This window comes from Anopheles funestus, unplaced genomic scaffold (assembly GCF_943734845.2).
Source record: "Anopheles funestus unplaced genomic scaffold, idAnoFuneDA-416_04 scaffold_31_ctg1, whole genome shotgun sequence".
Lineage (NCBI taxonomy): Eukaryota > Metazoa > Arthropoda > Insecta > Diptera > Culicidae > Anopheles > Anopheles funestus.
The window spans coordinates 120995-186435 of record NW_026045360.1 but is presented as its reverse complement, the minus strand read 5'-3'; the positions used below and the strand labels follow the sequence as shown (position 1 = coordinate 186435).

At 47.2% G+C, this 65441-nt stretch overlaps 3 long non-coding RNA genes across 3 annotated transcripts; all 3 read left to right on the top strand.

The window, feature by feature from the left end:
• Positions 1-17161: 17161 nt before the first annotated feature.
• LOC125774564 (uncharacterized) lies at positions 17162-26086 on the top strand. The gene is made up of 4 exons (XR_007421048.1): positions 17162-17211; positions 18948-19437; positions 23568-25623; positions 25719-26086. It is a non-coding gene; the product is annotated as an uncharacterized LOC125774564 (long non-coding RNA).
• Positions 26087-41916: 15830 nt separating this feature from the next.
• On the top strand, positions 41917-61354 carry LOC125774568 (uncharacterized). Its single transcript, XR_007421051.1, has 5 exons — positions 41917-42053; positions 43790-43943; positions 44406-45469; positions 49138-51153; positions 61234-61354. It is a non-coding gene; the product is annotated as an uncharacterized LOC125774568 (long non-coding RNA).
• On the top strand, positions 57074-60502 carry LOC125774570 (uncharacterized). Its single transcript, XR_007421054.1, has 3 exons — positions 57074-58475; positions 59638-59707; positions 60254-60502. It is a non-coding gene; the product is annotated as an uncharacterized LOC125774570 (long non-coding RNA).
• Positions 61355-65441: the final 4087 nt, after the last annotated feature.

Here is a 65441-nt window from a genome sequence, read left to right as displayed (position 1 = left end):
CTAAAGTGTCTTGGCTAATGTGTCTTGGCTTATGTGTCTTGGCTAATGTGTCTTGGCTAAGGTGTCTTGGCTAATGTGTCTTGGCTAAGGTGTCTTGGCTAACGTGTCTTGGCTAATGTGTCTCGGCTAAAGTGTCTTGGCTAAGGTGTCTTGGCTAATGTGTCTTGGCTAATGTGTCTCGACTAATATGTCTCGGCTAAGGTGTCTTGGCTAAGGTGTCTTGGCTAATGTGTCTTGGCTAAGGTGTCTTGGCTAAGGTGTCTTGGCTAATGTGTCTCGGCTAATGTGTCTTGGCTAAGGTGTCTTGGCTAATGTGTCTTGGCTAATGTGTCTTGGCTAATGTGTCTTGGCTAAGGTGTCTTGGCTAATGTGTCTTGGCTAAGGTGTCTTGGCTAAGGTGTCTTGGCTAATGTGTCATGGCTAATGTGTCTTGGCTAATGTGTCTTGGCTTATGTGTCTTGGCTAATGTGTCTTGGCTAATGTGTCTTGGCTAATGTGTCTTGGCTAAGGTGTCTTGGCTAAGGTGTCTTGGCTAATGTGTCTCGGCTAAAGTGTCTTGGCTAAGGTGTCTTGGCTAATGTGTCTTGGCTAATGTGTCTTGGCTAAGGTGTCTTGGCTAAGGTGTCTTGGCTAATGTGTCTCGGCTAAAGTGTCTTGGCTAAGGTGTCTTGGCTAAGGTGTCTTGGCTAATGTGCCTCGACTAAAGTGTCTTGGCTAATGTGTCTTGGCTAAGGTGTCTTGGCTAATGTGTCTTGGCTAATGTGTCTCGACTAATATGTCTCGGCTAAGGTGTCTTGGCTAAGGTGTCTTGGCTAAGGTGTCTTGGCTAATGTGTCTTGGCTAAGGTGTCTTGGCTAAGGTGTCTTGGATAAGGTGTCTTGGCTAAGGTGTCTTGGCTAAGGTGTCTTGGCTAAGGTGTCTTGGCTAAGGTGTCTCGACTAATGTGTCTCGGCTAAGGTGTCTTGGCTAATGTGTCTTGGCTAAGGTGTCTCGGCTAAGGTGTCTTGGCTAAGGTGTCTTGGCTAATGTGTCTCGGCAAAGGAGTCTTGGCTAAGGTGTCTTGGCTAAGGTGTCTTGGCTAAGGTGTCTTGGCTAATGTGTCATGGCTAATGTGTCTTGGCTAATGTGTCTTGGCTTATGTGTCTTGGCTAAGGTGTCTTGGCTTATGTGTCTTGGCTAAGGTGTCTTGGCTAAGGTGTCTTGGCTAAGGTGTCTTGGCTAAGGTGTCTTGGCTAATGTGTCATGGCTAATGTGTCTTGGCTAAGGTGTCTTGGCTAAGGTGTCTTGGCTAAGGTGTCTTGGCTAAGGTGTCTTGGCTAATGTGTCATGGCTAATGTGTCTTGGCTAATGTGTCTTGGCTTATGTGTCTTGGCTAATGTGTCTTGGCTAAGGTGTCTTGGCTAATGTGTCTTGGCTAAGGTGTCTTGGCTAAGGTGTCTTGGCTAATGTGTCTCGGCTAAAGTGTCTTGGCTAAGGTGTCTTGGCTAAGGTGTCTTGGCTATTGTGTCTCGACTAAAGTGTCTTGGCTAATGTGTCTTGGCTAAGGTGTCTTGGCTAATGTGTCTTGGCTAATGTGTCTCGACTAATATGTCTCGGCTAAGGTGTCTTGGCTAAGGTATCTTGGCTAAGGTGTCTTGGCTAATGTGTCTTGGCTAATGTGTCTTTTCTAATGTGTCTTGGCTAAGGTGTCTTGGCTAAGGTGTCTTGGCTAATGTGTCTCGGCTAAAGTGTCTTGGCTAATGTGTCTTGGCTAAGGTGTCTTGGCTAATGTGTCTTTTCTAATGTGTCTCGACTAATGTGTCTCGGCTAAGGTGTCTTGGCTAAGGTGTCTTGGCTAAGGTGTCTTGGCTAATGTGTCTCGGCTAAAGTGTCTTGGCTAAGGTGTCTTGGCTAAGGTGTCTTGGCTAAGGTGTCTTGGCTAAGGTGTCTTGGCTAAGGTGTCTTGGCTAATGTGTCTCGATTAATGTGTCTCGGCTAAGGTGTCTTGGCTAATGTGTCTTGGCTAAGGTGTCTCGGCTAAGGTGTCTTGGCTAAGGTGTCTTGGCTAATGTGTCTCGGCAAAGGTGTCTTGGCTAAGGTGTCTTGGCTTATGTGTCTTGGGTAAGGTGTCTTGGCTAAGGTGTCTTGGCTAAGGTGTCTTGGCTAAGGTGTCTTGGCTAAGGTGTCTTGGCTAAGGTGTCTTGGCTAATGTGTCTTGGCTAAGGTGTCTTGGCTTATGTGTCTTGGCTAAGGTGTCTCGGCTAAGGTGTCTTGGGTAAGGTGTCTTGGCTAAGGTGTCTTGGCTAATGTGTCTTGGCTAAGGTGTCTTGGCTAATGTGTCATGGCTAATGTGTCTTGGCTAATGTGTCTTGGCTTATGTGTCTTGGCTAAGGTGTCTTGGCTTATGTGTCTTGGCTAATGTGTCTTGGCTAAGGTGTCTTGGCTAAGGTGTCTTGGCTAAGGTGTCTTGGCTAATGTGTCATGGCTAATGTGTCTTGGCTAAGGTGTCTTGGCTAAGGTGTCTTGGCTAAGGTGTCTTGGCTAAGGTGTCTTGGCTAATGTGTCATGGCTAATGTGTCTTGGCTAATGTGTCTTGGCTTATGTGTCTTGGCTAATGTGTCTTGGCTAAGGTGTCTTGGCTAATGTGTCTTGGCTAAGGTGTCTTGGCTAAGGTGTCTTGGCTAATGTGTCTCGGCTAAAGTGTCTTGGCTAAGGTGTCTTGGCTAAGGTGTCTTGGCTATTGTGTCTCGACTAAAGTGTCTTGGCTAATGTGTCTTGGCTAAGGTGTCTTGGCTAATGTGTCTTGGCTAATGTGTCTCGACTAATATGTCTCGGCTAAGGTGTCTTGGCTAAGGTGTCTTGGCTAAGGTGTCTTGGCTAATGTGTCATGGCTTATGTGTCTTGGCTAATGTGTCTTGGCTAAGGTGTCTTGGCTAAGGTGTCTTGGCTAAGGTGTCTTGGCTAAGGTGTCTTGGCTAATGTGTCTTGGGTAAGGTGTCTTGGCTAAGGTGTCTTGGCTAAGGTATCTTGGCTAAGTTGTCTTGGCTAAGGTGTCTTGGCTAATGTGTCTTGGCTAATGTGTCTCGACTAATATGTCTCGGCTAAGGTGTCTTGGCTAAGGTGTCTTGGCTAAGGTGTCTTGGCTAATGTGTCATGGCTTATGTGTCTTGGCTAATGTGTCTTGGCTAATGTGTCTTGGCTAAGGTGTCTTGGCTAAGGTGTCTTGGCTAAGGTGTCTTGGCTAAGGTGTCTTGGCTAAGGTGTCTTGGCTAATGTGTCATGGCTTATGTGTCTTGGCTAATGTGTCTTGGCTAAGGTGTCTTGGCTAAGGTGTCTTGGCTAAGGTGTCTTGGCTAAGGTGTCTTGGCTAATGTGTCTCGGCTAAAGTGTCTTGGGTAAGGTGTCTTGGCTAAGGTGTCTTGGCTAATGTGTCTCGGCTAAAGTGTCTTGGCTAAGGTGTCTTGGCTAAGGTGTCTTGGCTAATGTGTCTCGGCTAAAGTGTCTTGGCTAAGGTGTCTTGGCTAATGTGTCTTGGCTAATGTGTCTTGGATAATGTGTCATGGCTTATGTGTCTTGGCTAATGTGTCTTGGCTAAGGTGTCTTGGCTAAGGTGTCTTGGCTAAGGTGTCTTGGCTAAGGTGTCTTGGCTAAGGTGTCTTGGCTAAGGTGTCTTGGCTAAGGTGTCTTGGCTAATGTGTCTCGGCTAAAGTGTCTTGGGTAAGGTGTCTTGGCTAAGGTGTCTTGGCTAATGTGTCTCGGCTAAAGTGTCTTGGCTAAGGTGTCTTGGCTAAGGTGTCTTGGCTAAGGTGTCTCGGCTAAAGTGTCTTGGCTAAGGTGTCTTGGCTAATGTGTCTTGGCTAAGGTGTCTTGGCTAATGTGTCATGGCTTATGTGTCTTGGCTAATGTGTCTTGGCTAAGGTGTCTTGGCTAAGGTGTTTTGGCTAAGGTGTCTTGGCTAAGGTGTCTTGGCTAATGTGTCTTGGCTAAGGTGTCTTGGCTAAGGTGTCTTGGCTAAGGTGTCTCGGCTAAAGTGTCTTGGCTAAGGTGTCTTGGCTAATGTGTCTTGGCTAAGGTGTCTTGGCTAATGTGTCATGGCTTATGTGTCTTGGCTAATGTGTCTTGGCTAAGGTGTCTTGGCTAAGGTGTCTTGGCTAAGGTGTCTTGGCTAAGGTGTCTTGGCTAATGTGTCTTGGGTAAGGTGTCTTGGCTAAGGTGTCTTGGCTAAGGTATCTTGGCTAAGTTGTCTTGGCTAAGGTGTCTTGGCTAATGTGTCTTGGCTAATGTGTCTCGACTAATATGTCTCGGCTAAGGTGTCTTGGCTAAGGTGTCTTGGCTAAGGTGTCTTGGCTAATGTGTCATGGCTTATGTGTCTTGGCTAATGTGTCTTGGCTAATGTGTCTTGGCTAAGGTGTCTTGGCTAAGGTGTCTTGGCTAAGGTGTCTTGGCTAAGGTGTCTTGGCTAAGGTGTCTTGGCTAATGTGTCATGGCTTATGTGTCTTGGCTAATGTGTCTTGGCTAAGGTGTCTTGGCTAAGGTGTCTTGGCTAAGGTGTCTTGGCTAAGGTGTCTTGGCTAATGTGTCTCGGCTAAAGTGTCTTGGGTAAGGTGTCTTGGCTAAGGTGTCTTGGCTAATGTGTCTCGGCTAAAGTGTCTTGGCTAAGGTGTCTTGGCTAAGGTGTCTTGGCTAATGTGTCTCGGCTAAAGTGTCTTGGCTAAGGTGTCTTGGCTAATGTGTCTTGGCTAATGTGTCTTGGATAATGTGTCATGGCTTATGTGTCTTGGCTAATGTGTCTTGGCTAAGGTGTCTTGGCTAAGGTGTCTTGGCTAAGGTGTCTTGGCTAAGGTGTCTTGGCTAAGGTGTCTTGGCTAAGGTGTCTTGGCTAATGTGTCTCGACTAATGTGTCTCGGCTAAGGTGTCTTGGCTAATGTGTCTTGGCTAAGGTGTCTCGGCTAAGGTGTCTTGGCTAAGGTGTCTTGGCTAATGTGTCTCGGCAAAGGTGTCTTGGCTAAGGTGTCTTGGCTAATGTGTCTTGGGTAAGGTGTCTTGGCTAAGGTGTCTTGGCTAAGGTGTCTTGGCTAATGTGTCATGGCTAATGTGTCTTGGCTAAGGTGTCTTGGCTAAGGTGTCTTGGCTAAGGTGTCTTGGCTAAGGTGTCTTGGCTAATGTGTCATGGCTAATGTGTCTTGGCTAATGTGTCTTGGCTTATGTGTCTTGGCTAATGTGTCTTGGCTAAGGTGTCTTGGCTAAGGTGTCTTGGCTAAGGTGTCTTGGCTAATGTGTCTCGGCTAAAGTGTCTTGGCTAAGGTGTTTTGGCTAAGGTGTCTTGGCTAATGTGTCTTGGCTAAGGTGTCTTGGCTAAGGTGTCTTGGCTATGGTGTCTTGGCTAATGTGTCATGGCTAATGTGTCTTGGCTAAGGTGTCTTGGCTAAGGTATCTTGGCTAAGGTGTCTTGGCTAATGTGTCTTGGCTAAGGTGTCTTTTCTAATGTGTCTTGGCTAAGGTGTCTTGGCTAAGGTGTCTTGGCTAATGTGTCTCGGCTAAAGTGTCTTGGGTAAGGTGTCTTGGCTAAGGTGTCTTGGCTAATGTGTCTTGGCTAATGTGTCTTGGCTTATGTGTCTTGGCTAAGGTGTCTTGGCTTATGTGTCTTGGCTAATGTGTCTTGGCTAAGGTGTCTTGGCTAAGGTGTCTTGGCTAAGGTGTCTTGGCTAAGGTGTCTTGGCTAAGGTGTCTTGGCTAAGGTGTCTTGGCTAATGTGTCTCGGCTAAAGTGTCTTGGCTAAGGTGTTTTGGCTAAGGTGTCTTGGCTAATGTGTCTCGGCTAAAGTGTCTTGGCTAAGGTGTCTTGGATAAGGTGTCTTGGCTAATGTGTCTCGGCTAAAGTGTCTTGGCTAAGGTGTCTTGGATAAGGTGTCTTGGCTAATGTGTCTTGGCTAATGTGTCTTGGCTAAGGTGTCTTGGCTAAGGTGTCTTGGCTAAGGTGTCTTGGCTAAGGTGTCTTGGCTAATGTGTCTTGGCTAAGGTGTCTTGGCTTATGTGTCTTGGCTAATGTGTCTTGGCTAAGGTGTCTTGGCTAAGGTGTCTTGGCTATGGTGTCTTGGCTAATGTGTCATGGCTAATGTGTCTTGGCTAAGGTGTCTTGGCTAAGGTATCTTGGCTAAGGTGTCTTGGCTAATGTGTCTTGGCTAAGGTGTCTTTTCTAATGTGTCTTGGCTAAGGTGTCTTGGCTAAGGTGTCTTGGCTAATGTGTCTCGGCTAAAGTGTCTTGGCTAATGTGTCTTGGCTAAGGTGTCTTGGCTAATGTGTCTTTTCTAATGTGTCTCGACTAATGTGTCTCGGCTAAGGTGTCTTGGCTAAGGTGTCTTGGCTAAGGTGTCTTGGCTAATGTGTCTCGGCTAAAGTGTCTTGGCTAAGGTGTCTTGGCTAAGGTGTCTTGGCTAAGGTGTCTTGGCTAAGGTGTCTTGGCTAAGGTGTCTTGGCTAATGTGTCTCGATTAATGTGTCTCGGCTAAGGTGTCTTGGCTAAGGTGTCTTGGCTAATGTGTCTCGACTAATGTGTCTCGGCTAAGGTGTCTTGGCTAATGTGTCTTGGCTAAGGTGTCTCGGCTAAGGTGTCTTGGCTAAGGTGTCTTGGCTAATGTGTCTCGGCAAAGGTGTCTTGGCTAAGGTGTCTTGGCTAATGTGTCTTGGGTAAGGTGTCTTGGCTAAGGTGTCTTGGCTAAGGTGTCTTGGCTAAGGTGTCTTGGCTTATGTGTCTTGGCTAATGTGTCTTGGCTAAGGTGTCTTGGCTAAGGTGTCTTGGCTAAGGTGTCTTGGCTAATGTGTCTTGGCTGAGGTGTCTTGGCTTATGTGTCTTGGCTAATGTGTCTTGGCTAAGGTGTCTTGGCTAAGGTGTCTTGGCTAAGGTGTCTTGGCTAATGTGTCATGGCTAATGTGTCTTGGCTAAGGTGTCTTGGCTAAGGTGTCTTGGCTAAGGTGTCTTGGCTAATGTGTCTTGGCTAAGGTGTCTTTTCTAATGTGTCTTGGCTAAGGTGTCTTGGCTAAGGTGTCTTGGCTAAGGTGTCTTGGCTAAGGTGTCTTGGCTAAGGTGTCTTGGCTAAGGTGTCTTGGCTAATGTGTCTTGGCTTATGTGTCTTGGCTAATGTGTCTTGGCTAATGTGTCTTGGCTAAGGTGTCTTGGCTAAGGTGTCTTGGCTAAGGTGTCTTGGCTAAGGTGTCTTGGCTAATGTGTCTTGGCTAAGGTGTCCTGGCTTATGTGTCTTGGCTAATGTGTCTTGGCTAAGGTGTCTTGGCTAAGGTGTCTTGGCTAATGTGTCATGGCTAATGTGTCTTGGCTAAGGTGTCTTGGCTAAGGTATCTTGGCTAAGGTGTCTTGGCTAATGTGTCTTGGCTAAGGTGTCTTTTCTAATGTGTCTTGGCTAAGGTGTCTTGGCTAAGGTGTCTTGGCTAAGGTGTCTTGGCTAAGGTGTCTTGGCTAAGGTGTCTTGGCTAAGGTGTCTTGGCTAATGTGTCTTGGCTTATGTGTCTTGGCTAATGTGTCTTGGCTAATGTGTCTTGGCTAAGGTGTCTTGGCTAAGGTGTCTTGGCTAAGGTGTCTTGGCTAATGTGTCTCGGCTATACTGTCTTGGCTAAGGTGTCTTGGCTAAGGTGTCTTGGCTAAGGTGTCTTGGCTAATGTGTCTCGACTAATGTGTCTCGGCTAAGGTGTCTTGGCTAATGTGTCTTGGCTAAGGTGTCTTGGCTAAGGTGTCTTGGCTAAGGTGTCTTGGCTAATGTGTCTCGGCTAAAGTGTCTTGGCTAAGGTGTTTTGGCTAAGGTGTCTTGGCTAATGTGTCTCGGCTAAAGTGTCTTGGCTAAGGTGTCTTGGATAAGGTGTCTTGGCTAATGTGTCTTGGCTAATGTGTCTTGGCTAAGGTGTCTTGGCTAAGGTGTCGTGGCTAAGGTGTCTTGGCTAAGGTGTCTTGGCTAATGTGTCTTGGCTAAGGTGTCTTGGCTTATGTGTCTTGGCTAATGTGTCTTGGCTAAGGTGTCTTGGCTAAGGTGTCTTGGCTAAGGTGTCTTGGCTAATGTGTCATGGCTAATGTGTCTTGGCTAAGGTGTCTTGGCTAAGGTGTCTTGGCTAAGGTGTCTTGGCTAATGTGTCTTGGCTAAGGTGTCTTTTCTAATGTGTCTTGGCTAAGGTGTCTTGGCTAAGGTGTCTTGGCTAATGTGTCTCGGCTAAAGTGTCTTGGCTAATGTGTCTTGGCTAAGGTGTCTTGGCTAATGTGTCTTTTCTAATGTGTCTCGACTAATGTGTCTCGGCTAAGGTGTCTTGGCTAAGGTGTCTTGGCTAAGGTGTCTTGGCTAATGTGTCTCGGCTAAAGTGTCTTGGCTAAGGTGTCTTGGCTAAGGTGTCTTGGCTAAGGTGTCTTGGCTAAGGTGTCTTGGCTAAGGTGTCTTGGCTAATGTGTCTCGATTAATGTGTCTCGGCTAAGGTGTCTTGGCTAATGTGTCTTGGCTAAGGTGTCTCGGCTAAGGTGTCTTGGCTAAGGTGTCTTGGCTAATGTGTCTCGGCAAAGGTGTCTTGGCTAAGGTGTCTTGGCTTATGTGTCTTGGGTAAGGTGTCTTGGCTAAGGTGTCTTGGCTAAGGTGTCTTGGCTAAGGTGTCTTGGCTAAGGTGTCTTGGCTAAGGTGTCTTGGCTAATGTGTCTTGGCTAAGGTGTCTTGGCTTATGTGTCTTGGCTAAGGTGTCTCGGCTAAGGTGTCTTGGGTAAGGTGTCTTGGCTAAGGTGTCTTGGCTAATGTGTCTTGGCTAAGGTGTCTTGGCTAATGTGTCATGGCTAATGTGTCTTGGCTAATGTGTCTTGGCATATGTGTCTTGGCTAAGGTGTCTTGGCTTATGTGTCTTGGCTAATGTGTCTTGGCTAAGGTGTCTTGGCTAAGGTGTCTTGGCTAAGGTGTCTTGGCTAATGTGTCATGGCTAATGTGTCTTGGCTAAGGTGTCTTGGCTAAGGTGTCTTGGCTAAGGTGTCTTGGCTAAGGTGTCTTGGCTAATGTGTCATGGCTAATGTGTCTTGGCTAATGTGTCTTGGCTTATGTGTCTTGGCTAATGTGTCTTGGCTAAGGTGTCTTGGCTAATGTGTCTTGGCTAAGGTGTCTTGGCTAAGGTGTCTTGGCTAATGTGTCTCGGCTAAAGTGTCTTGGCTAAGGTGTCTTGGCTAAGGTGTCTTGGCTATTGTGTCTCGACTAAAGTGTCTTGGCTAATGTGTCTTGGCTAAGGTGTCTTGGCTAATGTGTCTTGGCTAATGTGTCTCGACTAATATGTCTCGGCTAAGGTGTCTTGGCTAAGGTGTCTTGGCTAAGGTGTCTTGGCTAATGTGTCATGGCTTATGTGTCTTGGCTAATGTGTCTTGGCTAAGGTGTCTTGGCTAAGGTGTCTTGGCTAAGGTGTCTTGGCTAAGGTGTCTTGGCTAATGTGTCTTGGGTAAGGTGTCTTGGCTAAGGTGTCTTGGCTAAGGTATCTTGGCTAAGTTGTCTTGGCTAAGGTGTCTTGGCTAATGTGTCTTGGCTAATGTGTCTCGACTAATATGTCTCGGCTAAGGTGTCTTGGCTAAGGTGTCTTGGCTAATGTGTCATGGCTTATGTGTCTTGGCTAATGTGTCTTGGCTAAGGTGTCTTGGCTAAGGTGTCTTGGCTAAGGTGTCTTGGCTAAGGTGTCTTGGCTAATGTGTCTCGGCTAAAGTGTCTTGGGTAAGGTGTCTTGGCTAAGGTGTCTTGGCTAATGTGTCTCGGCTAAAGTGTCTTGGCTAAGGTGTCTTGGCTAAGGTGTCTTGGCTATTGTGTCTCGACTAAAGTGTCTTGGCTAATGTGTCTTGGCTAAGGTGTCTTGGCTAATGTGTCTTGGCTAATGTGTCTCGACTAATATGTCTCGGCTAAGGTGTCTTGGCTAAGGTGTCTTGGCTAATGTGTCATGGCTTATGTGTCTTGGCTAATGTGTCTTGGCTAAGGTGTCTTGGCTAAGGTGTCTTGGCTAAGGTGTCTTGGCTAAGGTGTCTTGGCTAATGTGTCTCGGCTAAAGTGTCTTGGGTAAGGTGTCTTGGCTAAGGTGTCTTGGCTAATGTGTCTCGGCTAAAGTGTCTTGGCTAAGGTGTCTTGGCTAAGGTGTCTTGGCTAATGTGTCTCGGCTAAAGTGTCTTGGCTAAGGTGTCTTGGCTAAGGTGTCTTGGCTAATGTGTCTTGGATAATGTGTTTCGACTAATGTGTCTCGGCTAAGGTGTCTTGGCTAAGGTGTCTTGGCTAAGGTGTCTTGGCTAATGTGTCTTGGCTAATGTGTCTTGGCTAAGGTGTCTTGGCTAAGGTGTCTTGGCTAAGGTGTCTTGGCTAAGGTGTCTTGGCTAAGGTGTCTTGGCTAATGTGTCTCGACTAATGTGTCTCGGCTAAGGTGTCTTGGCTAATGTGTCTTGGCTAAGGTGTCTCGGCTAAGGTGTCTTGGCTAAGGTGTCTTGGCTAATGTGTCTCGGCAAAGGTGTCTTGGCTAAGGTGTCTTGGCTAATGTGTCTTGGGTAAGGTGTCTTGGCTAAGGTGTCTTGGCTAAGGTGTCTTGGCTAATGTGTCATGGCTAATGTGTCTTGGCTAAGGTGTCTTGGCTAAGGTGTCTTGGCTAAGGTGTCTTGGCTAAGGTGTCTTGGCTAATGTGTCATGGCTAATGTGTCTTGGCTAATGTGTCTTGGCTTATGTGTCTTGGCTAATGTGTCTTGGCTAAGGTGTCTTGGCTAATGTGTCTTGGCTAAGGTGTCTTGGCTAAGGTGTCTTGGCTAATGTGTCTCGGCTAAAGTGTCTTGGCTAAGGTGTCTTGGCTAAGGTGTCTTGGCTATTGTGTCTCGACTAAAGTGTCTTGGCTAATGTGTCTTGGCTAAGGTGTCTTGGCTAATGTGTCTTGGCTAATGTGTCTCGACTAATATGTCTCGGCTAAGGTGTCTTGGCTAAGGTGTCTTGGCTAAGGTGTCTTGGCTAATGTCTCATGGCTTATGTGTCTTGGCTAATGTGTCTTGGCTAAGGTGTCTTGGCTAAGGTGTCTTGGCTATTGTGTCTCGACTAAAGTGTCTTGGCTAATGTGTCTTGGCTAAGGTGTCTTGGCTAATGTGTCTTGGCTAATGTGTCTCGACTAATATGTCTCGGCTAAGGTGTCTTGGCTAAGGTGTCTTGGCTAAGGTGTCTTGGCTAATGTGTCATGGCTTATGTGTCTTGGCTAAGGTGTCTTGGCTAAGGTGTCTTGGCTAAGGTGTCTTGGCTAAGGTGTCTTGGCTAAGGTGTCTTGGCTAAGGTGTCTTGGCTAATGTGTCTTGGCTTATGTGTCTTGGCTAATGTGTCTTGGCTAATGTGTCTTGGCTAAGGTGTCTTGGCTAAGGTGTCTTGGCTAAGGTGTCTTGGCTAAGGTGTCTTGGCTAATGTGTCTTGGCTAAGGTGTCTTGGCTTATGTGTCTTGGCTAATGTGTCTTGGCTAAGGTGTCTTGGCTAAGGTGTCTTGGCTAAGGTGTCTTGGCTAATGTGTCATGGCTAATGTGTCTTGGCTAAGGTGTCTTGGCTAAGGTATCTTGGCTAAGGTGTCTTGGCTAATGTGTCTTGGCTAAGGTGTCTTTTCTAATGTGTCTTGGCTAAGGTGTCTTGGCTAAGGTGTCTTGGCTAAGGTGTCTTGGCTAAGGTGTCTTGGCTAAGGTGTCTTGGCTAAGGTGTCTTGGCTAATGTGTCTTGGCTTATGTGTCTTGGCTAATGTGTCTTGGCTAATGTGTCTTGGCTAAGGTGTCTTGGCTAAGGTGTCTTGGCTAAGGTGTCTTGGCTAATGTGTCTCGGCTAAACTGTCTTGGCTAAGGTGTCTTGGCTAAGGTGTCTTGGCTAAGGTGTCTTGGCTAATGTGTCTCGACTAATGTGTCTCGGCTAAGGTGTCTTGGCTAATGTGTCTTGGCTAAGGTGTCTTGGCTAATGTGTCTTGGCTAAGGTGTCTTGGCTAATGTGTCTCGGCTAAAGTGTCTTGGCTAAGGTGTTTTGGCTAAGGTGTCTTGGCTAATGTGTCTCGGCTAAAGTGTCTTGGCTAAGGTGTCTTGGATAAGGTGTCTTGGCTAATGTGTCTTGGCTAATGTGTCTTGGCTAAGGTGTCTTGGCTAAGGTGTCTTGGCTAAGGTGTCTTGGCTAAGGTGTCTTGGCTAATGTGTCTTGGCTAAGGTGTCTTGGCTTATGTGTCTTGGCTAATGTGTCTTGGCTAAGGTGTCTTGGCTAAGGTGTCTTGGCTAAGGTGTCTTGGCTAATGTGTCATGGCTAATGTGTCTTGGCTAAGGTGTCTTGGCTAAGGTATCTTGGCTAAGGTGTCTTGGCTAATGTGTCTTGGCTAAGGTGTCTTTTCTAATGTGTCTTGGCTAAGGTGTCTTGGCTAAGGTGTCTTGGCTAATGTGTCTCGGCTAAAGTGTCTTGGCTAATGTGTCTTGGCTAAGGTGTCTTGGCTAATGTGTCTTTTCTAATGTGTCTCGACTAATGTGTCTCGGCTAAGGTGTCTTGGCTAAGGTGTCTTGGCTAAGGTGTCTTGGCTAATGTGTCTCGGCTAAAGTGTCTTGGCTAAGGTGTCTTGGCTAAGGTGTCTTGGCTAAGGTGTCTTGGCTAAGGTGTCTTGGCTAAGGTGTCTTGGCTAATGTGTCTCGATTAATGTGTCTCGGCTAAGGTGTCTTGGCTAATGTGTCTTGGCTAAGGTGTCTCGGCTAAGGTGTCTTGGCTAAGGTGTCTTGGCTAATGTGTCTCGGCAAAGGTGTCTTGGCTAAGGTGTCTTGGCTTATGTGTCTTGGGTAAGGTGTCTTGGCTAAGGTGTCTTGGCTAAGGTGTCTTGGCTAAGGTGTCTTGGCTAAGGTGTCTTGGCTAAGGTGTCTTGGCTAATGTGTCTTGGCTAAGGTGTCTTGGCTTATGTGTCTTGGCTAAGGTGTCTCGGCTAAGGTGTCTTGGGTAAGGTGTCTTGGCTAAGGTGTCTTGGCGAAGGTGTCTTGGCTAAGGTGTCTTGGCTAAGGTGTCTTGGCTAAGGTGTCTTGGCTAAGGTGTCTTGGCTAATGTGTCTTGGCTAAGGTGTCTTGGCTAATGTGTCTCGGCTAAAGCGTCTTTTCTAAGGTGTTTTGGCTAAGGTGTCTTGGCTAAGGTGTCTTGGCTAAGGTGTCTTGGCTAATGTGTCTCGACTAATGTGTCTTGGCTAATGTGTCTTGGCTCAGGTGTCTTGGCTAATGTGTCTCGACTAATGTGTCTCGGCTAAGGTGTCTTGGCTAAGGTGTCTTGGCTAATGTGTCTTGGCTAATGTGTTTTGGCTAAGGTGTCTTGGCTAATGTGTCTCGGCTAAAGTGTCTGGGCTAAGGTGTTTTGGCTAAGGTGTCTTGGCTAAGGTGTCTTGGCTAAGGTGTCTTGGCTAATGTGTCTCGACTAATGTGTCTCGGCTAAGGTGTCTTGGCTAAGGTGTCTTGGCTAAGGTGTCTTGGCTAAGGTGTCTTGGCTAAGGTGTCTTGGCTAATGTGTCTTGGCTAAGGTGTCTTGGCTTACGTGTCTTGGCTAATGTGTCTTGGCTAAGGTGTCTTGGCTAAGGTGTCTTGGCTAAGGTGTCTTGGCTAAGGTGTCTTGGCTAATGTGTCTTGGCTAAGGTGTCTTGGCTTATGTGTCTTGGCTAATGTGTCTTGGCTAAGGTGTCTTGGCTAAGGTGTCTTGGCTAATGTGTCTTGGCTAAGGTGTCTTGGCTAATGTGTCTCGACTAATGTGTCTCGGCTAAGGTGTCTTGGCTAAGGTGTCTTGGCTAAGGTGTCTTGGCTAATGTGTCTCGGCTAAAGTGTCTTGGCTAAGGTGTCTTGGCTAAGGTGTCTTGGCTAAGGTGTCTTGGCTAAGGTGTCTTGGCTAATGTGTCTCGACTAATGTGTCTCGGCTAAGGTGTCTTGGCTAATGTGTCTTGGCTAAGGTGTCTTGGCTAAGGTGTCTTGGCTAAGGTGTCTTGGCTAATGTGTCTCGGCTAAAGTGTCTTGGCTAAGGTGTTTTGGCTAAGGTGTCTTGGCTAATGTGTCTTGGCTAAGGTGTCTTGGCTTAGGTGTCTTGGCTAATGTGTCTCGGCTAAGGTGTCTTGGCTAAGGTGTCTTGGCTAAGGTGTCTTGGCTAAGGTGTCTTGGCTAAGGTGTCTTGGCTAATGTGTCTCGGCTAAAGTGTCTTGGCTAAGGTGTCTTGGCTAAGGTGTCTTGGCTAAGGTGTCTTGGCTAAGGTGTCTTGGCTAATGTGTCTTGGCTAAGGTGTCTTGGCTAAAGTGTCTTGGCTAATGTGTCTTGGCTAAGGTGTCTTGGCTAAGGTGTCTTGGCTAAGGTGTCTTGGCTAAAGTGTCTTGGCTAAGGTGTCTTGGCTAAGGTGTCTTGGCTAAGGTGTCTTGGCTAAGGTGTCTTGGCTAATGTGTCTTGGCTAATGTGTCTTGGCTAATGTGTCTTGGCTAAGGTGTCTTGGCTAATGTGTCTTGGCTAAGGTGTCTTGGCTAAGGTGTCTTGGCTAATTTGTCTTGGCTAATGTGTCTTGGCTAATGTGTCTTGGCTAAGGTGTCTTGGCTAAGGTGTCTTGGCTAAGGTGTCTTGGCTAATGTGTCTTGGCTAAGGTGTCTTGGCTAATGTGTCTCGGCTAAGGTGTCTTGGCTAAGGTGTCTTGGCTAAGGTGTCTTGGCTAAGGTGTCTTGGCTAATGTGTCTTGGCTAATGTGTCTTGGCTAATGTGTCTTGGCTAAGGTGTCTTGGCTAAGGTGTCTTGGCTAATGTGTCTTGGCTAAAGTGTCTTGGCTAAGGTGTCTTGGCTAAGGTGTCTTGGCTAAGGTGTCTTGGCTAAGGTGTCTTGGCTAAGGTGTCTTGGCTAATGTGTCTTGGCTAAAGTGTCTTGGCTAAGGTGTCTTGGCTAATGTGTCTTGGCTAAGGTGTCTTGGCTAATATGTCTTGGCTAAGGTGTCTTGGCTAATGTGTCTTGGCTAAGGTGTCTTGGCTAAGGTGTCTTGGCTAAGGTATCTGGGCTAAGGTGTCTTGGCTAAGGTGTCTTGGCTAATGTGTCTTGGCTAATGTGTCTTGGCTAAGGTGTCTTGGCTAAGGTGTCTTGGCTAAGGTGTCTTGGCTAAGGTGTCTTGGCTAATGTGTCTCGGCTAAAGTGTCTTGGCTAAGGTGTCTTGGCTAAGGTGTCTTGGCTAAGGTGTCTTGGCTAAGGTGTCTTGGCTAAGGTGTCTTGGCTAATGTGTCTTGGCTAATGTGTCTTGGCTAAGGTGTCTTGGCTAAGGTGTCTTGGCTAAGGTGTCTTGGCTAAGGTGTCTTGGCTAATGTGTCTTGGCTAATGTGTCTTGGCTAATGTGTCTTGGCTAATGTGTCTTGGCTAATGTGTCTTGGCTAATGTGTCTTGGCTAATGTGTCTTGGCTAAGGTGTCTTGGCTAATATGTCTTGGCTAAGGTGTCTTGGCTAAGGTGTCTTGGCTAATGTGTCTTGGCTAATGTGTCTTGGCTAATGTGTCTTGGCTAAGGTGTCTTGGCTAATATGTCTTGGCTAAGGTGTCTTGGCTAATGTGTCTTGGCTAATGTGTCTTGGCTAATGTGTCTTAGCTAAGGTGTCTTGGCTAAGGTGTCTTGGCTAAGGTGTCTTGGCTAAGGTGTCTTGGCTAATGTGTCTTGGCTAAGGTGTCTTGGCTAAGGTGTCTTGGCTAATGTGTCTTGGCTAATGTGTCTTGGCTAATGTGTCTTGGCTAATGTGTCTTGGCTAAGGTGTCTTGGCTAATGTGTCTTGGCTAAGGTGTCTTGGCTAATATGTCTTGGCTAAGGTGTCTTGGCTAATGTGTCTTGGCTAATGTGTCTTGGCTAAGGTGTCTTGGCTAAGGTGTCTTGGCTAAGGTGTCTTGGCTAAGGTGTCTTGGCTAAGGTGTCTTGGCTAATGTGTCTTGGCTAAGGTGTCTTGGCTAAGGTGTCTTGGCTAAGGTGTCTTGGCTAAGGTGTCTTGGCTAAGGTGTCTTGGCTAATGTGTCTTGGCTAATATGTCTTGGCTAATGTGTCTTGGCTAAGGTGTCTTGGCTAAGGTGTCTTGGCTAAGGTGTCTTGGCTAATATGTCTTGGCTAATGTGTCTTGGCTAATGTGTCTTGGCTAAGGTGTCTTGGCTAAGGTGTCTTGGCTAAGGTGTCTTGGCTAAGGTGTCTTGGCTAAGGTGTCTTGGCTAATGTGTCTTGGCTAATGTGTCTTGGCTAATGTGTCTTGGCTAAGGTGTCTTGGCTAAGGTGTCTTGGCTAAGGTGTCTTGGCTAAGGTGTCTTGGCTAATGTGTCTTGGCTAAGGTGTCTTGGCTAAGGTGTCTTGGCTAAGGTGTCTTGGCTAATGTGTCTTGGCTAATGTGTCTTGGCTAATGTGTTTTGGCTAAGGTGTCTTGGCTAAGGTGTCTTGGCTAAGGTGTCTTGGCTAATATGTCTTGGCTAATGTGTCTTGGCTAATGTGTCTTGGCTAATGTGTCTTGGCTAAGGTGTCTTGGCTAAGGTGTCTTGGCTAAGGTGTCTTGGCTAAGGTGTCTTGGCTAAGGTGTCTTGGCTAATGTGTCTCGGCTAAAGTGTCTTGGCTAAGGTGTCTTGGCTAAGGTGTCTTGGCTAAGGTGTCTTGGCTAAGGTGTCTTGGCTAAGGTGTCTTGGCTAATGTGTCTTGGCTAAGGTGTCTTGGCTAATATGTCTTGGCTAAGGTGTCTTTTCTAATGTGTCTTGGCTAAGGTGTCTTGGCTAAGGTATCTTGGCTAAGGTGTCTTGGCTAAGGTGTCTTGGCTAATGTGTCTTGGCTAATGTGTCTTGGCTAAGGTGTCTTGGCTAATGTGTCTTGGCTAAGGTGTCTTGGCTAAGGTGTCTTGGCTAAGGTGCCTGGGCTAAGGTGTCTTGGCTAAGGTGTCTTGGCTAATGTGTCTTGGCTAATGTGTCTTGGCTAATGTGTCTTGGCTAAGGTGTCTTGGCTAATGTGTCTTGGCTAATGCGTCTTGGCTAATGTGTCTTGGCTAATGTGTCTTGGCTAATGTGTCTTGGCTAATGTGTCTTGGCTAAGGTGTCTTGGCTAAGGTGTCTTGGCTAAGGTGTCTTGGCTAAGGTGTCTTGGCTAATGTGTCTTGGCTAATGTGTCTTGGCTAAGGTGTCTTGGCTAATGTGTCTTGGCTAAGGTGTCTTGGCTAAGGTGTCTTGGCTAAGGTGTCTTGGCTAATGTATCTTGGCTAAGGTGTCTTGGCTAAGGTGCCTTGGCTAATGTGTCTTGGCTAATGTGTCTTGGCTAAGGTGTCTTGGCTAATGTGTCTTGGCTAATGTGTCTTGGCTAATGTGTCTTGGCTAAGGTGTCTGGGCTAAGGTGTCTTGGCTAAGGTGTCTTGGCTAATGTGTCTTGGCTAATGTGTCTTGGCTAATGTGTCTTGGCTAAGGTGTCTTGGCTAAGGTGTCTTGGCTAAGGTGTCTTGGCTAAGGTGTCTTGGCTAAGGTGTCTTGGCTAATGTGTCTTGGCTAATGTGTCTTGGCTAATGTGTCTTGGCTAATGTGTCTTGGCTAATGTGTCTTGGCTAATGTGTCTTGGCTAATGTGTCTTGGCTAAGGTGTCTTGGCTAATATGTCTTGGCTAAGGTGTCTTGGCTAAGGTGTCTTGGCTAATGTGTCTTGGCTAATGTGTCTTGGCTAATGTGTCTTGGCTAAGGTGTCTTGGCTAATATGTCTTGGCTAAGGTGTCTTGGCTAATGTGTCTTGGCTAATGTGTCTTGGCTAATGTGTCTTGGCTAAGGTGTCTTGGCTAAGGTGTCTTGGCTAAGGTGTCTTGGCTAAGGTGTCTTGGCTAAGGTGTCTTGGCTAATGTGTCTTGGCTAAGGTGTCTTGGCTAAGGTGTCTTGGCTAATGTGTCTTGGCTAATGTGTCTTGGCTAATGTGTCTTGGCTAATGTGTCTTGGCTAATGTGTCTTGGCTAATGTGTCTTGGCTAAGGTGTCTTGGCTAATGTGTCTTGGCTAATGTGTCTTGGCTAATGTGTCTTGGCTAAGGTGTCTTGGCTAAGGTGTCTTGGCTAAGGTGTCTTGGCTAAGGTGTCTTGGCTAAGGTGTCTTGGCTAATGTGTCTTGGCTAAGGTGTCTTGGCTAAGGTGTCTTGGCTAAGGTGTCTTGGCTAATGTGTCTCGGCTAATGTGTCTCGGCTAAGGTGTCTTGGCTAAGGTGTCTTGGCTAATGTGTCTCGGCTAAGGTGTCTTGGCTAAGGTGTCTTGGCTAATGTGTCTTGGCTAATGTGTCTCGGCTAATGTGTCTTGGCTAAGGTGTCTTGGCTAATGTGTCTTGGTTAAGGTGTCTTGGCTAAGGTGTCTTGGCTAAGGTGTCTTGGCTAATGTGTCTTGGCTAATGTGTCTTGGCTAATGTGTCTTGGCTAAGGTGTCTTGGCTAAGGTGTCTTGGCTAAGGTGTCTTGGCTAAGGTGTCTTGGCTAAGGTGTCTTGGCTAATGTGTCTTGGCTAAGGTGTCTTGGCTAAGGTGTCTTGGCTAAGGTGTCTTGGCTAATGTGTCTTGGCTAATGTGTCTTGGCTAATGTGTCTTGGCTAAGGTGTCTTGGCTAATGTGTCTTGGCTAAGGTGTCTTGGCTAATATGTCTTGGCTAATGTGTCTTGGCTAATGTGTCTTGGCTAATGTGTCTTGGCTAAGGTGTCTTGGCTAAGGTGTCTTGGCTAAGGTGTCTTGGCTAAGGTGTCTTGGCTAAGGTGTCTTGGCTAATGTGTCTCGGCTAAAGTGTCTTGGCTAAGGTGTCTTGGCTAAGGTGTCTTGGCTAAGGTGTCTTGGCTAAGGTGTCTTGGCTAAGGTGTCTTGGCTAAGGTGTCTTGGCTAAGGTGTTTTGGCTAATGTGTCTTGGCTAAGGTGTCTTGGCTAATATGTCTTGGCTAAGGTGTCTTTTCTAATGTGTCTTGGCTAAGGTGTCTTGGCTAAGGTATCTTGGCTAAGGTGTCTTGGCTAAGGTGTCTTGGCTAATGTGTCTTGGCTAATGTGTCTTGGCTAAGGTGTCTTGGCTAATGTGTCTTGGCTAAGGTGTCTTGGCTAAGGTGTCTTGGCTAAGGTGTCTGGGCTAAGGTGTCTTGGCTAAGGTGTCTTGGCTAATGTGTCTTGGCTAAGGTGTCTTGGCTAAGGTGTCTTGGCTAAGGTGTCTTGGCTAATGTGTCTTGGCTAAGGTGTCTTGGCTAAGGTGTCTTGGCTAAGGTGTCTTGGCTAATGTGTCTTGGCTAATGTGTCTTGGCTAATGTGTCTTGGCTAAGGTGTCTTGGCTAAGGTGTCTTGGCTAAGGTGTCTTGGCTAATATGTCTTGGCTAATGTGTCTTGGCTAATGTGTCTTGGCTAATGTGTCTTGGCTAAGGTGTCTTGGCTAAGGTGTCTTGGCTAAGGTGTCTTGGCTAAGGTGTCTTGGCTAAGGTGTCTTGGCTAATGTGTCTTGGCTAAGGTGTCTGGGCTAAGGTGTCTTGGCTAAGGTGTCTTGGCTAATGTGTCTTGGCTAATGTGTCTTGGCTAATGTGTCTTGGCTAAGGTGTCTTGGCTAAGGTGTCTTGGCTAAGGTGTCTTGGCTAATATGTCTTGGCTAAGGTGTCTTGGCTAATGTGTCTTGGCTAAGGTGTCTTGGCTAAGGTGTCTTGGCTAAGGTGTCTGGGCTAAGGTGTCTTGGCTAAGGTGTCTTGGCTAATGTGTCTTGGCTAATGTGTCTTGGCTAAGGTGTCTTGGCTAAGGTGTCTTGGCTAAGGTGTCTTGGCTAAGGTGTCTTGGCTAAGGTGTCTTGGCTAAGGTGTCTTGGCTAATGTGTCTTGGCTAATGTGTCTTGGCTAATGTGTCTTGGCTAAGGTGTCTTGGCTAAGGTGTCTTGGCTAAGGTGTCTTGGCTAAGGTGTCTTGGCTAAGGTGTCTTGGCTAATGTGTCTCGGCTAAAGTGTCTTGGCTAAGGTGTCTTGGCTAAGGTGTCTTGGCTAAGGTGTCTTGGCTAAGGTGTCTTGGCTAAGGTGTCTTGGCTAAGGTGTCTTGGCTAATGTGTCTTGGCTAAGGTGTCTTGGCTTATGTGTCTTGGCTAATGTGTCTTGGCTAAGGTGTCTTGGCTAATGTGTCTTGGCTAATGTGTCTTGGCTAAGGTGTCTTGGCTAATGTGTCTTGGCTAAAGTGTCTTGGCTAAGGTGTCTTGGCTAAGGTGTCTTGGCTAAGGTGTCTTGGCTAATGTGTCTTGGCTAATGTGTCTTGGCTAATGTGTCTTGGCTAAGGTGTCTTGGCTAAGGTGTCTTGGCTAAGGTGTCTTGGCTAAGGTGTCTTGGCTAATGTGTCTTGGCTAATGTGTCTTGGCTAATGTGTCTTGGCTAAGGTGTCTTGGCTAAGGTGTCTTGGCTAATGTGTCTTGGCTAAAGTGTCTTGGCTAAGGTGTCTTGGCTAAGGTGTCTTGGCTAAGGTGTCTTGGCTAAGGTGTCTTGGCTAAGGTGTCTTGGCTAAGGTGTCTTGGCTAATGTGTCTTGGCTAAAGTGTCTTGGCTAAGGTGTCTTGGCTAATGTGTCTTGGCTAAGGTGTCTTGACTAATATGTCTTGGCTAAGGTGTCTTGGCTAATGTGTCTTGGCTAAGGTGTCTTGGCTAAGGTGTCTTGGCTAAGGTGTCTGGGCTAAGGTGTCTTGGCTAAGGTGTCTTGGCTAAGGTGTCTTGGCTAATGTGTCTTGGCTAATGTGTCTTGGCTAATGTGTCTTGGCTAAGGTGTCTTGGCTAAGGTGTCTTGGCTAAGGTGTCTTGGCTAAGGTGTCTTGCCTAATGTGTCTTGGCTAATGTGTCTTGGCTAATGTGTCTTGGCTAAGGTGTCTTGGCTAAGGTGTCTTGGCTAATGTGTCTTGGCTAAAGTGTCTTGGCTAAGGTGTCTTGGCTAAGGTGTCTTGGCTAAGGTGTCTTGGCTAAGGTGTCTTGGCTAATGTGTCTCGGCTAAAGTGTCTTGGCTAAGGTGTCTTGGCTAAGGTGTCTTGGCTAAGGTGTCTTGGCTAAGGTGTCTTGGCTAAGGTGTCTTGGCTAAGGTGTCTTGGCTAATGTGTCTTGGCTAAGGTGTCTTGGCTAATATGTCTTGGCTAAGGTGTCTTTTCTAATGTGTCTTGGCTAAGGTGTCTTGGCTAAGGTATCTTGGCTAAGGTATCTTGGCTAAGGTGTCTTGGCTAAGGTGTCTTGGCTAATGTGTCTTGGCTAATGTGTCTTGGCTAATGTGTCTTGGCTAAGGTGTCTTGGCTAAGGTGTCTTGGCTAAGGTGTCTTGGCTAATGTGTCTTGGCTAATGTGTCTTGGCTAATGTGTCTCGGCTAAGGTGTCTTGGCTAAGGTGTCTTGGCTAAGGTGTCTTGGCTAAGGTGTCTTGGCTAAGGTGTTTTGGCTAATGTGTCTCGGCTAAGGTGTCTTGGCTAAGGTGTCTTGGCTAAGGTGTCTTGGCTAAGGTGTCTTGGCTAAGGTGTCTTGGCTAAGGTGTCTTGGCTAATGTGTCTCGGCTAAGGTGTTTCGGCTAAAGTGTCTTGGCTAATGTGTCTTGGCTAAGGTGTCTCGGCTAAGGTGTCTTGGCTAATGTGTCTTGGCTAAGGTGTCTTGGCTAATGTGTCTTGGCTAATGTGTCTTGGCTAAGGTGTCTTGGCTAAGGTGTCTTGGCTAATGTGTCTCGGCTAAAGTGTCTTGGCTAAGGTGTCTTGGCTAAGGTGTCTTGGCTAATGTGTCTCGGCTAAAGTGTCTTGGCTAAGGTGTCTTGGCTAAGGTGTCTTGGCTAATGTGTCTCGGCTAAGGTGTCTTGGCTATTGTGTCTTGGCTAAGGTGTCTTGGCTAAGGTGTCTTGGCTAAGGTGTCTTGGCTAAGGTGTCTTGGCTAAGGTGTCTTGGCTAAGGTGTCTTGGCTAAGGTGTCTTGGCTAATGTGTCTTGGCTAAGGTGTCTTGGCTAAGGTGTCTTGGCTAAGGTGTCTTGGCTAAGGTGTCTTGGCTAATGTGTCTTGGCTAATGTGTCTTGGCTAATGTGTCTTGGCTAAGGTGTCTTGGCTAAGGTGTCTTGGCTAAGGTGTCTTGGCTAAGGTGTCTTGGCTAATGTGTCTTGGCTAATGTGTCTTGGCTAATGTGTCTTGGCTAAGGTGTTTTGGCTAAGGTTTCTTGGCTAATGTGTCTTGGCTAAAGTGTCTTGGCTAAGGTGTCTTGGCTAAGGTGTCTTGGCTAAGGTGTCTTGGCTAAGGTGTCTTGGCTAATGTGTCTTGGCTAATGTGTCTTGGCTAATGTGTCTTGGCTAATGTGTCTTGGCTAAGGTGTCTTGGCTAAGGTGTCTTGGCTAATGTGTCTTGGCTAATGTGTCTTGGCTAATGTGTCTCGGCTAAGGTGTCTTGGCTAAGGTGTCTTGGCTAAGGTGTCTTGGCTAAGGTGTCTTGGCTAAGGTGTTTTGGCTAATGTGTCTCGGCTAATGTGTCTTGGCTAAGGTGTCTTGGCTAAGGTGTCTTGGCTAAGGTGTCTTGGCTAATGTGTCTTGGCTAATGTGTCTTGGCTAATGTGTCTTGACTAAGGTGTCTTGGCTAAGGTGTCTTGGCTAAGGTGTCTTGGCTAAGGTGTCTTGGCTAAGGTGTCTTGGCTAATGTGTCTTGGCTAATGTGTCTTGGCTAAGGTGTCTTGGCTAAGGTGTCTTGGCTAAGGTGTCTTGGCTAAGGTGTCTTGGCTAATGTGTCTTGGCTAATGTGTCTTGGCTAAGGTGTCTTGGCTAAGGTGTCTTGGCTAATGTGTCTTGGCTAATGTGTCTTGGCTAATGTGTCTTGGCTAAGGTGTCTTGGCTAAGGTGTCTTGGCTAAGGTATCTTGGCTAAGGTGTCTTGGCTAAGGTGTCTTGGCTAATGTGTCTTGGCTAATGTGTCTTGGCTAATGTGTCTTGGCTAAGGTGTCTTGGCTAAGGTGTCTTGGCTAAGGTGTCTTGGCTAATGTGTCTCGGCTAAAGTGTCTTGGCTAAGGTGTCTTGGCTAAGGTGTCTTGGCTAATGTGTCTCGGCTAAAGTGTCTTGGCTAAGGTGTCTTGGCTAAGGTGTCTTGGCTAATGTGTCTCGGCTAAGGTGTCTTGGCTATTGTGTCTTGGCTAATGTGTCTTGGCTAAGGTGTCTTGGCTAAGGTGTCTTGGCTAAGGTGTCTTGACTAAGGTGTCTTGGCTAATGTGTCTTGGCTAATGTGTCTTGGCTAAGGTGTCTTGGCTAAGGTGTCTTGGCTAAGGTGTCTTGGCTAATGTGTCTTGGCTAAGGTGTCTTGGCTAATGTGTCTTGGCTAATGTGTCTTGGCTAATGTGTCTTGGCTAATGTGTCTTGGCTAAGGTGTCTTGGCTAAGGTGTCTTGGCTAAGGTGTCTTGGCTAATGTGTCTTGGCTAATGTGTCTTGGCTAATGTGTCTTGGCTAAGGTGTCTTGGCTAAGGTGTCTTGGCTAATGTGTCTTGGCTAAAGTGTCTTGGCTAAGGTGTCTTGGCTAAGGTGTCTTGGCTAAGGTGTCTTGGCTAAGGTGTCTTGGCTAAGGTGTCTTGGCTAAGGTGTCTTGGCTAATGTGTCTTGGCTAAAGTGTCTTGGCTAAGGTGTCTTGGCTAATGTGTCTTGGCTAAGGTGTCTTGGCTAATATGTCTTGGCTAAGGTGTCTTGGCTAATGTGTCTTGGCTAAGGTGTCTTGGCTAAGGTGTCTGGGCTAAGGTGTCTTGGCTAAGGTGTCTTGGCTAATGTGTCTTGGCTAATGTGTCTTGGCTAATGTGTCTTGGCTAAGGTGTCTTGGCTAAGGTGTCTTGGCTAAGGTGTCTTGGCTAAGGTGTCTTGGCTAAGGTGTCTTGGCTAATGTGTCTTGGCTAATGTGTCTTGGCTAATGTGTCTTGGCTAAGGTGTCTTGGCTAAGGTGTCTTGGCTAATGTGTCTTGGCTAAAGTGTCTTGGCTAAGGTGTCTTGGCTAAGGTGTCTTGACTAAGGTGTCTTGGCTAAGGTGTCTTGGCTAATGTGTCTTGGCTAATGTGTCTTGGCTAAGGTGTCTTGGCTAAGGTGTCTTGGCTAAGGTGTCTTGGCTAAGGTGTCTTGGCTAAGGTGTCTTGGCTAATGTGTCTTGGCTAAGGTGTCTTGGCTAATATGTCTTGGCTAAGGTGTCTTGGCTAATGTGTCTTGGCTAAGGTGTCTTGGCTAAGGTGTCTTGGCTAAGGTGTCTTGGCTAAGGTGTCTTGGCTAATGTGTCTTGGCTAATGTGTCTTGGCTAATGTGTCTTGGCTAAGGTGTCTTGGCTAAGGTGTCTTGGCTAATGTGTCTTGGCTAAAGTGTCTTGGCTTAGGTGTCTTGGCTAATGTGTCTCGGCTAAGGTGTCTTGGCTAAGGTGTCTTGGCTAATGTGTCTTGGCTAAGGTGTCTTGGCTAATGTGTCTTGGCTAAGGTGTCTTGGCTAAGGTGTCTTGGCTAAGGTGTCTTGGCTAAGGTGTCTTGGCTAAGGTGTCTTGGCTAAGGTGTCTTGGCTAATGTGTCTCGGCTAATGTGTCTTGGCTATTGTGTCTTGGCTAATGTGTCTTGGCTAATGTGTCTTGGCTAAGGTGTCTTGGCTAAGGTGTCTTGGCTAAGGTGTCTTGGCTAAGGTGTCTTGGCTAAGGTGTCTTGGCTAATGTGTCTCGGCTAAAGTGTCTTGGCTAAGGTGTCTTGGCTAAGGTGTCTTGGCTAAGGTGTCTTGGCTAAGGTGTCTTGGCTAATGTGTCTCGGCTAAGGTGTCTTGGCTATTGTGTCTTGGCTAAGGTGTGTTGGCTAAGGTGTCTTGGCTAAGGTGTCTTGGCTAATGTGTCTTGGCTAATGTGTCTTGGCTAAGGTGTCTTGGCTAAGGTGTCTTGGCTAAGGTATCTTGGCTAAGGTGTCTTGGCTAAGGTGTCTTGGCTAATGTGTCTTGGCTAATGTGTCTTGGCTAATGTGTCTTGGCTAAGGTGTCTTGGCTAAGGTGTCTTGGCTAAGGTGTCTTGGCTAATGTGTCTTGGCTAATGTGTCTTGGCTAATGTGTCTCGGCTAAGGTGTCTTGGTTAAGGTGTCTTGGCTAAGGTGTCTTGGCTAAGGTGTCCCCACTTGGCAGAAATCGCATGAGAGGGGGGAAATTTCTTCATTCTCGCTACCCCTGACCCTCACTTTCGAGCGATCGTACGACAAACTCTCACTCCACCACCCTACCTCACTCACACACGCTCCTATATTCTATGTAAACCCTCACCGCAACCTGCGTCACCAACCCACCCCACACCTGAACGGTCCCATACTCGAAGTGTTAGACAATTTTGGTTCCACACTTTGAAGCCTGTCGAGGAGTGTGGCACTATATTGTTTTTCGCTGTCTCCTTTCTTTCACTGCAAAATTGCTTTTGCCCTGTCTTTGGCGTATTCATATGAGTTTGGCCTTTGCTGGAGGCGGAGGTGTGTGCGCAAGCGTTATCGTGTTTTGTGAAGTGATTCTTTGCTCCGGTAAGTAATGTGAAAACTAATGATTGTGATTAGTGAATTAATTCTAATCCATGTGTTTTGTGCGTAGTGAATCCCATCGAGTCGATCAGCTGATGGAAAGAGTTTGGCCGTGAAGCGGAAAGGGTGCAGCCGGAGTTAAACCGCAGGATGGCAGGACAAATCACATCGGAGAGAGTGCTGAATATTCGACGTCTTGAGAGGTACGCATTTTAACACTCGAAATGAGTCAAAGAAAAAAAACAAAGTGTAAAGATTTCTCATGTCTCTCCGTTTTTTTTCTTCTATATATTTACAGAAACCTCTGCCGAACATAGGCACCCCATCCCACCGTCCGCTTCGCAGAACGCCGGCAGTTTTTTTTACCTGTTCTTCCAGCGACCGCTTGCGCATGATGAGCAGAGGTGCAATAAAAAAAGGGATCGTATGTATTTCCTGGTAATTATTTCGTTCACTGTCGTGGTGTGTTTGGGACGAGGGTGTCCCGAATGCAGCAATAGGAAAGAAAGGGAAAGCGAGAAAGAAAAAAAGCGAAGGAAAGAACGGGACAAAATAAAGCTAATTTTTTGGCTTCCAGGCTTATTATAAATAAGCTTGGGAGCTTCCATGCTTGCAAGCTTGCATGCTCGTATGCAAGCGTACATACGCCCTGCCCCCTATACTCGATTCCCCCACCCCCGCGAACGATCCACGAACGAGGCTTACTAAGTTGCTAGTAAGCCTTTAATAAGCCGGCTAATAAGCCTCGATGTCGTACGACTTTTGCCAAGTGGGTCTTGGCTAAGGTGTTTTGGCTAATGTGTCTCGGCTAAGGTGTCTTGGCTAAGGTGTCTTGGCTAAGGTGTCTTGGCTAAGGTGTCTTGGCTAATGTGTCTCGGCTAAGGTGTTTCGGCTAAAGTGTCTTGGCTAATGTGTCTTGGCTAATGTGTCTCGGCTAAGGTGTCTTGGCTAATGTGTCTTGGCTAATGTGTCTTGGCTAATGTGTCTTGGCTAAGGTGTCTTGGCTAAGGTGTCTTGGCTAAGGTGTCTTGGCTAATGTGTCTTGGCTAATGTGTCTTGGCTAATGTGTCTCGGCTAAGGTGTCTTGGCTAAGGTGTCTTGGCTAAGGTGTCTTGGCTAAGGTGTCTTGGCTAAGGTGTCTTGGCTAAGGTGTCTTGGCTAAGGTGTCTTGGCTAATGTGTCTCGGCTAAGGTGTTTCGGCTAAAGTGTCTTGGCTAATGTGTCTTGGCTAAGGTGTCTCGGCTAAGGTGTCTTGGCTAATGTGTCTTGGCTAAGGTGTCTTGGCTAATGTGTCTTGGCTAATGTGTCTTGGCTAAGGTGTCTTGGCTAAGGTGTCTTGGCTAATGTGTCTCGGCTAAAGTGTCTTGGCTAAGGTGTCTTGGCTAAGGTGTCTTGGCTAATGTGTCTCGGCTAAAGTGTCTTGGCTAAGGTGTCTTGGCTAAGGTGTCTTGGCTAATGTGTCTCGGCTAAGGTGTCTTGGCTATTGTGTCTTGGCTAAGGTGTCTTGGCTAAGGTGTCTTGGCTAAGGTGTCTTGGCTAAGGTGTCTTGGCTAAGGTGTCTTGGCTAAGGTGTCTTGGCTAAGGTGTCTTGGCTAATGTGTCTTGGCTAAGGTGTCTTGGCTAAGGTGTCTTGGCTAAGGTGTCTTGGCTAAGGTGTCTTGGCTAATGTGTCTTGGCTAATGTGTCTTGGCTAATGTGTCTTGGCTAAGGTGTCTTGGCTAAGGTGTCTTGGCTAAGGTGTCTTGGCTAATGTGTCTTGGCTAATGTGTCTTGGCTAATGTGTCTTGGCTAAGGTGTCTTGGCTAAGGTGTCTTGGCTAATGTGTCTTGGCTAAGGTGTCTTGGCTAAGGTGTCTTGGCTAATGTGTCTTGGCTAATGTGTCTTGGCTAAGGTGTCTTGGCTAAGGTGTCTTGGCTAAGGTGTCTTGGCTAATGTGTCTTGGCTAATGTGTCTTGGCTAATGTGTCTTGGCTAATGTGTCTTGGCTAAGGTGTCTTGGCTAAGGTGTCTTGGCTAATGTGTCTTGGCTAATGTGTCTTGGCTAATGTGTCTCGGCTAAGGTGTCTTGGCTAAGGTGTCTTGGCTAAGGTGTCTTGGCTAAGGTGTCTTGGCTAAGGTGTTTTGGCTAATGTGTCTCGGCTAATGTGTCTTGGCTAAGGTGTCTTGGCTAAGGTGTCTTGGCTAAGGTGTCTTGGCTAATGTGTCTTGGCTAATGTGTCTTGGCTAATGTGTCTTGACTAAGGTGTCTTGGCTAAGGTGTCTTGGCTAAGGTGTCTTGGCTAAGGTGTCTTGGCTAAGGTGTCTTGGCTAATGTGTCTTGGCTAATGTGTCTTGGCTAAGGTGTCTTGGCTAAGGTGTCTTGGCTAAGGTGTCTTGGCTAAGGTGTCTTGGCTAATGTGTCTTGGCTAATGTGTCTTGGCTAAGGTGTCTTGGCTAATGTGTCTTGGCTAATGTGTCTTGGCTAATGTGTCTTGGCTAAGGTGTCTTGGCTAAGGTGTCTTGGCTAAGGTATCTTGGCTAAGGTGTCTTGGCTAAGGTGTCTTGGCTAATGTGTCTTGGCTAATGTGTCTTGGCTAATGTGTCTTGGCTAAGGTGTCTTGGCTAAGGTGTCTTGGCTAAGGTGTCTTGGCTAATGTGTCTCGGCTAAAGTGTCTTGGCTAAGGTGTCTTGGCTAAGGTGTCTTGGCTAATGTGTCTCGGCTAAAGTGTCTTGGCTAAGGTGTCTTGGCTAAGGTGTCTTGGCTAATGTGTCTCGGCTAAGGTGTCTTGGCTATTGTGTCTTGGCTAATGTGTCTTGGCTAAGGTGTCTTGGCTAAGGTGTCTTGGCTAAGGTGTCTTGACTAAGGTGTCTTGGCTAATGTGTCTTGGCTAATGTGTCTTGGCTAAGGTGTCTTGGCTAAGGTGTCTTGGCTAAGGTGTCTTGGCTAATGTGTCTTGGCTAAGGTGTCTTGGCTAATGTGTCTTGGCTAATGTGTCTTGGCTAATGTGTCTTGGCTAATGTGTCTTGGCTAAGGTGTCTTGGCTAAGGTGTCTTGGCTAAGGTGTCTTGGCTAATGTGTCTTGGCTAATGTGTCTTGGCTAATGTGTCTTGGCTAAGGTGTCTTGGCTAAGGTGTCTTGGCTAATGTGTCTTGGCTAAAGTGTCTTGGCTAAGGTGTCTTGGCTAAGGTGTCTTGGCTAAGGTGTCTTGGCTAAGGTGTCTTGGCTAAGGTGTCTTGGCTAAGGTGTCTTGGCTAATGTGTCTTGGCTAAAGTGTCTTGGCTAAGGTGTCTTGGCTAATGTGTCTTGGCTAAGGTGTCTTGGCTAATGTGTCTTGGCTAAGGTGTCTTGGCTAATGTGTCTTGGCTAAGGTGTCTTGGCTAAGGTGTCTGGGCTAAGGTGTCTTGGCTAAGGTGTCTTGGCTAATGTGTCTTGGCTAATGTGTCTTGGCTAAGGTGTCTTGGCTAAGGTGTCTTGGCTAAGGTGTCTTGGCTAAGGTGTCTTGGCTAAGGTGTCTTGGCTAATGTGTCTTGGCTAATGTGTCTTGGCTAATGTGTCTTGGCTAAGGTGTCTTGGCTTAGGTGTCTTGGCTAAGGTGTCTTGGCTAATGTGTCTCGGCTAAAGTGTCTTGGCTAAGGTGTCTTGGCTAAGGTGTCTTGGCTAAGGTGTCTTGGCTAATGTGTCTCGGCTAAGGTGTCTTGGCTAATGTGTCTTGGCTAAGGTGTCTTGGCTAATGTGTCTTGGCTAATGTGTCTCGGCTAAAGTGTCTTGGCTAAGGTGTCTCGGCTAAGGTGTCTTGGCTAATGTGTCTTGGCTAAGGTGTCTTGGCTAAGGTGTCTTGGCTAAGGTGTCTTGGCTTATGTGTCTTGGCTAAAGTGTCTTGGCTAAGGTGTCTTGGCTAAGGTGTCTTGGCTAAGGTGTCTTGGCTAAGGTGTCTTGGCTAAGGTGTCTTGGCTAATGTGTCTTGGCTAATGTGTCTTGGCTAAGGTGTCTTGGCTAATGTGTCTTGGCTAAGGTGTCTTGGCTAATGTGTCTTGGCTAATGTGTCTTGGCTAAGGTGTCTTGGCTAAGGTGTCTTGGCTAAGGTGTCTTGGCTAAGGTGTCTTGGCTAAGGTGTCTTGGCTAATGTGTCTTGGCTAAAGTGTCTTGGCTAAGGTGTCTTGGCTAAGGTGTCTTGGCTAAGGTGTCTTGGCTAATGTGTCTCGGCTAATGTGTCTTGGCTAAGGTGTCTTGGCAAAGGTGTCTTGGCTAAGGTGTCTTGGCTAATGTGTCTTGGCTAATGTGTCTTGGCTAATGTGTCTTGGCTAAGGTGTCTTGGCTTAGGTGTCTTGGCTAATGTGTCTTGGCTAAAGTGTCTTGGCTTAGGTGTCTTGGCTAATGTGTCTCGGCTAAGGTGTCTTGGCTAAGGTGTCTTGGCTAATGTGTTTTAGCTAAAGTGTCTTGGCTAAGGTGTCTTGGCTAATGTGTCTCAGCTAAAGTGTCTTGGCTAAGGTGTCTTGGCTAAGGTGTCTTGGCTAAGGTGCCTTGGTTAATGTGTCTCGGCTAAGGTGTCTTGGCTAAAGTGTCTTGGCTAATGTGTCTCGGCTAAGGTGTCTTGGCTAATGTGTCTTGGCTAAGGTGTCTTGGCTAAGGTGTCTTGGCTAAGGTGTCTTGGCTAATGTGTCTTGGCTAAGGTGTCTTGGCTAATGTGTCTCGGCTAAGGTGTCTTGGCTAAAGTGTCTTGGCTAATGTGTCTCGGCTAAGGTGTCTTGGCTAATGTGTCTTGGCTAAGGTGTCTTGGCTAAGGTGTCTTGGCTAAAGTGTCTTGGCTAGGGTGTCTTGGCTAATGTGTCTCGGCTAAAGTGTCTTGGCTAAGGTGTCTTGGCTAAGGTGTCTTGGCTAATGTGTCTTGGCTAATGTGTCTTGGCTAAGGTGTCTTGGCTTATGTGTCTTGGCTAATGTGTCTTGGCTAAGGTGTCTTGGCTAAGGTGTCTTGGCTAATGTGTCTTTGCTAATGTGTCTCGGCTAATGTGTCTCGGCTAAAGTGTCTTGGCTAAGGTGTCTTGGCTAAGGTGTCTTGGCTAATGTGTCTCGGCTAAAGTGTCTTGGCTAAGGTGTCTTGGCTAAGGTGTCTTGGCTATGGTGTCTTGGCTAAAGTGTCTTGGCTTAAGTTTCTTGGCTAATGTGTCTCGGCTAAGGTGTCTTGGCTAAGGTGTCTTTGCTAAGGTGTCTTGGCTAAGGTGTCTTGGCTAAGGTGTCTTGGCTAATGTGTCTCGGCTAAAGTGTCTTGGCTAAGGTGTCTTGGCTAATGTGTCTCGGCTAAAGTGTCTTGGCTAAGGTGTCTTGGCTAAGGTGTCTTGGCTAAGGTGTCTTGGCTAAGGTGTCTTGGCTAAGGTGTCTTGGCTAATGTGTCTCGGCTAAAGTGTCTTGGCTAAGGTGTCTTGGCTAAGGTGTCTTGGCTAAGGTGTCTTGGCTAAGGTGTTTTGGCTAAGGTGTCTTGGCTAATGTGTCTCGGCTAAAGTGTCTTGGCTAATGTGTCTTGGCTTAGGTGTCTTGGCTAAGGTGTCTTGGCTAATGTTTCTTGGCTAAGGTGTCTTGGCTAAGGTGTCTTGGCTAAGGTGTCTTGGCTAATGTGTCTTGGCTAATGTGTCTTGGCTAATGTGTCTTGGCTAATGTGTCTCGGCTAAGGTGTCCTGGCTAAGGTGTCTTGGCTAAGGTGTCTCGGCTAAGGTGTCTTGGCTAAGGTGTCTTGGCTAATGTGTCTTGGCTAAGGTGTCTTGGCTAATGTGTCTTGGCTAAGGTGTCTTGGCTAATGTGTCTCGGCAAAGGTGTCTTGGCTAAGGTGTCTTGGCTAATGTGTCTTGGCTAAGGTGTCTTGGCTAAGGTGTCTCGGCTAAGGTGTCTTGGCTAATGTGTCTCGGCTAAGGTGTCTTGGCTAATGTGTCTTGGCTAAGGTGTCTTGGCTAATGTGTCTTGGCTAAGGTGTCTTGGCTAAGGTGTCTTGGCTAAGGTGTCTTGGCTAAGGTGTCTTGGCTAAGGTGTCTTGGCTAATGTGTCTTGGCTAAAGTGTCTTGGCTAAGGTGTCTTGGCTAAGGTGTCTTGGCTAAGGTGCCTTGGTTAATGTGTCTCGGCTAAGGTGTCTTGGCTAATGTGTCTCGGCAAAGGTGTCTCGGCTAAGGTGTCTTGGCTAATGTGTCTTGGCTAAGGTGTCTTGGCTAATGTGTCTTGGCTAAGGTGTCTTGGCTAAGGTGTCTTGGCTAAGGTGTCTTGGCTTATGTGTCTTGGCTAAAGTGTCTTGGCTAAGGTGTCTTGGCTAAGGTGTCTTGGCTAAGGTGTCTTGGCTTAGGTGTTTTGGCTAAGGTGTCTTGGCTAATGTGTCTTGGCTAATGTGTCTTGGCTAAGGTGTCTTGGCTAATGTGTCTTGGCTAAGGTGTCTTGGCTAATGTGTCTTGGCTAAGGTGTCTTGGCTAAGGTGTCTTGGCTAAGGTGTCTTGGCTAAGGTGTCTTGGCTAAGGTGTCTTGGCTAAGGTGTCTTGGCTAATGTGTCTTGGCTAATGTGTCTTGGCTAAGGTGTCTTGGCTAAGGTGTCTTGGCTAATGTGTCTTGGCTAAAGTGTCTTGGCTAAGGTGTCTTGGCTAATGTGTCTTGGCTAAAGTGTCTTGGCTAAGGTGTCTTGGCTAAGGTGTCTTGGCTAATGTGTCTTGGCTAATGTGTCTTGGCTAATGTGTCTTGGCTAAGGTGTCTTGGCTTAGGTGTCTTGGCTAAGGTGTCTTGGCTAATGTGTCTCGGCTAAAGTGTCTTGGCTAAGGTGTCTTGGCTAAGGTGTCTTGGTTAAGGTGTCTTGGCTAATGTGTCTCGGCTAAGGTGTCTTGGCTAATGTGTCTTGGCTAAGGTGTCTTGGCTAAGGTGTCTTGGCTAATGTGTCTTGGCTAATGTGTCTCGGCTAAAGTGTCTTGGCTAAGGTGTCTCTGCTAAGGTGTCTTGGCTAATGTGTCTTGGCTAAGGTGTCTTGGCTAAGGTGTCTTGGCTAAGGTGTCTTGGCTTATGTGTCTTGGCTAAAGTGTCTTGGCTAAGGTGTCTTGGCTAAGGTGTCTTGGCTAAGGTGTCTTGGCTAAGGTGTCTTGGCTAAGGTGTCTTGGCTAATGTGTCTTGGCTAATGTGTCTTGGCTAAGGTGTCTTGGCTAATGTGTCTTGGCTAAGGTGTCTTGGCTAATGTGTCTTGGCTAAGGTGTCTTGGCTAAGGTGTCTTGGCTAAGGTGTCTTGGCTAAGGTGTCTTGGCTAAGGTGCCTTGGTTAATGTGTCTCGGCTAAGGTGTCTTGGCTAATGTGTCTTGGCTAAGGTGTCTTGGCTAAGGTGTCTTGGCTAATGTGTCTCGGCTAATGTGTCTTGGCTAAGGTGTCTTGGCTAAGGTGTCTTGGCTAAGGTGTCTTGGCTAATGTGTCTTGGCTAATGTGTCTTGGCTAATGTGTCTTGGCTAAGGTGTCTTGGCTTAGGTGTCTTGGCTAATGTGTCTTGGCTAAAGTGTCTTGGCTTAGGTGTCTTAGCTAATGTGTCTCGGCTAAGGTGTCTTGGCTAAGGTGTCTTGGCTAATGTGTTTTAGCTAAAGTGTCTTGGCTAAGGTGTCTTGGCTAATGTGTCTCAGCTAAAGTGTCTTGGCTAAGGTGTCTTGGCTAAGGTGTCTTGGCTAAGGTGCCTTGGTTAATGTGTCTCGGCTAAGGTGTCTTGGCTAAAGTGTCTTGGCTAATGTGTCTCGGCTAAGGTGTCTTGGCTAATGTGTCTTGGCTAAGGTGTCTTGGCTAAGGTGTCTTGGCTAAGGTGTCTTGGCTAATGTGTCTTGGCTAAGGTGTCTTGGCTAATGTGTCTCGGCTAAGGTGTCTTGGCTAAAGTGTCTTGGCTAATGTGTCTCGGCTAAGGTGTCTTGGCTAATGTGTCTTGGCTAAGGTGTCTTGGCTAAGGTGTCTTGGCTAAGGTGTCTTGGCTAATGTGTCTTGGCTAAGGTGTCTTGGCTAAGGTGTCTCGGCTAAGGTGTCTTGGCTAATGTGTCTTGGCTAAGGTGTCTCGGCTAAGGTGTCTTGGCTAATGTGTCTCGGCAAAGGTGTCTTGGCTAAGGTGTCTTGGCTAAGGTGTCTTGGCTAAGGTGTCTTGGCTAAGGTGTCTTGGCTAAGGTGTCTTGGCTAAGGTGTCTTGGCTTATGTGTCTTGGCTAATGTGTCTTGGCTAAGGTGTCTTGGCTAAGGTGTCTTGGCTAATGTGTCTCGGCTAAAGTGTCTTGGCTAGGGTGTCTTGGCTAATGTGTCTCGGCTAAAGTGTCTTGGCTAAAGTGTCTTGGCTAAGGTGTCTTGGCTAAGGTGTCTTGGCTAATGTGTCTTGGCTAAGGTGTCTTGGCTTATGTGTCTTGGCTAATGTGTCTTGGCTAAGGTGTCTTGGCTAAGGTGTCTTGGCTAATGTGTCTTTGCTAATGTGTCTCGGCTAATGTGTCTCGGCTAAAGTGTCTTGGCTAAGGTGTCTTGGCTAAGGTGTCTTGGCTAATGTGTCTCGGCTAAAGTGTCTTGGCTAAGGTGTCTTGGCTAAGGTGTCTTGGCTATGGTGTCTTGGCTAAAGTGTCTTGGCTTTAGTTTCTTGGCTAAGGTGTCTCGGCTAAGGTGTCTTGGCTAAGGTGTCTTTGCTAAGGTGTCTTGGCTAAGGTGTCTTGGCTAAGGTGTCTTGGCTAATGTGTCTCGGCTAAAGTGTCTTGGCTAAGGTGTCTTGGCTAATGTGTCTCGGCTAAAGTGTCTTGGCTAAGGTGTCTTGGCTAAGGTGTCTTGGCTAAGGTGTCTTGGCTAAGGTGTCTTGGCTAAGGTGTCTTGGCTAATGTGTCTCGGCTAAAGTGTCTTGGCTAAGGTGTCTTGGCTAAGGTGTCTTGGCTAAGGTGTCTTGGCTAAGGTGTTTTGGCTAAGGTGTCTTGGCTAATGTGTCTCGGCTAAAGTGTCTTGGCTAATGTGTCTTGGCTTAGGTGTCTTGGCTAAGGTGTCTTGGCTAATGTTTCTTGGCTAAGGTGTCTTGGCTAAGGTGTCTTGGCTAAGGTGTCTTGGCTAATGTGTCTTGGCTAATGTGTCTTGGCTAATGTGTCTTGGCTAATGTGTCTCGGCTAAGGTGTCCTGGCTAAGGTGTCTTGCCTAAGGTGTCTCGGCTAAGGTGTCTTGGCTAAGGTGTCTTGGCTAATGTGTCTTGGCTAAGGTGTCTTGGCTAATGTGTCTTGGCTAAGGTGTCTTGGCTAATGTGTCTCGGCAAAGGTGTCTTGGCTAAGGTGTCTTGGCTAAGGTGTCTTGGCTAAGGTGTCTTGGCTAAGGTGTCTTGGCTAATGTGTCTTGGCTAAAGTGTCTTGGCTTAGGTGTCTTGGCTAATGTGTCTCGGCTAAGGTGTCTTGGCTAAGGTGTCTTGGCTAATGTGTCTTGGCTAAAGTGTCTTGGCTAAGTTGTCTTGGCTAATGTGTCTCGGCTAAAGTGTCTTGGCTAAGGTGTCTTGGCTAAGGTGTCTTGGCTAAGGTGTCTTGGCTAAGGTGTCTTGGCTAATGTGTCTTGGCTAAAGTGTCTTGGCTAATGTGTCTCGGCTAATGTGTCTTGGCTAATGTGTCTTGGCTAATGTGTCTTGGCTAAGGTGTCTTGGCTAAGGTGTCTTGGCTTATGTGTCTTGGCTAAGGTGTCTTGGCTTATGTGTCTCGGCTAAGGTGTCTTGGCTAAGGTGTCTCGGCTAATGTGTCTCGGCTAAGGTGTCTTGGCTAAGGTGTCTTGGCTAAGGTGTCTCGGCTAAGGTGTCTTGGCTAATGTGTCTTGGCTAAGGTGTCTCGGCTAAGGTGTCTCGGCTAAGGTGTCTTGGCTAATGTGTCTCGGCAAAGGTGTCTTGGCTAAGGTGTCTTGGCTAAGGTGTCTTGGCTAAGGTGTCTTGGCAAAGGTGTCTTGGCTAATGTGTCTTGGCTAAGGTGTCTTGGCTAAGGTGTCTTGGCTAAGGTGTCTTGGCTAAGGTGTCTTGGCTAATGTGTCTTGGCTAAGGTGTTTTGGCTAATGTGTCTCGGCTAAGGTGTCTTGGCTAAGGTGTCTTGGCTAATGTGTCTCGGCTAAGGTGTCTTGGCTTATGTGTCTTGGCTAATGTGTCTTGGCTAAGGTGTCTTGGCTAAGGTGTCTTGGCTAAGGTGTCTTGGCTAATGTGTCTTGGCTAATGTGTCTTGGCTAAGGTGTCTTGGCTAAGGTGTCTTGGCTAAGGTGTCTTGGCTAATGTGTCTTGGCTAATGTGTCTTGGCTAATGTGTCTTGGCTAAGGTGTCTTGGCTAATGTGTCTTGGCTAAAGTGTCTTGGCTTAGGTGTCTTGGCTAATGTGTCTCGGCTAATGTGTCTTGGCTAATGTGTCTTGGCTAATGTGTCTCGGCTAAGGTGTCTTGGCTAAAGTGTCTTGGCTAATGTGCCTTGGCTAATGTGTCTCGGCTAATGTGTCTTGGCTAAGGTGTCTTGGCTAATGTGTCTTGGCTAAGGTGTCTTGGCTAAGGTGTCTTGGCTAAGGTGTCTTGGCTAAGGTGTCTTGGCTAAAGTGTCTCGGCTAAGGTGTCTTGGCTAAGGTGTCTTGGCTAATGTGTCTTGGCTAATGTGTCTTGGCTAAGGTGTCTTGGCTAAGGTGTCTTGGCTAATGTGTCTTGGCTAATGTGTCTTGGCTAATGTGTCTCGGCTAAGGTATCTTGGCTAAGGTGTCTTGGCTAAGGTGTCTTGGCTAAGGTGTCTTGGCTAAGGTGTCTTGGCTAATGTGTCTTGGCTAAGGTGTCTTGGCTAATGTGTCTTGGCTAAGGTGTCTTGGCTAATGTGTCTCGGCAAAGGTGTCTTGGCTAAGGTGTCTTGGCTAATGTGTCTTGGCTAAGGTGTCTTGGCTAAGGTGTCTTGGCTAATGTGTCTTGGCTAAAGTGTCTTGGCTTAGGTGTCTTGGCTAATGTGTCTCGGCTAAGGTGTCTTGGCTAAGGTGTCTTGGCTAATGTGTCTTGGCTAAAGTGTCTTGGCTAAGGTGTCTTGGTTAATGTGTCTCGGCTAAAGTGTCTTGGCTAAGGTGTCTTGGCTAAGGTGTCTTGGCTTAGGTGTCTTGGCTAAGGTGTCTTGGCTAATGTGTCTTGGCTAAAGTGTCTTGGCTAATGTGTCTCGGCTAAGGTGTCTTGGCTAATGTGTCTTGGCTAATGTGTCTTGGCTAAGGTGTCTTGGCTAAGGTGTCTTGGCTAATGTGTCTTGGCTAATGTGTCTTGGCTAATGTGTCTTGGCTAATGTGTCTTGGCTAAGGTGTCTTGGCTAAGGTGTCTTGGCTAATGTGTCTTGGCTAAAGTGTCTTGGCTTAGGTGTCTTGGCTAATGTGTCTCGGCTAAGGTGTCTTGGCTAAGGTGTCTTGGCTAATGTGTCTTGGCTAAGGTGTCTTGGCTAATGTGTCTTGGCTAAGGTGTCTTGGCTAAGGTGTCTTGGCTAAGGTGTCTTGGCTAAGGTGTCTTGGCTAAGGTGTCTTGGCTAATGTGTCTCGGCTAATGTGTCTTGGCTAATGTGTCTTGGCTAATGTGTCTTGGCTAATGTGTCTTGGCTAAGGTGTCTTGGGTAAGGTGTCTTGGCTAAGGTGTCTTGGCTAAGGTGTCTTGGCTAAGGTGTCTTGGCTAATGTGTCTCGGCTAATGTGTCTTGGCTAAGGTGTCTTGGCTAAGGTGTCTTGGCTAATGTGTCTTGGCTAAGGTGTCTTGGCTAATGTGTCTCGGCTAAGGTGTCTTGGCTAAGGTGTCTTGGCTAAGGTGTCTTGGCTAAGGTGTCTCGGCTAAAGTGTCTTGGCTAAGGTGTCTTGGCTAATGTGTCTTGGCTAAGGTGTCTTGGCTAAGGTGTCTTGGCTAAGGTATCTTGGCTAAGGTGTCTTGGCTAAGGTGTCTTGGCTAATGTGTCTTGGCTAATGTGTCTTGGCTAATGTGTCTTGGCTAAGGTGTCTTGGCTAAGGTGTCTTGGCTAAGGTGTCTTGGCTAAGGTGTCTTGGCTAATGTGTCTTGGCTAATGTGTCTCGGCTAAGGTGTCTTGGCTAAGGTGTCTTGGCTAAGGTGTCTTGGCTAAGGTGTCTTGGCTAAGGTGTTTTGGCTAATGTGTTTCGGCTAAGGTGTCTTGGCTAAGGTGTCTTGGCTAAGGTGTCTTGGCTAAGGTGTCTTGGCTAAGGTGTCTTGGCTAGTGTGTCTCGGCTAAGGTGTTTCGGCTAAAGTGTCTTGGCTAATGTGTCTTGGCTAATGTGTCTCGGCTAAGGTGTCTTGGCTAATGTGTCTTGGCTAAGGTGTCTTGGCTAATGTGTCTTGGCTAATGTGTCTTGGCTAAGGTGTCTTGGCTAAGGTGTCTTGGCTAATGTGTCTCGGCTAAAGTGTCTTGGCTAAAGTGTCTTGGCTAAGGTGTCTTGGCTAATGTGTCTCGGCTAAAGTGTCTTGGCTAAGGTGTCTTGGCTAAGGTGTCTTGGCTAAGGTGTCTTGGCTAAGGTGTCTTGGCTAATGTGTCTTGGCTAATGTGTCTTGGCTAAGGTGTCTTGGCTAAGGTGTCTTGGCTAAGGTGTCTTGGCTAAGGTGTCTTGGCTAAGGTGTCTTGGCTAATGTGTCTTGGCTAATGTGTCTTGGCTAATGTGTCTTGGCTAAGGTGTCTTGGCTAAGGTGTCTTGGCTAATGTGTCTTGGCTAAAGTGTCTTGGCTAAGGTGTCTTGGCTAATGTGTCTTGGCTAAGGTGTCTTGGCTAAGGTGTCTTGGCTAAGGTGTCTTGGCTAATGTGTCTTGGCTAATGTGTCTTGGCTAATGTGTCTTGGCTAAGGTGTCTTGGCTTAGGTGTCTTGGCTAAGGTGTCTTGGCTAATGTGTCTCGGCTAAAGTGTCTTGGCTAAGGTGTCTTGGCTAAGGTGTCTTGGCTAAGGTGTCTTGGCTAATGTGTCTCGGCTAATGTGTCTTGGCTAAGGTGTCTTGGCTAAGGTGTCTTGGCTAAGGTGTCTTGGCTAATGTGTCTTGGCTAATGTGTCTTGGATAATGTGTCTTGGCTAAGGTGTCTTGGCTTAGGTGTCTTGGCTAATGTGTCTTGGCTAAAGTGTCTTGGCTTAGGTGTCTTGGCTAATGTGTCTCGGCTAAGGTGTCTTGGCTAAGGTGTCTTGGCTAATGTGTTTTAGCTAAAGTGTCTTGGCTAAGGTGTCTTGGCTTATGTGTCTCAGCTAAAGTGTCTTGGCTAAGGTGTCTTGGCTAAGGTGTCTTGGCTAAGGTGCCTTGGTTAATGTGTCTCGGCTAAGGTGTCTTGGCTAAAGTGTGTTGGCTAATGTGTCTCGGCTAAGGTGTCTTGGCTAATGTGTCTTGGCTAAGGTGTCTTGGCTAAGGTGTCTTGGCTAAGGTGTCTTGGCTAATGTGTCTTGGCTAAGGTGTCTTGGCTAATGTGTCTCGGCTAAGGTGTCTTGGCTAAAGTGTCTTGGCTAATGTGTCTCGGCTAATGTGTCTTGGCTAAGGTGTCTTGGCTAAGGTGTCTTGGCTAAGGTGTCTTGGCTAATGTGTCTTGGCTAAGGTGTCTTGGCTAAGGTGTCTCGGCTAAGGTGTCTTGGCTAATGTGTCTTGGCTAAGGTGTCTCGGCTAAGGTGTCTTGGCTAATGTGTCTCGGCAAAGGTGTCTTGGCTAAGGTGTCTTGGCTAAGGTGTCTTGGCTAAGGTGTCTTGGCTAAGGTGTCTTGGCTAAGGTGTCTTGGCTTATGTGTCTTGGCTAATGTGTCTTGGCTAAGGTGTCTTGGCTAAGGTGTCTTGGCTAATGTGTCTCGGCTAAAGTGTCTTGGCTAAGGTGTCTTGGCTAATGTGTCTCGGCTAAAGTGTCTTGGCTAAGGTGTCTTGGCTAAGGTGTCTTGGCTAAGGTGTCTTGGCTAATGTGTCTTGGCTAAGGTGTCTTGGCTTATGTGTCTTGGCTAATGTGTCTTGGCTAAGGTGTCTTGGCTAAGGTGTCTTGGCTAATGTGTCTTTGCTAATGTGTCTCGGCTAATGTGTCTCGGCTAAAGTGTCTTGGCTAAGGTGTCTTGGCTAAGGTGTCTTGGCTAATGTGTCTCGGCTAAAGTGTCTTGGCTAAGGTGTCTTGGCTAAGGTGTCTTGGCTATGGTGTCTTGGCTAAAGTGTCTTGGCTTTAGTTTCTTGGCTAATGTGTCTCGGCTAAGGTGTCTTGGCTAAGGTGTCTTTGCTAAGGTGTCTTGGCTAAGGTGTCTTGGCTAAGGTGTCTTGGCTAATGTGTCTCGGCTAAAGTGTCTTGGCTAAGGTGTCTTGGCTAATGTGTCTCGGCTAAAGTGTCTTGGCTAAGGTGTCTTGGCTAAGGTGTCTTGGCTAAGGTGTCTTGGCTAAGGTGTCTTGGCTAAGGTGTCTTGGCTAAGGTGTCTTGGCTAATGTGTCTCGGCTAAAGTGTCTTGGCTAAGGTGTCTTGGCTAAGGTGTCTTGGCTAAGGTGTCTTGGCTAAGGTGTTTTGGCTAAGGTGTCTTGGCTAATGTGTCTCGGCTAAAGTGTCTTGGCTAATGTGTCTTGGCTTAGGTGTCTTGGCTAAGGTGTCTTGGCTAATGTTTCTTGGCTAAGGTGTCTTGGATAAGGTGTCTTGGCTAAGGTGTCTTGGCTAATGTGTCTTGGCTAATGTGTCTTGGCTAATGTGTCTTGGCTAATGTGTCTCGGCTAATGTGTCCTGGCTAAGGTGTCTTGGCTAAGGTGTCTCAGCTAAGGTGTCTTGGCTAAGGTGTCTTGGCTAATGTGTCTTGGCTAAGGTGTCTTGGCTAATGTGTCTTGGCTAAGGTGTCTTGGCTAATGTGTCTCGGCAAAGGTGTCTTGGCTAAGGTGTCTTGGCTAAGGTGTCTTGGCTAAGGTGTCTTGGCTAAGGTGTCTTGGCTAAGGTGTCTTGGCTAATGTGTCTTGGCTAAGGTGTTTTGGCTAATGTGTCTCGGCTAAGGTGTCTTGGCTAAGGTGTCTTGGCTAATGTGTCTCGGCTAAGGTGTCTTGGCTTATGTGTCTTGGCTAATGTGTCTTGGCTAAGGTGTCTTGGCTAAGGTGTCTTGGCTAAGGTGTCTTGGCTAATGTGTCTTGGCTAATGTGTCTTGGCTAAGGTGTCTTGGCTAAGGTGTCTTGGCTAAGGTGTCTTGGCTAATGTGTCTTGGCTAATGTGTCTTGGCTAATGTGTCTTGGCTAAGGTGTCTTGGCTAATGTGTCTTGGCTAAAGTGTCTTGGCTTAGGTGTCTTGGCTAATGTGTCTCGGCTAATGTGTCTTGGCTAAGGTGTCTTGGCTAATGTGTCTCGGCTAAGGTGTCTTGGCTAAAGTGTCTTGGCTAATGTGCCTTGGCTAATGTGTCTCGGCTAATGTGTCTTGGCTAAGGTGTCTTGGCTAAAGTGTCTTGGCTAATGTGTCTCGGCTAAGGTGTCTTGGCTAATGTGTCTTGGCTAATGTGTCTTGGCTAAGGTGTCTTGACTAAGGTGTCTTGGCTAATGTGTCTTGGCTAATGTGTCTTGGCTAATGTGTCTTGGCTAATGTGTCTTGGCTAAGGTGTCTTGGCTAAGGTGTCTTGGCTAAGGTGTCTTTTCTAAGGTGTCTTGGCTAAGGTGTCGTGGCTAAAGTGTCTTGGCTAATGTGTCTTGGCTAATGTGTCTTGGCTAAGGTGTCTTGACTAAGGTGTCTTGGCTAATGTGTCTTGGCTAATGTGTCTTGGCTAATGTGTCTTGGCTAATGTGTCTTGGCTAAGGTGTCTTGGCTAAGGTGTCTTGGCTAAGGTGTCTTTTCTAAGGTGTCTTGGCTAAGGTGTCGTGGCTAAAGTGTCTTGGCTAATGTGTCTTGGCTAAGGTGTCTTGGCTAATGTGTCTTGGCTAAGGTGTCTTGGCTAAGGTGTCTTGGCTTATGTATCTCGGCTAATGTGTCTTGGCTAAGGTGTCTTGGCTAAGGTGTCTTGGCTAAGGTGTCTTGGCTAAGGTGTCTTGGCTAAGGTGTCTTGGCTAATGTATCTTGGCTAAGGTGTCTTGGCTAATGTGTCTTGGCTAAGGTGTCTTGGCTAAGGTGTCTTGGCTAATGTGTCTCGGCTAATGTGTCTTGGCTAAGGTGTCTTGGCTAAGGTGTCTTGGCTAAGGTGTCTTGGCTAAGGTGTCTTGGCTAATGTGTCTTGGCTAAGGTGTCTTGGCTAATGTGTCTTGGCTAAGGTGTCTTGGCTAAGGTGTCTTGGCTAATGTGTCTGGGCTAAAGTGTCTTGGCTAAGGTGTCTTGGCTAAGGTGTCTTGGCTAATGTGTCTCGGCTAATGTGTCTTGGCTAATGTGTCTTGGCTAATGTGTCTTGGCTAAGGTGTCTTGGCTAAGGTGTCTTGGCTAATGTATCTTGGCTAAGGTGTCTTGGCTAATGTGTCTTGGCTAAGGTGTCTTGGCTAAGGTGTCTTGGCTAATGTGTCTCGGCTAATGTGTCTTGGCTAAGGTGTCTTGGCTAAGGTGTCTTGGCTAAGGTGTCTTGGCTAAGGTGTCTTTGCTAAGGTGTCTTGTCTAATGTGTCTCGGCTAAAGTGTCTTGGCTAATGTGTCTTGGCTAAGGTGTCTTGGCTAATGTGTCTTGGCTAAAGTGTCTTGGCTTAGGTGTCTTGGCTAATGTGTCTCGGCTAATGTGTCTTGGCTAAGGTGTCTTGGCTAATGTGTCTCGGCTAAGGTGTCTTGGCTAAAGTGTCTTGGCTAATGAGCCTTGGCTAATGTGTCTCGGCTAATGTGTCTTGGCTAAGGTGTCTTGGCTAATGTGTCTTGGCTAAGGTGTCTTGGCTAAGGTGTCTTGGCTAAGGTGTCTTGGCTAAAGTGTCTCGGCTAAGGTGTCTTGGCTAAGGTGTCTTGGCTAATGTGTCTTGGCTAATGTGTCTTGGCTAAGGTGTCTTGGCTAAGGTGTCTTGGCTAATGTGTCTCGGCTAATGTGTCTTGGCTAAGGTGTCTTGGCTAAGGTGTCTTGGCTAATGTGTCTTGGCTAATGTGTCTTGGCTAATGTGTCTTGGCTAAGGTGTCTTGGCTAAGGTGTCTTGGCTTAGGTGTCTTGGCTAAGGTGTCTTGGCTAATGTGTCTTGGCTAAAGTGTCTTGGCTAATGTGTCTCGGCTAAGGTGTCTTGGCTAATGTGTCTTGGCTAAAGTGTCTTGGCTAATGTGTCTCGGCTAAGGTGTCTTGGCTAATGTGTCTTGGCTAATGTGTCTTGGCTAAGGTGTCTTGACTAAGGTGTCTTGGCTAATGTGTCTTGGCTAATGTGTCTTGGCTAATGTGTCTTGGCTAATGTGTCTTGGCTAAGGTGTCTTGGCTAAGGTGTCTTGGCTAAGGTGTCTTTTCTAAGGTGTCTTGGCTAAGGTGTCGTGGCTAAAGTGTCTTGGCTAATGTGTCTTGGCTAATGTGTCTTGGCTAAGGTGTCTTGACTAAGGTGTCTTGGCTAATGTGTCTTGGCTAATGTGTCTTGGCTAATGTGTCTTGGCTAATGTGTCTTGGCTAAGGTGTCTTGGCTAAGGTGTCTTGGCTAAGGTGTCTTTTCTAAGGTGTCTTGGCTAAGGTGTCGTGGCTAAAGTGTCTTGGCTAATGTGTCTTGGCTAAGGTGTCTTGGCTAATGTGTCTTGGCTAAGGTGTCTTGGCTAAGGTGTCTTGGCTTATGTATCTCGGCTAATGTGTCTTGGCTAAGGTGTCTTGGCTAAGGTGTCTTGGCTAAGGTGTCTTGGCTAAGGTGTCTTGGCTAAGGTGTCTTGGCTAATGTATCTTGGCTAAGGTGTCTTGGCTAATGTGTCTTGGCTAAGGTGTCTTGGCTAAGGTGTCTTGGCTAATGTGTCTCGGCTAATGTGTCTTGGCTAAGGTGTCTTGGCTAAGGTGTCTTGGCTAAGGTGTCTTGGCTAAGGTGTCTTGGCTAATGTGTCTTGGCTAAGGTGTCTTGGCTAATGTGTCTTGGCTAAGGTGTCTTGGCTAAGGTGTCTTGGCTAATGTGTCTGGGCTAAAGTGTCTTGGCTAAGGTGTCTTGGCTAAGGTGTCTTGGCTAATGTGTCTCGGCTAATGTGTCTTGGCTAATGTGTCTTGGCTAATGTGTCTTGGCTAAGGTGTCTTGGCTAAGGTGTCTTGGCTAATGTATCTTGGCTAAGGTGTCTTGGCTAATGTGTCTTGGCTAAGGTGTCTTGGCTAAGGTGTCTTGGCTAATGTGTCTCGGCTTATGTGTCTTGGCTAAGGTGTCTTGGCTAAGGTGTCTTGGCTAAGGTGTCTTGGCTAAGGTGTCTTTGCTAAGGTGTCTTGTCTAATGTGTCTCGGCTAAAGTGTCTTGGCTTAGGTGTCTTGGCTAAGCTGTCTTGACTAAGGTGTCTTGGCTAAGGTGTCTTGGCTAAGGTGTCTTGGCTAATGTGTCTCGGCTAATGTGTCTTGGCTAAGGCGTCTTGGCTAAGGTGTCTTGGCTAAGGTGTCTTGGCTAATGTGCCTTGGCTAATGTGTCTCGGCTAATGTGTCTTGGCTAAGGTGTCTTGGCTAATGTGTCTTGGCTAAGGTGTCTTGGCTAAGGTGTCTCGGCTAAAGTGTCTTGGCTAGGGTGTCTTGGCTAATGTGTCTCGGCTAAGGTGTCTTGGCTTATGTGTCTTGGCTAATGTGTCTTGGCTAAGGTGTCTTGGCTAAGGTGTCTTGGCTAAGGTGTCTTGGCTAATGTGTCTTGGCTAATGTGTCTTGGCTAAGGTGTCTTGGCTAAGGTGTCTTGGCTAAGGTGTCTTGGCTAATGTGTCTTGGCTAATGTGTCTTGGCTAATGTGTCTTGGCTAAGGTGTCTTGGCTAATGTGTCTTGGCTAAAGTGTCTTGGCTTAGGTGTCTTGGCTAATGTGTCTCGGCTAATGTGTCTTGGCTAATGTGTCTTGGCTAATGTGTCTCGGCTAAGGTGTCTTGGCTAAAGTGTCTTGGCTAATGTGCCTTGGCTAATGTGTCTCGGCTAATGTGTCTTGGCTAAGGTGTCTTGGCTAATGTGTCTTGGCTAAGGTGTCTTGGCTAAGGTGTCTTGGCTAAGGTGTCTTGGCTAAAGTGTCTCGGCTAAGGTGTCTTGGCTAAGGTGTCTTGGCTAATGTGTCTTGGCTAATGTGTCTTGGCTAAGGTGTCTTGGCTAAGGTGTCTTGGCTAATGTGTCTCGGCTAATGTGTCTTGGCTAAGGTGTCTTGGCTAAGGTGTCTTGGCTAATGTGTCTTGGCTAATGTGTCTTGGCTAATGTGTCTCGGCTAAGGTATCTTGGCTAAGGTGTCTTGGCTAAGGTGTCTTGGCTAAGGTGTCTTGGCTAAGGTGTCTTGGCTAATGTGTCTTGGCTAAGGTGTCTTGGCTAATGTGTCTTGGCTAAGGTGTCTTGGCTAATGTGTCTCGGCAAAGGTGTCTTGGCTAAGGTGTCTTGGCTAATGTGTCTTGGCTAAGGTGTCTTGGCTAAGGTGTCTTGGCTAATGTGTCTTGGCTAAAGTGTCTTGGCTTAGGTGTCTTGGCTAATGTGTCTCGGCTAAGGTGTCTTGGCTAAGGTGTCTTGGCTAATGTGTCTTGGCTAAAGTGTCTTGGCTAAGGTGTCTTGGTTAATGTGTCTCGGCTAAAGTGTCTTGGCTAAGGTGTCTTGGCTAAGGTGTCTTGGCTTAGGTGTCTTGGCTAAGGTGTCTTGGCTAATGTGTCTTGGCTAAAGTGTCTTGGCTAATGTGTCTCGGCTAAGGTGTCTTGGCTAATGTGTTTTGGCTAATGTGTCTTGGCTAAGGTGTCTTGGCTAAGGTGTCTTGGCTAATGTGTCTTGGCTAATGTGTCTTGGCTAATGTGTCTTGGCTAATGTGTCTTGGCTAAGGTGTCTTGGCTAAGGTGTCTTGGCTAATGTGTCTTGGCTAAAGTGTCTTGGCTTAGGTGTCTTGGCTAATGTGTCTCGGCTAAGGTGTCTTGGCTAAGGTGTCTTGGCTAATGTGTCTTGGCTAAGGTGTCTTGGCTAATGTGTCTTGGCTAAGGTGTCTTGGCTAAGGTGTCTTGGCTAAGGTGTCTTGGCTAAGGTGTCTTGGCTAAGGTGTCTTGGCTAATGTGTCTCGGCTAATGTGTCTTGGCTAATGTGTCTTGGCTAATGTGTCTTGGCTAATGTGTCTTGGCTAAGGTGTCTTGGGTAAGGTGTCTTGGCTAAGGTGTCTTGGCTAAGGTGTCTTGGCTAAGGTGTCTTGGCTAATGTGTCTCGGCTAAAGTGTCTTGGCTAAGGTGTCTTGGCTAAGGTGTCTTGGCTAATGTGTCTTGGCTAAGGTGTCTTGGCTAATGTGTCTCGGCTAAGGTGTCTTGGCTAAGGTGTCTTGGCTAAGGTGTCTTGGCTAAGGTGTCTCGGCTAAAGTGTCTTGGCTAAGGTGTCTTGGCTAATGTGTCTTGGCTAAGGTGTCTTGGCTAAGGTGTCTTGGCTAAGGTATCTTGGCTAAGGTGTCTTGGCTAAGGTGTCTTGGCTAATGTGTCTTGGCTAATGTGTCTTGGCTAATGTGTCTTGGCTAAGGTGTCTTGGCTAAGGTGTCTTGGCTAAGGTGTCTTGGCTAATTTGTCTTGGCTAATGTGTCTTGGCTAATGTGTCTCGGCTAAGGTGTCTTGGCTAAGGTGTCTTGGCTAAGGTGTCTTGGCTAAGGTGTCTTGGCTAAGGTGTTTTGGCTAATGTGTTTCGGCTAAGGTGTCTTGGCTAAGGTGTCTTGGCTAAGGTGTCTTGGCTAAGGTGTCTTGGCTAAGGTGTCTTGGCTAAGGTGTCTTGGCTAGTGTGTCTCGGCTAAGGTGTTTCGGCTAAAGTGTCTTGGCTAATGTGTCTTGGCTAATGTGTCTCGGCTAAGGTGTCTTGGCTAATGTGTCTTGGCTAAGGTGTCTTGGCTAATGTGTCTTGGCTAATGTGTCTTGGCTAAGGTGTCTTGGCTAAGGTGTCTTGGCTAATGTGTCTCGGCTAAAGTGTCTTGGCTAAAGTGTCTTGGCTAAGGTGTCTTGGCTAATGTGTCTCGGCTAAAGTGTCTTGGCTAAGGTGTCTTGGCTAAGGTGTCTTGGCTAAGGTGTCTTGGCTAAGGTGTCTTGGCTAATGTGTCTTGGCTAATGTGTCTTGGCTAAGGTGTCTTGGCTAAGGTGTCTTGGCTAAGGTGTCTTGGCTAAGGTGTCTTGGCTAAGGTGTCTTGGCTAATGTGTCTTGGCTAATGTGTCTTGGCTAATGTGTCTTGGCTAAGGTGTCTTGGCTAAGGTGTCTTGGCTAATGTGTCTTGGCTAAAGTGTCTTGGCTAAGGTGTCTTGGCTAATGTGTCTTGGCTAAGGTGTCTTGGCTAAGGTGTCTTGGCTAATGTGTCTTGGCTAATGTGTCTTGGCTAATGTGTCTTGGCTAAGGTGTCTTGGCTTAGGTGTCTTGGCTAAGGTGTCTTGGCTAATGTGTCTCGGCTAAAGTGTCTTGGCTAAGGTGTCTTGGCTAAGGTGTCTTGGCTAAGGTGTCTTGGCTAATGTGTCTCGGCTAATGTGTCTTGGCTAAGGTGTCTTGGCTAAGGTGTCTTGGCTAAGGTGTCTTGGCTAATGTGTCTTGGCTAATGTGTCTTGGCTAATGTGTCTTGGCTAAGGTGTCTTGGCTTAGGTGTCTTGGCTAATGTGTCTTGGCTAAAGTGTCTTGGCTTAGGTGTCTTGGCTAATGTGTCTCGGCTAAGGTGTCTTGGCTAAGGTGTCTTGGCTAATGTGTTTTAGCTAAAGTGTCTTGGCTAAGGTGTCTTGGCTTATGTGTCTCAGCTAAAGTGTCTTGGCTAAGGTGTCTTGGCTAAGGTGTCTTGGCTAAGGTGCCTTGGTTAATGTGTCTCGGCTAAGGTGTCTTGGCTTATGTGTCTCAGCTAAAGTGTCTTGGCTAAGGTGTCTTGGCTTATGTGTCTCAGCTAAAGTGTCTTGGCTAAGGTGTCTTGGCTAATGTGTCTCGGCTAAGGTGTCTTGGCTAATGTGTCTTGGCTAAGGTGTCTTGGCTAAGGTGTCTTGGCTAAGGTGTCTTGGCTAATGTGTCTTGGCTAAGGTGTCTTGGCTAATGTGTCTCGGCTAAGGTGTCTTGGCTAAAGTGTCTTGGCTAATGTGTCTCGGCTAAGGTGTCTTGGCTAATGTGTCTTGGCTAAGGTGTCTTGGCTAAGGTGTCTTGGCTAAGGTGTCTTGGCTAATGTGTCTTGGCTAAGGTGTCTTGGCTAAGGTGTCTCGGCTAAGGTGTCTTGGCTAATGTGTCTTGGCTAAGGTGTCTCGGCTAAGGTGTCTTGGCTAATGTGTCTCGGCAAAGGTGTCTTGGCTAAGGTGTCTTGGCTAAGGTGTCTTGGCTAAGGTGTCTTGGCTAAGGTGTCTTGGCTAAGGTGTCTTGGCTTATGTGTCTTGGCTAATGTGTCTTGGCTAAGGTGTCTTGGCTAAGGTGTCTTGGCTAATGTGTCTCGGCTAAAGTGTCTTGGCTAGGGTGTCTTGGCTAATGTGTCTCGGCTAAAGTGTCTTGGCTAAGGTGTCTTGGCTAAGGTGTCTTGGCTAAGGTGTCTTGGCTAATGTGTCTTGGCTAAGGTGTCTTGGCTTATGTGTCTTGGCTAATGTGTCTTGGCTAAGGTGTCTTGGCTAAGGTGTCTTGGCTAATGTGTCTTTGCTAATGTGTCTCGGCTAATGTGTCTCGGCTAAAGTGTCTTGGCTAAGGTGTCTTGGCTAAGGTGTCTTGGCTAATGTGTCTCGGCTAAAGTGTCTTGGCTAAGGTGTCTTGGCTAAGGTGTCTTGGCTATGGTGTCTTGGCTAAAGTGTCTTGGCTTTAGTTTCTTGGCTAATGTGTCTCGGCTAAGGTGTCTTGGCTAAGGTGTCTTTGCTAAGGTGTCTTGGCTAAGGTGTCTTGGCTAAGGTGTCTTGGCTAATGTGTCTCGGCTAAAGTGTCTTGGCTAAGGTGTCTTGGCTAATGTGTCTCGGCTAAAGTGTCTTGGCTAAGGTGTCTTGGCTAAGGTGTCTTGGCTAAGGTGTCTTGGCTAAGGTGTCTTGGCTAAGGTGTCTTGGCTAATGTGTCTCGGCTAAAGTGTCTTGGCTAAGGTGTCTTGGCTAAGGTGTCTTGGCTAAGGTGTCTTGGCTAAGGTGTTTTGGCTAAGGTGTCTTGGCTAATGTGTCTCGGCTAAAGTGTCTTGGCTAATGTGTCTTGGCTTAGGTGTCTTGGCTAAGGTGTCTTGGCTAATGTTTCTTGGCTAAGGTGTCTTGGATAAGGTGTCTTGGCTAAGGTGTCTTGGCTAATGTGTCTTGGCTAATGTGTCTTGGCTAATGTGTCTTGGCTAATGTGTCTCGGCTAATGTGTCCTGGCTAAGGTGTCTTGGCTAAGGTGTCTCGGCTAAGGTGTCTTGGCTAAGGTGTCTTGGCTAATGTGTCTTGGCTAAGGTGTCTTGGCTAATGTGTCTTGGCTAAGGTGTCTTGGCTAATGTGTCTCGGCAAAGGTGTCTTGGCTAAGGTGTCTTGGCTAAGGTGTCTTGGCTAAGGTGTCTTGGCTAAGGTGTCTTGGCTAATGTGTCTTGGCTAAAGTGTCTTGGCTTAGGTGTCTTGGCTAATGTGTCTCGGCTAAGGTGTCTTGGCTAAGGTGTCTTGGCTAAGGTGTCTTGGCTAAGGTGTCTTGGCTAAGTTGTCTTGGCTAATGTGTCTCGGCTAAAGTGTCTTGGCTAAGGTGTCTTGGCTAAGGTGTCTTGGCTAAGGTGTCTTGGCTAATGTGTCTTGGCTAAAGTGTCTTGGCTAATGTGTCTCGGCTAATGTGTCTTGGCTAATGTGTCTTGGCTAATGTGTCTTGGCTAAGGTGTCTTGGCTAAGGTGTCTTGGCTTATGTGTCTTGGCTAAGGTGTCTTGGCTTATGTGTCTCGGCTAAGGTGTCTTGGCTAAGGTGTCTCGGCTAATGTGTCTCGGCTAAGGTGTCTTGGCTAAGGTGTCTTGGCTAAGGTGTCTCGGCTAAGGTGTCTTGGCTAATGTGTCTTGGCTAAGGTGTCTCGGCTAAGGTGTCTCGGCTAAGGTGTCTTGGCTAATGTGTCTCGGCAAAGGTGTCTTGGCTAAGGTGTCTTGGCTAAGGTGTCTTGGCTAAGGTGTCTTGGCAAAGGTGTCTTGGCTAAGGTGTCTTGGCTAAGGTGTCTTGGCTAAGGTGTCTTGGCTAAGGTGTCTTGGCTAATGTGTCTTGGCTAAGGTGTTTTGGCTAATGTGTCTCGGCTAAGGTGTCTCGGCTAAGGTGTCTTGGCTAATGTGTCTCGGCTAAGGTGTCTTGGCTTATGTGTCTTGGCTAATGTGTCTTGGCTAAGGTGTCTTGGCTAAGGTGTCTTGGCTAAGGTGTCTTGGCTAATGTGTCTTGGCTAATGTGTCTTGGCTAAGGTGTCTTGGCTAAGGTGTCTTGGCTAAGGTGTCTTGGCTAATGTGTCTTGGCTAATGTGTCTTGGCTAATGTGTCTTGGCTAAGGTGTCTTGGCTAATGTGTCTTGGCTAAAGTGTCTTGGCTTAGGTGTCTTGGCTAATGTGTCTCGGCTAATGTGTCTTGGCTAAGGTGTCTTGGCTAATGTGTCTCGGCTAAGGTGTCTTGGCTAAAGTGTCTTGGCTAATGTGCCTTGGCTAATGTGTCTCGGCTAATGTGTCTTGGCTAAGGTGTCTTGGCTAATGTGTCTTGGCTAAGGTGTCTTGGCTAAGGTGTCTTGGCTAAGGTGTCTTGGCTAAAGTGTCTCGGCTAAGGTGTCTTGGCTAAGGTGTCTTGGCTAATGTGTCTTGGCTAATGTGTCTTGGCTAAGGTGTCTTGGCTAAGGTGTCTTGGCTAATGTGTCTCGGCTAATGTGTCTTGGCTAAGGTGTCTTGGCTAAGGTGTCTTGGCTAATGTGTCTTGGCTAATGTGTCTTGGCTAATGTGTCTTGGCTAAGGTGTCTTGGCTAAGGTGTCTTGGCTTAGGTGTCTTGGCTAAGGTGTCTTGGCTAATGTGTCTTGGCTAAAGTGTCTTGGCTAATGTGTCTCGGCTAAGGTGTCTTGGCTAATGTGTCTTGGCTAAAGTGTCTTGGCTAATGTGTCTCGGCTAAGGTGTCTTGGCTAATGTGTCTTGGCTAATGTGTCTTGGCTAAGGTGTCTTGACTAAGGTGTCTTGGCTAATGTGTCTTGGCTAATGTGTCTTGGCTAATGTGTCTTGGCTAATGTGTCTTGGCTAAGGTGTCTTGGCTAAGGTGTCTTGGCTAAGGTGTCTTTTCTAAGGTGTCTTGGCTAATGTGTCTTGGCTAAGGTGTCTTGGCTAATGTGTCTTGGCTAATGTGTCTTGGCTAATGTGTCTTGGCTAATGTGTCTTAGCTAATGTGTCTTGGCTAATGTGTCTCGGCTAAGGTGTCTTGGCTAATGTGTCTTGGCTAAGGTGTCTTGGCTAATGTGTCTTGGCTAATGTGTCTTGGCTAATGTGTCTTGGCTAAGGTGTCTTGGCTAAGGTGTCTTGGCTTAGGTGTCTTGGCTAAGGTGTCTTGGCTAATGTGTCTTGGCTAAAGTGTCTTGGCTAATGTGTCTTGGCTAAAGTGTCTTGGCTAATGTGTCTCGGCTAAGGTGTCTTGGCTAAGGTGTCGTGGCTAAAGTGTCTTGGCTAATGTGTCTTGGCTAATGTGTCTTGGCTAAGGTGTCTTGACTAAGGTGTCTTGGCTTATGTGTCTTGGCTAATGTGTCTTGGCTAATGTGTCTTGGCTAATGTGTCTTGGCTAAGGTGTCTTGGCTAAGGTGTCTTGGCTAAGGTGTCTTTTCTAAGGTGTCTTGGCTAAGGTGTCGTGGCTAAAGTGTCTTGGCTAATGTGTCTTGGCTAAGGTGTCTTGGCTAATGTGTCTTGGCTAAGGTGTCTTGGCTAAGGTGTCTTGGCTTATGTATCTCGGCTAATGTGTCTTGGCTAAGGTGTCTTGGCTAAGGTGTCTTGGCTAAGGTGTCTTGGCTAATGTATCTTGGCTAAGGTGTCTTGGCTAATGTGTTTTGGCTAAGGTGTCTTGGCTAAGGTGTCTTGGCTAATGTGTCTCGGCTAATGTGTCTTGGCTAAGGTGTCTTGGCTAAGGTGTCTTGGCTAAGGTGTCTTGGCTAAGGTGTCTTGGCTAATGTATCTTGGCTAAGGTGTCTTGGCTAATGTGTCTTGGCTAAGGTGTCTTGGCTAAGGTGTCTTGGCTAATGTGTCTGGGCTAAAGTGTCTTGGCTAAGGTGTCTTGGCTAAGGTGTCTTGGCTAATGTGTCTCGGCTAATGTGTCTTGGCTAATGTGTCTTGGCTAATGTGTCTTGGCTAAGGTGTCTTGGCTAAGGTGTCTTGGCTAATGTATCTTGGCTAAGGTGTCTTGGCTAATGTGTCTTGGCTAAGGTGTCTTGGCTAAGGTGTCTTGGCTAATGTGTCTCGGCTAATGTGTCTTGGCTAAGGTGTCTTGGCTAAGGTGTCTTGGCTAAGGTGTCTTGGCTAAGGTGTCTTTGCTAAGGTGTCTTGTCTAATGTGTCTCGGCTAAAGTGTCTTGGCTTAGGTGTCTTGGCTAAGCTGTCTTGACTAAGGTGTCTTGGCTAAGGTGTCTTGGCTAAGGTGTCTTGGCTAATGTGTCTCGGCTAATGTGTCTTGGCTAAGGCGTCTTGGCTAAGGTGTCTTGGCTAAGGTGTCTTGGCTAAGGTGTCTTGGCTAATGTGTCTCGGCTAATGTGTCTTGGCTAAGGTGTCTTGGCTAATGTGTCTTTGCTAAGGTGTCTTGGCTAATGTGTCTCGGCTAAGGTATCTTGGCTTAGGTGTCTTGGCTAATGTGTCTTGGCTAATGTGTCTTGGCTAATGTGTCTCGGCTAAGGTGTCTTGGCTAAGGTGTCTCGGCTAATGTGTCTTGACTAATGTGTCTTGGCTAATGTATCTCAGCTAATTTTTCTTGGCTAAGGTGTCTTGGCTTAGAAGTCTTGGCTAAGGTGTCTCGGCTTATGTGTCTCGGCTAATGTGTCTTGGCTAAGGTGTCTCGGCTAATGTGTCTTGGCTAAGGTGTCTTGGCTAATGTGTCTTGGCTAATGTGTCTTGGCTGATGTGTCTTGGCTAAGGTGTCTTGGCTAAGGTGTCTTGGCTAAGGTGTCTTGGCTAATGTGTCTCGGCTAAGGTGTCTCGGCTAATGTTTCTTGGCTAAGGTGTCTTGGCTAAGGTGTCTTGGCTAATGTGTCTCGGCTAATGTGTCTTGGCTAATGTGTCTTGGCTAATGTGTCTTGGCTAAGGTGTCTTGGCTAATGTGTCTCGGCTAATGTGTCTTGGCTAAGGTGTCTTGGCTAAGGTGTCTTGGCTAATGTGTCTTGGCTAAAGTGTCTTGGCTAAGGTGTCTTGGCTAATGTGTCTCCGCTAATGTGTCTTGGCTAATGTGTCTTTGCTAAGGTGTCTCGGCTAATGTGTCTTGGCTAATGTGTCTTGGCTAAGGTGTCTTGGCTAAGGTGTCTTGGCTTAGGTGTCTTGGCTAATGTGTTTCGGCTAATGTGTCTTGGCTAAGGTGTCTTGGCTAATGCGTCTTGGCTAATGTGTCTTGGCTAAGGTGTCTTGGCTAAGGTGTCTTGGCTTATGTATCTCGGCTAATGTGTCTTGTCTAAGGTGTCTTGGCTAATGTGTCTCTGCTAAGGTGTCTCTGCTTATGTGTCTTGGCTAATGTGTCTTGGCTAATGTGTCTTGGCTAAGGTGTCTTGGCTAAGGTGTCTTGGCTAATGTGTCTTGGCTAATGTGTCTTGGCTAAGGTGTCTTGGCTAAGGTGTCGTGGCTAATGTGTCTTGGCTAATGTGTCTTGGCTAAGGTGTCTTGGCTAAGGTGTGTTGGTTAAGGTGTCTAGGCTAAGGTGTCTTTGCTAAGGTGTCTTGGCTAATGTGTCTTGGCTAAGGTGTCTTGGCTAAGGTGTCTCGGCTAAGGTGTCTTGGCTAAGGTGTCTTGGCTAATGTGTCTTGGCTAAGGTGTCTTGGCTAAGGTGTCTCGGCTAATGTGTCTTGGCTAATGTGTCTTGGCTAAAGTGTCTTGGCTAAGGTGTCTTGGCTAATGTGTCTCCGCTAATGTGTCTTGGCTAATGTGTCTTTGCTAAGGTGTCTCGGCTAATGTGTCTTGGCTAATGTGTCTTGGCTAAGGTGTCTTGGCTAAGGTGTCTTGGCTTAGGTGTCTTGGCTAATGTGTTTCGGCTAATGTGTCTTGGCTAATGTGTCTTGGCTAATGTGTCTTGGCTAAGGTGTCGTGGCTAATGTGTCTTGGCTAATGTGTCTTGGCTAAGGTGTCTTGGCTAAGGTGTGTTGGTTAAGGTGTCTAGGCTAAGGTGTCTTTGCTAAGGTGTCTTGGCTAATGTGTCTTGGCTAAGGTGTCTTGGCTAAGGTGTCTCGGCTAAGGTGTCTTGGCTAAGGTGTCTTGGCTAAGGTGTCTCTGCTTATGTGTCTTGGCTAAGGTGTCTTGGCTAAGGTGTCTTGGCTAATGTGTCTTGGCTAAAGTGTCTTGGCTAAGGTGTCTTGGCTAATGTGTCTCCGCTAATGTGTCTTGGCTAATGTGTCTTTGCTAAGGTGTCTCGGCTAATGTGTCTTGGCTAATGTGTCTTGGCTAAGGTGTCTTGGCTAAGGTGTCTTGGCTTAGGTGTCTTGGCTAATGTGTTTCGGCTAATGTGTCTTGGCTAAGGTGTCTTAACTAATGTGTCTTGGCTAAGGTGTCTTGGCTAATGTGTCTTGGCTAATGTATCTTGGCTAAGGTGTCTTGGCTAAGGTGTCTTGGCTAATGTGTCTCGGCTAAGGTGTATCGGCTAATGTGTCTCGGCTAATATGTCTTGGCTAAGGTGTCTTTGCTAAGGTGTCTTGGTCAAAGTGTCTCGGCTAATGTGTCTTGGCTAATGTGTCTCGGCTAATGTGTCTCGGCTAAGGTGTCTCGGCTAATGTGTCTCGGCTAATGAGTCTCGGCTAAGGTGTCTCGGCTAATGTGTCTTGGCTGATGTGTCTTGGCTAAGGTGTCTTGGCTCATGTGTCTTGGCTAATGTGTCTTGGCTAAGGTGTCTTGGCTAATGTGTCTTGGCTAAGGTGTCTTGGCTAAGGTGTCTCGGCTAAGGTGTCTTGGCTAAGGTGTCTTGGCTAAGGTGTCTCTGCTTATGTGTCTTGGCTAAGGTGTCTTGGCTAAGGTGTCTTGGCTAATGTGTCTTGGCTAAAGTGTCTTGGCTAAGGTGTCTTGGCTAATGTGTCTCCGCTAATGTGTCTTGGCTAATGTGTCTTTGCTAAGGTGTCTCGGCTAATGTGTCTTGGCTAATGTGTCTTGGCTAAGGTGTCTTGGCTAAGGTGTCTTGGCTTAGGTGTCTTGGCTAATGTGTTTCGGCTAATGTGTCTTGGCTAAGGTGTCTTGGCTAATGCGTCTTGGCTAATGTGTCTTGGCTAAGGTGTCTTGGCTAAGGTGTCTTGGCTTATGTATCTCGGCTAATGTGTCTTGTCTAAGGTGTCTTGGCTAATGTGTCTCTGCTAAGGTGTCTCTGCTTATGTGTCTTGGCTAATGTGTCTTGGCTAATGTGTCTTGGCTAATGTGTCTTGGCTAATGTGTCTTTACTAAGGTGTCTTGGCTAAGGTGTGTTGGTTAAGGTGTCTAGGCTAAGGTGTCTTTGCTAATGTGTCTTGGCTAATGTGTCTTGGCTAAGGTGTCTTGGCTAAGGTGTCTTGGCTAAAGTGTCTCGGCTAAGGTGTCTTGGCTTAGGTGTCTTGGCTAAGGTGTCTCGGCTAATGTGTCTTGGCTAATGTGTCTTGGCTAATGTGTCTCTGCTTATGTGTCTTGGCTAATGTGTCTTGGCTAATGTGTCTTGGCTAAGGTGTCTTGGCTAAGGTGTCGTGGCTAATGTGTCTTGGCTAATGTGTCTTGGCTAATGTGTCTTGGCTAAGGTGTCTTGGCTAAGGTATCGTGGCTAATGTGTATCGGCTAATGTGTCTTGGCTAAGGTGTCTTGGCTAAGGTGTCTTGGCTAAGGTGTCTTGGCTAATGTGTCTTGGCTAAGGTGTCTTGGCTAATGTGTCTCGGCTAATGTGTCTTGGCTAAGGTGTCTTGGCTAAGGTGTCTTGGCTAAGGTGTCTTGGCTAATGTGTCTCGGCTAATGTGTCTTGGCTAAGGTGTCTTGGCTAATGTGTCTTTGCTAAGGTGTCTTGGCTAAAGTGTCTCGGCTAAGGTGTCTTGGCTTAGGTGTCTTGGCTAATGTGTCTTGGCTAATGTGTCTCGGCTAATGTGTCTCGGCTAAGGTGTCTTGGCTAAGGTGTCTTTTCTAAGGTGTCTTGGCTAAGGTGTCGTGGCTAAAGTGTCTTGGCTAATGTGTCTTGGCTAAGGTGTCTTGGCTAATGTGTCTTGGCTAAGGTGTCTCGGTTAATGTGTCTTGGCTAAGGTGTCGTGGCTAAAGTGTCTTGGCTAAGGTGTCTTGGCTAATGTGTCTCGGCTAATGTGTCTTGGCTAAGGTGTCTTGGCTAATGTGTCTTGGCTAAGGTGTCTTGGCTAAGGTGTCTTGGCTTATGTATCTCGGCTAATGTGTCTTGTCTAAGGTGTCTTGGCTAATGTGTCTCTGCTAAGGTGTCTCTGCTTATGTGTCTTGGCTAAGGTGTCATGGCTAATGTGTCTGTGCTAAAGTGTCTTGGCTTAGGTGTTTTGGCTAAGGTGTCTTGGCTAAGGTGTCTTGGCTAAGGTGTCTTGGCTAAGGTGTCTTGGCTAATGTGTCTCGGCTAATGTGTCTTGGCTAAGGTGTCTTGGCTAAGGTGTCTTGGCTAAGGTGTCTTGGCTAATGTGTCTCGGCTAATGTGTCTTTTCTAAGGTGTCTTGGCTAAGGTGTCTCGGCTAAGGTGTCTTGGCTAAGGTGTCTTGGCTAATGCGTCTTTGCTAAGGTGTCTTGGCTAAAGTGTCTCGGCTAAGGTGTCTTGGCTTAGGTGTCTTGGCTAATGTGTCTTGGCTAATGTGTCTCGGCTAATGTGTCTCGGCTAAGGTGTCTTGGCTAAGGTGTCTCGGCTAATGTGTCTTGGCTAATGTGTCTTGGCTAATGTGTCTCGGCTAATGTGTCTTGGCTAATGTGTCTTGGCTAAGGTGTCTTGGCTAAGGTGTCTCGGCTAATGTGTCGCGGCTAATGTGTCTTGGCTAAGGTGTCTCGGCTAATGTATCTTGGCTAAGGTGTCTTGGCTAATGTGTCTTGGCTAATGTGTCTTGGCTAAGGTGTCTTGGCTAATGTGTCTCAGCTAATGTGTCTTGGCTAAGGTGTCTCGGCTAATGTGTCTTGGCTAAGGTGTCTTGGCTAAGGTGTCTTGGCTAATGTGTCTCGGCTAATGTGTCGTGGCTAATGTGTCTTGGCTAATGTGTCTTGGCAAAGGTGTCTTGGCTAAGGTGTCTTGGCTAAGGTGTCTTGGCTAATGTGTCTTGGCTAATGTATCTTGGCTAAGGTGTCTTGGCTAAGGTGTCTTGGCTAATGTGTCTCGGCTAAGGTGTATCGGCTAATGTGTCTCGGCTAATGTGTCTTGGCTAAGGTGTCTTTGCTAAGGTGTCTTGGTCAAAGTGTCTCGACTAAGGTGTCTTGGCTAATGTGTCTCGGCTAAGGTGTCTCGGCTAAGGTGTATCGGCTAATGTGTCTCGGCTAATGTGTCTTGGCTAAGGTGTCTTGGCTAATGTATCTTGGCTAATGTGTCTTGGCTAATGTGTCTCGGCTAATGTGTCTCGGCTAAGGTGTCTCGGCTAATGTGTCTCGGCTAATGAGTCTCGGCTAAGGTGTCTCGGCTAATGTGTCTTGGCTGATGTGTCTTGGCTAAGGTGTCTTGGCTCATGTGTCTTGGCTAATGTGTCTTGGCTAATGTGTCTTGGCTAAGGTGTCTTGGCTAATGTGTCTTGGCTAAGGTGTCTTGGCTAATGTGTCTCGGCTAATGTGTCTTGGCTAAGGTGTCTTGGCTAAGGTGTCTTGGCTAATGTGTCTTGGCTAATGTGTCTTGGCTAATGTGTCTTGGCTAATGTGTCTTGGCTAAGGTGTCTTGGCTAAGGTGTCTTGGCTAAGGTGTCTTGGCTTATGTGTCTTGGCTAAGGTGTCTTGGCTAATGTGTCTTGGCTAATGTGTCTTGGCTAAGGTGTCTTGGCTAAGGTGTCTTGGTTAATGTGTCTCGGCTAAGGTGTCTTGGCTAATGTGTCTTGGCTAAGGTGTCTTGGCTAATGTGTCTTGGCTAAGGTGTCTTGGCTAAGGTGTCTTGGCCAAGGTGTCTTGGCTTATGTGTCTCGGCTAAGGTGTCTTGGCTAATGTGTCTTGGCTAAGGTGTCTTGGCTAAGGTGTCTTGGCTAATGTGTCTTGGCTAAGGTGTCTTGGCTAAGGTGTCTTGGCTAAGGTGTCTTGGCTAATGTGTCTCGGCTATGGTGTCTTGGCTAAGGTGTCTTGGCTAAGGTGTCTTGGCTAAGGTGTCTTGGCTAATGTGTCTTGGCTAAGGTGTCTTGGCTAAGGTGTCTTGGCTAACGTGTCTTGGCTAAGGTGTCTTGGCTAAGGTGTCTTGGCTAAGGTGTCTTGGCTAAGGTGTCTTGGCTAATGTGTCTCGGCTAAGGTGTCTTGGCTAAGGTGTCTTGGCTAATGTGTCTTGGCTAAGGTGTCTTGGCTAATGTGTCTTGGCTAATGTGTCTTGGCTAAGGTGTCTTGGCTAAGGTGTCTTGGCTAAGGTGTCTTGGCTAAGGTGTCTTGGCTAATGTGTCTCGGCTAAGGTGTCTTGGCTAATGTGTCTTGGCTAAGGTGTCTTGGCTAATGTGTCTTGGCTAATGTGTCTTGGCTAAGGTGTCTTGGCTAAGGTGTCTTGGCAAAGGTGTCTTGGCTTATGTGTCTCGGCTAATGTGTCTTGGCTAAGGTGTCTTGGCTAATGTGTCTTGGCTAAGGTGTCTTGGCTAAGGTGTCTTGGCTAAGGTGTCTTGGCTAAGGTGTCTTGGCTAATGTGTCTCGGCTAAGGTGTCTTGGCTAATGTGTCTTGGCTAAGGTGTCTTGGCTAATGTGTCTTGGCTAATGTGTCTTGGCTAAGGTGTCTTGGCTAATGTGTCTCGGCTAATGTGTCTTGGCTAAGGTGTCTTGGCTAAGGTGTCTTGGCTAAGGTGTCTAGGCTAATGTGTCTTGGCTAATGTGTCTTGGTTAATGTGTCTTGGCTAAGGTGTCTTGGCTAAGGTGTCTCGGCTAATGTGTCTTGGCTAATGTGTCTTGGCTAAGGTGTCTTGGCTAATGTGTCTTGGCTAAGGTGTCTTGGCTAATGTGTCTTGGCTAAGGTGTCTTGGCTAAGGTGTCTAGGCTAATGTGTCTTGGCTAAGGTGTCTTGGCTAAGGTGTCTTGGCTAAGGTGTCTTGGCTAATGTGTCTCGGCTTAGGTGTCTTGGCTAAAGTGTCTTGGCTAATGTGTCTCGGCTAAGGTGTCTTGGCTAAGGTGTCTTGGCTAAGGTGTCTTGGCTAAGGTGTCTTGGCTAATGTGTCTTGGCTTAGGTGTCTTGGCTAATGTGTCTTGGCTAAGGTGTCTTGGCTAATGTGTCTTGGCTAATGTGTCTTGGCTAAGGTGTCTTGGCTAAGGTGTCTTGGCTAAGGTGTCTTGGCTTATGTGTCTTGGCTAAGGTGTCTTGGCTAAGGTGTCTTGGCTAAGGTGTCTTGGCTAATGTGTCTTGGCTAATGTATCTTGGCTAAGGTGTCTTGGCTAAGGTGTCTTGGCTAATGTGTCTCGGCTAAGGTGTATCGGCTAATGTGTCTCGGCTAATGTGTCTTGGCTAAGGTGTCTTTGCTAAGGTGTCTTGGTCAAAGTGTCTCGGCTAAGGTGTCTTGGCTTCGGTGTCTTGGCTAATGTGTCTTGGCTAAGGTGTCTTGGCTAATGTGTCTTGGCTAAGGTGTCTTGGCTAAGGTGTCTTGGCTAATGTGTCTCGGCTAAGGTGTCTTGGCTAATGTGTCTTGGCTAAGGTGTCTTGGCTAATGTGTCTTGGCTAATGTGTCTTGGCTAAGGTGTCTTGGCTAATGTGTCTCGGCTAATGTGTCTTGGCTAAGGTGTCTTGGCTAAGGTGTCTTGGCTAAGGTGTCTAGGCTAATGTGTCTTGGCTAATGTGTCTTGGCTAATGTGTCTTGGCTAAGGTGTCTTGGCTAAGGTGTCTCGGCTAATGTGTCTTGGCTAATGCGTCTTGGCTAATGTGTCTTGGCTAAGGTGTCTTGGCTAAGGTGTCTTGGCTTATGTATCTCGGCTAATGTGTCTTGTCTAAGGTGTCTTGGCTAATGTGTCTCTGCTAAGGTGTCTCTGCTTATGTGTCTTGGCTAATGTGTCTTGGCTAATGTGTCTTGGCTAAGGTGTCTTGGCTAAGGTGTCTTGGCTAATGTGTCTTGGCTAATGTGTCTTGGCTAAGGTGTCTTGGCTAAGGTGTCGTGGCTAATGTGTCTTGGCTAATGTGTCTTGGCTAAGGTGTCTTGGCTAAGGTGTGTTGGTTAAGGTGTCTAGGCTAAGGTGTCTTTGCTAAGGTGTCTTGGCTAATGTGTCTTGGCTAAGGTGTCTTGGCTAAGGTGTCTCGGCTAAGGTGTCTTGGCTAAGGTGTCTTGGCTAATGTGTCTTGGCTAAGGTGTCTTGGCTAAGGTGTCTCGGCTAATGTGTCTTGGCTAAGGTGTCTTGGCTAATGTGTCTCCGCTAATGTGTCTTGGCTAATGTGTCTTTGCTAAGGTGTCTCGGCTAATGTGTCTTGGCTAATGTGTCTTGGCTAAGGTGTCTTGGCTAAGGTGTCTTGGCTTAGGTGTCTTGGCTAATGTGTTTCGGCTAATGTGTCTTGGCTAAGGTGTCTTGGCTAATGCGTCTTGGCTAATGTGTCTTGGCTAAGGTGTCTTGGCTAAGGTGTCTTGGCTTATGTATCTCGGCTAATGTGTCTTGTCTAAGGTGTCTTGGCTAATGTGTCTCTGCTAAGGTGTCTCTGCTTATGTGTCTTGGCTAATGTGTCTTGGCTAATGTGTCTTGGCTAATGTGTCTTGGCTAAGGTGTCTTGGCTAAGGTGTGTTGGTTAAGGTGTCTAGGCTAAGGTGTCTTTGCTAATGTGTCTTGGCTAATGTGTCTTGGCTAAGGTGTCTTGGCTAAGGTGTCTTGGCTAAAGTGTCTCGGCTAAGGTGTCTTGGCTTAGGTGTCTTGGCTAAGGTGTCTCGGCTAATGTGTCTTGGCTAATGTGTCTTGGCTAATGTGTCTTTGCTAAGGTGTCTTGGCTAAGGTGTCTTGGCTAATGTGTCTTGGCTAAGGTCTCTTGGCTAAGGTGTCATGGCTAATGTGTCTCTGCTAAAGTGTCTTGGCTTAGGTGTCTTGGCTAAGGTGTCTTGGCTAAGGTGTCTTGGCTAAGGTGTCTTTACTAAGGTGTCTTGGCTAATGTGTCTCGGCTAATGTGTCTCTGCTTATGTGTCTTGGCTAATGTGTCTTGGCTAATGTGTCTTGGCTAAGGTGTTTTGGCTAAGGTGTCGTGGCTAATGTGTCTTGGCTAATGTGTCTTGGCTAATGTGTCTTGGCTAAGGTGTCTTGGCTAAGGTATCGTGGCTAATGTGTATCGGCTAATGTGTCTTGGCTAAGGTGTCTTGGCTAAGGTGTCTTGGCTAAGGTGTCTTGGCTAATGTGTCTTGGCTAAGGTGTCTTGGCTAATGTGTCTCGGCTAATGTGTCTTGGCTAAGGTGTCTTGGCTAAGGTGTCTTGGCTAAGGTGTCTTGGCTAATGTGTCTCGGCTAATGTGTCTTGGCTAAGGTGTCTTGGCTAATGTGTCTTTGCTAAGGTGTCTTGGCTAAAGTGTCTCGGCTAAGGTGTCTTGGCTTAGGTGTCTTGGCTAATGTGTCTTGGCTAATGTGTCTCGGCTAATGTGTCTCGGCTAAGGTGTCTTGGCTAAGGTGTCTTTTCTAAGGTGTCTTGGCTAAGGTGTCGTGGCTAAAGTGCCTTGGCTAATGTGTCTTGGCTAAGGTGTCTTGGCTAATGTGTCTTGGCTAAGGTGTCTCGGTTAATGTGTCTTGGCTAAGGTGTCGTGGCTAAAGTGTCTTGGCTAAGGTGTCTTGGCTAATGTGTCTCGGCTAATGTGTCTTGGCTAAGGTGTCTTGGCTAATGTGTCTTGGCTAAGGTGTCTTGGCTAAGGTGTCTTGGCTTATGTATCTCGGCTAATGTGTCTTGTCTAAGGTGTCTTGGCTAATGTGTCTCTGCTAAGGTGTCTCTGCTTATGTGTCTTGGCTAAGGTGTCATGGCTAATGTGTCTCTGCTAAAGTGTCTTGGCTTAGGTGTTTTGGCTAAGGTGTCTTGGCTAAGGTGTCTTGGCTAAGGTGTCTTGGCTAAGGTGTCTTGGCTAATGTGTCTCGCCTAATGTGTCTTGGCTAAGGTGTCTTGGCTAAGGTGTCTTGGCTAAGGTGTCTTGGCTAATGTGTCTCGGCTAATGTGTCTTTTCTAAGGTGTCTTGGCTAAGGTGTCTCGGCTAAGGTGTCTTGGCTAAGGTGTCTTGGCTAATGCGTCTTTGCTAAGGTGTCTTGGCTAAAGTGTCTCGGCTAAGGTGTCTTGGCTTAGGTGTCTTGGCTAATGTGTCTTGGCTAATGTGTCTCGGCTAATGTGTCTCGGCTAAGGTGTCTTGGCTAAGGTGTCTCGGCTAATGTGTCTTGGCTAATGTGTCTTGGCTAATGTGTCTCGGCTAATGTGTCTTGGCTAATGTGTCTTGGCTAAGGTGTCTTGGCTAAGGTGTCTCGGCTAATGTGTCGCGGCTAATGTGTCTTGGCTAAGGTGTCTCGGCTAATGTGTCTTGGCAAAGGTGTCTTGGCTAATGTGTCTTGGCTAATGTGTCTTGGCTAAGGTGTCTTGGCTAATGTGTCTCAGCTAATGTGTCTTGGCTAAGGTGTCTCGGCTAATGTGTCTTGGCTAAGGTGTCTTGGCTAAGGTGTCTTGGCTAATGTGTCTCGGCTAATGTGTCTTGGCTAATGTGTCTTGGCTAATGTGTCTTGGCTAAGGTGTCTTGGCTAAGGTGTCTTGGCTAAGGTGTCTTGGCTAATGTGTCTTGGCTAATGTATCTTGGCTAAGGTGTCTTGGCTAAGGTGTCTTGGCTAATGTGTCTCGGCTAAGGTGTATCGGCTAATGTGTCTCGGCTAATGTGTCTTGGCTAAGGTGTCTTTGCTAAGGTGTCTTGGTCAAAGTGTCTCGGCTAAGGTGTCTTGGCTTCGGTGTCTTGGCTAATGTGTCTTGGCTAATGTGTCTCGGCTAATGTGTCTCGGCTAAGGTGTCTCGGCTAATGTGTCTCGGCTAATGAGTCTCGGCTAAGGTGTCTCGGCTAATGTGTCTTGGCTGATGTGTCTTGGCTAAGGTGTCTTGGCTCATGTGTCTTGGCTAATGTGTCTTGGCTAAGGTGTCTTGGCTTATGTGTCTTGGCTAAGGTGTCTTGGCTAATGTGTCTCGGCTAATGTGTCTTGGCTAAGGTGTCTTGGCTAAGGTGTCTTGGCTAATGTGTCTTGGCTAATGTGTCTTGGCTAATGTGTCTTGGCTAATGTGTCTTGGCTAAGGTGTCTTGGCTAAGGTGTCTTGGCTAAGGTGTCTTGGCTTATGTGTCTTGGCTAAGGTGTCTTGGCTAATGTGTCTTGGCTAATGTGTCTTGGCTAAGGTGTCTTGGCTAAGGTGTCTTGGCTAAGGTGTCTTGGCTAAGGTGTCTTGGTTAATGTGTCTCGGCTAAGGTGTCTTGGCTAATGTGTCTTGGCTAAGGTGTCTTGGCTAATGTGTCTTGGCTAAGGTGTCTTGGCTAAGGTGTCTTGGCTAAGGTGTCTTGGCTTATGTGTCTCGGCTAATGTGTCTTGGCTAATGTGTCTTGGCTAAGGTGTCTTGGCTAATGTGTCTTGGCTAAGGTGTCTCGGCTAATGTGTCTTGGCTAATGTGTCTTGGCTAAGGTATCTTGGCTAATGTGTCTTGGCTAAGGTGTCTTGGCTAAGGTGTCTTGGCTAATGTGTCTTGGCTAAGGTGTCTTGGCTAAGGTGTCTTGGCTAATGTGTCTTGGCTAATGTGTCTTGGCTAAAGTGTCTTGGCTAAGGTGTCTTGGCTAAGGTGTCTTGGCTAATGTGTCTTGGCTAAGGTGTCTTGGCTAATGTGTCTCGGCTAATGTGTCCTGGCTAAGGTGTCTTGGCTAAGGTGTCTTGGCTAAGGTGTCTTGGCTAAGGTGTCTTGGCTAATGTGTCTCGGCTAAGGTGTCTTGGCTAAAGTGTCTTGGCTAATGTGTCTCGGCTTAGGTGTCTTGGCTAATGTGTCTTGGCTAAGGTGTCTTGGCTTATGTGTCTTGGCTAAGGTGTCTTGGCTAAGGTGTCTTGGCTAATGTGTCTCGGCTAAAGTGTCTTGGCTAAGGTGTCTTGGCTAAGGTGTCTTGGCTAAGGTGTCTTGGCTAATGTGTCTCGGCTTAGGTGTCTTGGCTAAAGTGTCTTGGCTAATGTGTCTCGGCTAAGGTGTCTTGGCTAAGGTGTCTTGGCTAAGGTGTCTTGGCTAAGGTGTCTTGGCTAATGTGTCTCGGCTAAGGTGTCTTGGCTAAGGTGTCTTGGCTAAGGTGTCTTGGCTAAGGTGTCTTGGCTAATGTGTCTTGGCTAAGGTGTCTTGGCTAAGGTGTCTTGGCTAATGTGTCTTGGCTAATGTGTCTTGGCTAAGGTGTCTTGGCTAAGGTGTCTTGGCTAAGGTGTCTTGGCTAAGGTGTCTTGGCTAATGTGTCTCGGCTAAGGTGTCTTGGCTAAAGTGTCTTGGCTAAGGTGTCTTGGCTAAGGTGTCTTGGCTAATGTGTCTTGGCTAATGTGTCTTGGCTAATGTGTCTTGGCTAAGGTGTCTTGGCTAAGATGTCTTGGCTAAGGTGTCTTGGCTAAGGTGTCTTGGCTGATGTGTCTCGGCTAAGGTGTCTTGGCTAATGTGTCTTGGCTAAGGTGTCTTGGCTAATGTGTCTTGGCTAAGGTGTCTTGGCTAAGGTGTCTAGGCTAATGTGTCTTGGCTAATGTGTCTTGGCTAATGTGTCTTGGCTAAGGTGTCTTGGCTAATGTGTCTTGGCTAATGTGTCTTGGCTAATGTGTCTTGGCTAAGGTGTCTTGGCTAAGGTGTCTTGGCTAAGGTGTCTTGGCTAAGGTGTCTTGGCTAAGGTGTCTTGGTTAATGTGTCTCGGCTAAGGTGTCTTGGCTAATGTGTCTTGGCTAAGGTGTCTTGGCTAATGTGTCTTGGCTAATGTGTCTTGGCTAATGTGTCTTGGCTAAGGTGTCTTGGCTAATGTGTCTTGGCTAATGTGTCTTGGCTAAGGTGTCTTGGCTAAGGTGTCTTGGCTAAGGTGTCTTGGCTAAGGTGTCTTGGCTAATGTGTCTTGGCTAAGGTGTCTTGGCTAAGGTGTCTTGGATAAGGTGTCTTGGCTAACGTGTCTTGGCTAAGGTGTCTTGGCTAAGGTGTCTTGGCTAAGGTGTCTTGGCTAAGGTGTCTTGGCTAATGTGTCTCGGCTAAGGTGTCTTGGCTAAGGTGTCTTGGCTAATGTGTCTCGGCTAAAGTGTCTTGGTTAAGGTGTCTTGGCTAAGGTGTCTTGGCTAAGGTGTCTTGGCTAAGGTGTCTTGGCTAAGGTGTCTTGGCTAAGGTGTCTCGGCTAATGTGTCTTGGCTAATGTGTCTTGGCTAAGGTGTCTTGGCTAATGTGTCTTGGCTAAGGTGTCTTGGCTAATGTAACTCAGCTAAGGTGTCTTGGCTAATGTGTCTTGGCTAAGGTGTCTTGGCTAAGGTGTCTTGGCTAATGTGTCTCGGCTAAGGTGTCTGGGCTAAGGTGTCTTGGCTAAGGTGTCTTGGCTATGGTGTCTTGGCTAATGTGTCTTGGCTAAGGTGTCTTGGCTAATGTGTCTTGGCTAATGTGTCTCGGCTAATGTGTCTTGGCTAAGGTGTCCTGGCTAAGGTGTCTTGGCTAAGGTGTCTTGGCTAATGTGTCTCGGCTAAGGTGTCTTGGCTAATGTGTCTTGGCTAAGGTGTCTTGGCTAAGGTGTCTTGGCTAATGTGTCTTGGCTAATGTGTCTTGGCTAAAGTGTCTTGGCTAATGTGTCTTGGCTAATGTGTCTTGGCTAATGTGTCTCGGCTAAGGTGTCTTGGCTAAGGTGTCTTGGCTAAGGTGTCTTGGCTGAGGTGTCTTGGCTAATGTGTCTTGGCTAATGTGTCTTGGCTAAGGTGTCTTGGCTAAGGTGTCTTG